General features: G+C 35.8%; 3 protein-coding genes across 5 annotated transcripts; 2 read left to right on the forward strand and 1 right to left on the reverse strand.

The window, feature by feature from the left end:
* The first annotated feature begins 20,818 nt into the window (after positions 1-20,818).
* Positions 20,819-24,083, forward strand: LOC113289224 (putative F-box protein At1g46984). Of its 3 annotated transcripts, none has more exons than XM_026538426.1 (2): positions 20,819-22,220; positions 24,065-24,083. In XM_026538426.1, exon 1 carries the CDS (start codon positions 20,953-20,955, stop codon positions 22,168-22,170), a length of 1,218 nt encoding a protein of 405 aa, XP_026394211.1. In that variant the 5' UTR covers positions 20,819-20,952; the 3' UTR covers positions 22,171-22,220; positions 24,065-24,083. The 3 variants fall into 3 exon arrangements, with proteins under 3 accessions (XP_026394211.1, XP_026394210.1, XP_026394209.1); XM_026538425.1 differs by lacking the exon at positions 24,065-24,083 and adding an exon at positions 23,553-24,007; XM_026538424.1 differs by lacking the exon at positions 24,065-24,083 and adding an exon at positions 23,347-23,544 and having other exon boundaries at positions 20,820-22,220.
* A 1,925-nt stretch (positions 24,084-26,008) lies between these two features.
* LOC113289225 (probable receptor-like serine/threonine-protein kinase At4g34500) lies at positions 26,009-30,070 on the forward strand. The gene is made up of 7 exons (XM_026538427.1): positions 26,009-27,103; positions 28,225-28,329; positions 28,433-28,555; positions 28,762-28,932; positions 29,033-29,162; positions 29,249-29,458; positions 29,632-30,070. The coding sequence occupies exons 1-7, from the start codon at positions 26,499-26,501 to the stop codon at positions 29,737-29,739; spliced, it is 1,452 nt and encodes a 483-aa protein (XP_026394212.1). The 5' UTR covers positions 26,009-26,498; the 3' UTR covers positions 29,740-30,070.
* A 758-nt stretch (positions 30,071-30,828) lies between these two features.
* LOC113289227 lies at positions 30,829-31,777 on the reverse strand. Its single transcript, XM_026538428.1, has 2 exons — positions 31,378-31,777; positions 30,829-31,278 (listed from the first exon to the last, which is right to left on the reverse strand). Exons 1-2 carry the CDS (start codon positions 31,760-31,762, stop codon positions 31,208-31,210), a joined length of 456 nt encoding a protein of 151 aa, XP_026394213.1. The 5' UTR covers positions 31,763-31,777; the 3' UTR covers positions 30,829-31,207.
* Between the last annotated feature and the right edge of the window lie 40,312 nt (positions 31,778-72,089).

Raw genomic sequence — 72,089 nt, forward strand, 5'->3', positions numbered from 1 at the left:
TCTATATCTCTCTCTCACAATTTTAGCAAAAAAAGAAAGAAACATGGTTACTCGCTACCCCACTAAAGAAGATGTTGCAATCGTCAGAGCGTGGCTGACAGTATCAAAGCATTTCGAAGATGCACTCATTTTCATAGATGAAACCTCAGAGGCTTTTTGGAACCGTGTGCAAATTTTTTTTGTGGCATTAAACGGAAATCGTAATGGAAGATCGATGAAACTCATTAAGAAAAGATTCGAGAAGATCTTTCCACAATTGGAAGCCTTCAAATACGAAATGGAAGCCATAAATGAAAGCAATCTCAATATGCCACGTGCACAAAGAGTAAGTTTGTCAATAATTGGCCCATCAAAATTTTTTTTATGTAAAATCGATTTAAAAGAAATTGTTTTGTTTTTTCAGTAGGAGATGACCGATATGAGGATGTCCATGGAAAGAAGTTTGAATTTCAGGCTTGCTATCATGTCTTGGAAGAAAGTATCTACGGTGACTTCTTCCACTATTATTAAGACCCATGTTTGCAATGTAATGAGAACTTATTTTATGAAATATGTATTCCTTTTCGTTTCACTGAAAAATGTATGGTTTTTCCCTTCATTGGTTCCCAAAAATGACACAATTATACAAGACCAAAGAAACATTCTTTCAAACAATTACGGTTGGGAAAACTTTCCAACCCAACCGACATAAGCCATAACGGCTGGGAAAACTTTCCAACCAACCGATATATACCATAACGGCTGGGAAAACTATCCAACCCGACCGACACAGAACATCACGGCTGGGAAAATTTTACAACCCAACCGATACAAAACTTCACGGGTGGGAAACTAATAGAACGGCTGGGAACCTTGGCTTACGGTTGGGAATTCCCCGCCGATTTTGAATAATTTCCTTGTTTTCTACAGATACATAGCAATTAACGGCTAGAAAAGTCCCAACCGTGATAGCTAACGGCTAGGTCGAAAAGAACTCCTAGCCGTAATTCACCCAGAACCAGTTTTCTTAAACTCAAAAGTCTTCAATCTTACCTATTAAACCAATTTAAAGGCAAAATAGATGGTGGGTTTTTGAATTCTTAGCATTCTCTAGAGGATTTAATGGTGTTTGGACAGATTCATTCACCGAATCTTCAATCTTCAATTTGTGGTTCAACACCTTCATAAAAAATAGAATCATAACAAGTCTACGATAATCCAAATCGTTCTGATCTTGTCATATTGAGAATTAATCTTAAACATTTTTGAAAATCAATGGAGATTTGAAAAAAAAAAAAAAATCCAGGTTTTGTTTGATTTTGTAGAGAAGAAAAAAGGTTAGGTGAATTAATTTTGGTTTTGAAATTTGGTTTAGTTTTGATTTTAGGTATAATAATGGTTAAGGGTATATTTGACTTTTCACAAAAATTAGGTACCCCTTATCCCCTAAGTATGTTAGATAGCATATCAAGCCCCACAAATTCCAGAAACTTCCAGCCCCAATAATAGGATTCAAATTGTTGAGTTTAAATTCGATCTGGTTCCAAGCGGAAATGAAGATTGTTTGTGGGATAAGAAGAAGAAAAGAAAGACAATTTTTTATTTATATGGAGGGCCATATCACTCTCTTCATAAATTGGTTTAAGTGAGGGTATGGGTATGTCAATTGACAAGAATCTACAACGTCCCCACATTTCTAAACATGTATCTCATTGTTTTTAATGTGTGTTTTGTTCAATTGAGACGCATATTTACTTACGGGTTCTTGATTTATAGAATGTTCGTAGCGGCTAAGAAAGACTGGGTGAATGAGCTTGACAAATTTACTCCTCCTAGTGCTGGTGTTTGATTGTGAATGCAATACCGACTGTTAACATTGATATTAGTTTGAAACGAGACTTTAGTTTGAAACCAATGCCGGCATTAGGCACTTGTGAACACGGAAATAATAAGGTATGTTCGTATCCACAAACAAAATTCGCAATCATAGTAAAACTGACAAAATGATAGTAATATGATTAATGGTTGCATAAAACGAGAAAAGGGGAAATTCTAAGCCTTCAGGCTCATCCTTGTTTTTCATCATAGGGATTCCTATGATGATCTAAAAGATGCATAATGCTAAAGTACGAGATCATGAGTGCAGAATGTAAATGAGACACAGATTTACGTGGTTCAGCACTAAGGCCTACGCCACGGGGTTACAAAGATAGTCAAATGACTTTGAGTGGGGAACGAAGCTAGGAAGGAAATAGAACTCATACTTACTCTTACAATTTCTCTCTCCTGAGCTATCTCTACACTTCCTAAAATTGGTCGACTCCTTCTCTCTTAGTTTAATTAGGTATTTATAGGCCTCTCATGTAAGACTCTCTTCTCTGAGACGGCTGTTCTTTATCATCTTGGTTAATGCGCTGGTCTGATGCCATCTTCGTTCTACCCCGATGCCTCCCAACGGTATTGTGTAACGATGATGGTGCACCTTCTCCTCCTCCATAGGATTTTCGACACGTACCCTAGGTCTATAACATTTAAGGCGGGTAGTTGGGACAGTCTGCACGTCTCAGACAGCTGTTGAAGCAGGTGTCATCTAGACTTCTTATCGTTCGTCCGATTTGGATCTTCCTTGGGATGATAAAAAGTAACTCTATAGGTCTTTCTTGTACTTCGCGGTGAACTTATCATCAGGTACTCCTTTTCTTGCCAACCGTTGCATCCGAAAGATGGTAACCACGTGGCAGATGATGATGGTGCATGCCCCTTGGGTGCTGTAACGTGGCATTGTCTCCTTGATGCTCTTCCATCTCATGGCATACACGTGTCTCCTTCTTTGTACGTGGACGATTTCTGATTATGTGTATACAGCACTGATACTAGTTTGAAAACAATACCGACAGTTAACATTGATATAAGTTTGAATGCAATTTTCGGTCTCTTGACTCTCTTCACCTCGAAACATCTTCTTTCATTCTTTACTTTTAGAACCAAATTTTGATTTCTCTAAAGTTTAATCTTAATACATTTAGGAATACTTAAGGATAATTTAGTTAATGCAAAAATTATTTGGATAAGGGTTTTTTTTTAATTACTTCATAATGTTTTTGTGAGAGTGTCCCCCAATTATGCCTTCTTATTTTACCTTTAACGTTAGCTCCAAGTGGACCAAGTCTTTAAGAAATCACCAAAATATTTGGATCCGCTTCTTCACGATCCAAAACATGTAACAAAAATATAATTACCCAAAAAATATAAAATAAAACGGGCACCTAGCTCAGCTGGTCATCCCCGTTCCTCAAAGTTTCATGCGTTCCAGGAGGTCCCAGGTTCGAGCCCCCAATAGCATAATATTGTAGAAATGAACATGGACCCTTGTGACACAATCTCATTCCCCCATCCGCTTCGACTCCCTTGGCTAGGTTACCCACGAGGCTCGCAGGTAGTCTAGCACAGCAACCTGTTCGAGCCCCCAATGGCGTAATATTGCAGAAATTAACATGGAAGGTAGAGTTAGTTTGTGCCCCCTCCCCCTTGTAACACAATCTCAGCCCCCCCCCCCCCCCCCCATTCGCTTCGGATCCCTTGGCTAGGTTACCCATGAGGCTCGCTGGTAGGCTAGCACAGCAACCTGTTCAATTAATGTAGTAGTATGTTGTTGTAGGTTAGCACAGCAACCTGGATTTTGCCCTTAACAGTTTCTCCTGGCCAATCTTCCAATCCGAGACGGAGGCCTAGGCATCTACACTATGTCAGATACGTCTCATTATTGTTACTTGTCCCCCCCAGTTCCAAACGCATCCAGTCCAACGAGTTATTTTGAACACTATCATCCCAGATGGACCAAGCCCACTTGCCAGTACGTTGTTCAACAGTTCAACCAGGTTTGTGGTGTCTCCTCTTCTTCACTTAGTTTCGACAGTACTGCCCCTCTTCACATGCATTCTATGCATTCACTGGCAGTAATATACTTTGACGCCGTGAAGAAGCAGTTGCCTAATGAGTATAGTCTGACTGCACGGGATAATGTGTTGTGGCAAAGTAATAGACTGAAGCACGCCCAAGATTACTTACTTGCGATTCCAATCAGTGGGTTAAACCAAACTCTAGGCCCAAGACAATTCCGTTGTGTTTTTAGCTACCGCTTGGGCATTCCACTCTTCCTGTTGGTAGTCGCTGCACTAGCGGCAATAGAGACATGGGCATATATGGAGACCATGCATTACATTGCGCAAGCGAAGTTGGCCTCAAATTCAGGCATGATTTGGTGCGAGATATCTATGTGGATATTTGCTTTCGTGCTGGGGTATCAGCCAGAAAGGAAGTATCACTTGGCCTTAGTTCTGCTGAGAACAATACCTTACTTCCTGCTGACTTATTGGTTTATAATTGGGAAAACGGGAAGGATACATGCCTTGATGTCACCGGAGTCTCTCCCTTCACAGGTGACATACGCTCTTTCGTTCCAGGTCAGGTTATTGCCAAAGCGGTTCTTCGCAAACGCAATAATTACCTAGCTACTTGTGAGTCCCATGGGTATGGCTTCGGCGTCCTCGCTATCACCATCTTAGGTGAATTAGATGATGACATAGTGAGTTTCTTGAAGCGACTCAAGAACTGTCTTGCAAACAGGGACGCAAATTGTCGCAGCAATAGATTTTTATTTCATAGAATAGGCATAGCAATCCAGAAAGGTGTTGGTGCCCAGCTTGTGACTCGGCTACCAACCAACTCATTGTAATAGAACTTATGTTTATTTTCAATAAATGCCTCATAAGGATATTTTCATAAAAAAAATAAAAAAATATAATATAACTGAGAATAAACAAAAATAATAAAAATCTAAAAATGAAATTACTACTAAAACAAAAAGTAAAACTAAAAATGAATCTGAAACCTAAAAAAAGTCCACGTCGGCGGCGCCAAATATTCGTGTGTTGTAGAAAGTGATAAAATATTCGGGATCCAAATTTGTGAAGGTTGATTTATGTACTTAAATCCTAATACTAAAACTAGGAAACTCGAAACAAAGTAACAAAATTGATATCAAGATTATAAAAAAAAACTGAGACTATGGATTCCACTGTTAACCAATTTTAGCGATCCAATTAATAATGATAATTATGAATCCAGACATTCAATTTGATTTTAAATTGTTGCCTACATTAGTAGATTTGAAAAAGAATAGTTGTTAATCAAAAGTAGTGGTGGGACTTGAGTTGGGTTAACCCACCTAACCCGTGCCCAACCCGAACGTTGGGAGGACATGGACAATGTATTTCAAAACTTTGGGCAAGTTTGGGCAATAAATTTTAAAAACCCGAGTTGAATTTGGGCAAGCATGGGCACAAATATTTTTAACCCAAACAACCCGCCCAACCCGAAGAACTACGATATAGTTATATAAAACTATTTTTATAATTGGTATTATTATCTATTTAGAGTAATTTTAGATATTATCTTCAAATCTAATAATAAAAATATAAATTATATCTATTTCATTAATCATTCAATATGAAGAAGAAGAAAAATTATTGTAAATAATCTTCAGTTGTTTGGAAATTTAAGATAAATGGAGCAATTGAATCTTATTATTACTAAAATTTGTTATTCTCATATTAACAAAATCTTATGTCTAGTAAAACTTGGGCCAACCCGAGGAACATAACTTGGGCGGACTTGGGCAGTACCTCCATGGATTCCACGGGTTCGATGGGCAATCTGGGCATAGGATTCCTAGCTCGGGTCTGCCTCGACCAAGCCTTCTAACCCGCCCAACCAACCCAAGTCCCACCCCTAATCACAAGTATGGAACCTCAAAAACCCTAGGCTAAGCATGCACCATTAAGAGGAAACACAACTAATTAATCAAAGTCAATTTCAGTTCAATGCAAATAATCATAAAAGAAATTATAATAATTAATTAATTATAAATATTCCACATTTTATTGGAAAAATGGCTTCCCCGTCGTCTCAACAATGGGATTTATCTCCTCATAGCAATCACTTGATCAAAATTATGGTCCATAACTCAAAACTGCTTACAAAACACAGAGGATTTGCAGCGCTGTATTGACATTACAAAACGACTGTTGCAAAGAACTTCTACAAACTAAGACATTTATCTTGAAAAATAAACAACATAAGAAAACCACATTCTTTTTCAATGTTTGTTCTTCAGTTTTTTCTTCTTCTGGTGTATCTCACTCTGCAACTCGTTCATCTCTCTATATAACTACCCCAAAGTCTCCGCCCAGACCCTCTGACCCTATATATACACAACAACACCAAAAATATCTCAAGAAAGTCTTTGTTTATCTTATTTTTTTCTTTCACTCAAAGTTTCGATTTTTCCAATCTTCTCTTTATCTTCTCACGCATTCTTAGAGCTTCTTCAATGGACATATGGCATGTTTCGTATGTGGCATAGTGGGAAGACATCCTTTACCCTATTTTACAACCAATTTTCCTAAATAGTAGGAATAAAAAAAAAATTCTCCAACCCTCTAGCCTTTTCACCGCTTCTTTACCTAGCTGTAATTTAATTTATGTATTGATTAAAAAATTGATTTGATAAAAATATAAAAAGATTATCAGCTACGAAAGAAACTGAGTGAGAAAATGGCCCGAACACTCTCGATAATCAGCTTCTGTGAAAAAATTCGAAATTTCTATAAGCCATAGGCAGAAAGGCATAAGAAAAAGTGTACTGCAAGTGATGCAACAAAGGAAAAGACTACTGAAATTTTGTAAAGCCAAGGATTCAACGCAGAGCCAAGAGAAAAATCTGCTGCATACTCGTCTCTTGTTCATCAGTAGCACCCAAATTAATGAACAAAATTCAAACCAATTAATTCATATTCCAATGGAAAGTGATGAAAAGACGATTAATTCATATTCCAATTGAAAGTGATGAAATATATATTCTGCAAACTACAAACCCATGAGTCCAAATAAGAACAAATTAATCAATCCTTACACCTCTAAATGATACTTTGGGACATAATTACATGTCCTCATATTAACACCCAGAAATGCCTCTAGCTTGATATGTCCATCTATCACATTAGTAAGTCCATTCTTTCTTGCTTAATAAATCCATTCATTCTTTCTCTATTGAATAAAGTTGTCACTTCTCTGTCTTGCAAACAAAATTGGTGATTATTTGGACTTGACAGTTACAAAATTGAATAAACCTTAATATAATCACATGAATTGTACAGTGTAAAACTTCAACGTCGTGTATCTGTTGTTACCTATTATGAAATTTAACCTGACTATACCAATGGAATCTGATAAGAAACGGGAAAAAAAAGTAGCATGATAGAAAGATGATGAATTGATGAAAGATGATGAATCTGTTGAGACAGTATGATTTAATGGGTCTCGAAGAAAAAACAAAGGACGAACAGTTTTCGTTCAATAAATGCACAGGGGGATAAAAGAGACGTGAGAACTTTGATTCCGCAAAATTTTAATATATAAATTATTTTTAAAAAACGCTGATTAGGATGGTTACAAATCCTCTTGGTGAATCTATGAAACAAGAGGTTGGCCAAGAAGATGTTTATCTAAATCTATGCCACGTCAGTTGTATATTAATCAAAGAGGTTAGGGTTGGAGAAAGAATTTAAGAAAAATGAATATGGATCTTAGGTGGATGAAGACTTTTTCTTTGACAAACATTTCATTAGAGAAGCTCTTATGGATTTATCTAACTCTCCAAAGATATAATCGAATCCACAGAAAAATAAACCCATAAGATCGGGTTTTTGGGTTTATCTCCAATATATGAAGATCGAATTTAACATGTATTTTGTGTCATATTGTGAGTACAGAAATAAAGATGCAAGATAAATTTCAAAGGGACTAAACCTAATCTTATAACTACTATGAGAAAATTCCAGAATGTATTAAATGTTGTGAAATCCGGTAATGATGATTCCAGTGTTACCAAAAACCCTAATTCTATGAATATGACTAGAAGTTCGGTACACCTGAAACACCTTTTCTTACTATAAACTGTGATGCTTCATGTAAATTATTGCTTAAAGAATGTGGCATATGACTAATCATCAGAAATTGTGCGACTGCTCACAAATACTCAAAATGCATTCACAAAAGGATATCTATGTAAAGGAGGCAGAGTGTATAGTTGTATTGAAAGCAATATGATTGTTAGTTAATCTCAATCTGGAGTACATAGTTATGAAAACAGGGTCATCAAATGTTGTTGCTGCTATCAGTGGAACCGATACTCGCGTAAGCTGGGAAAACTTACCGATTATCAGAGATAGAAATTTTATCTTAGGAGAACTAGAATTTGAAATGTACAACAAGTGATAAGAGAATGCAACAGACCAACGTTGGATAAATATTCTTGGAACTTTAAATTATCTGAAGAATGGCAGGAGTATAATCCTGATTTCACATATAAAGATAGACGGGATATCCATTAGCTAGTGGATTTACACTTATTTTTAAAGAAGCACAAACCATTGTGCTGATGTTTTGGAAAAATATGCTAGAGTCGAATTAGTTATATAATTCCTTAAAATATCATTGCAATAAATCTCCTTTCTTACGGGAAAAAAAAGAAAAGAAAAGTTGAAAGCTTATTACCTGGGTAGCTGAACGGTTGACTGTCAAATGTTGTGTATTGATGACTTGAACTGTCAACACTTTAAGCCTTTTTTAAAATAAATAAATAAACTGGTATCAAATTTGAATGTTACATGATAAAAAAATTACATAGAACTGACTGTAAATCACTCTCACACCGGACCAAGCAACGAATCTCTAATAATAGAACCTCAGTTATCAAAATCACAAGTAACCAGTAGTCGAACAGTAATGCCCGCTTGCATACGGGAGGATTGGATCGGTGAGACAATATCCATAACCCGAGAACAATTTTTTTTTAAAATACTGAAGACTACAACAAGAAGATGGCTGATCTTAATTTTTCTTTGACCGCAAAACAATGAACTCGCCGAATAAATCGTCGGAACTCCTGTACCTGACAGATAAATTCATCACCAAACTTGGAGCTGATGCCTAACAGATTGTGACCTAGAATTAAGAAACCCATTACAAAGCAAACTACAAGATCTAAAAGAGAAAGTAGCAAAACAGTCTAAACAATCTTAAAACTAACCCTAATATCCGAATAGAAACATGACCTAATTTCTGGAGAACCATTAACCAAAAATAGGGTATTCACGAGATCATTAGAGAACCAAGGATGCACATATCTGCTCCAAAAGGAGCTAATCCCAACAAGAAACAGAGAGAAAACGGAAATGCTAGCTATCCCCACCCATGTCCCCCATAATTTTCCATCATGAGGTGTCATGAAGATGGTGTTCTAAGGCTGAATTTAGTGGAAGAGGGAAGGAGTGAGTTGTACACTGATGTCACGTAAGCACGGTGAAAGGCCTGACTCTTGGGGGGGATTTAAAATAAGCGAGGATTAAATCCTCGCTTTCATGATTTAAGATCTTTTAATATATCAAGTAGTCTCGCATACAGTGATATCAATTGAAATAAATATTTGGTCGAGGATCAAATCCTCATTTTTAGGATGTTCTGATTTTATAAATACTTAAAGTGGTCACACATTAGGTTTAACTATTGATTTTAAATTGGAAAAAAAAAATGGAAGCGAGGATCTGATTCTCGCTTTTCACTTTTTTTTGGAGGGAATTTTCTGACTAAATCCCCTCCAATGTTCCTTATTTTGGAGTAGAGGAAAACGGTATTTTTGAATACACCACGATTTTCTGTCACTTTTGTTACACTCTTCAACTCCACTAGACTCCGCCTAATTCCACGCAAAATAGCCCATGTTAATCTCAATTAAATGGATCAATGGGCTAAAATTTTACAGCTAATGATGTAGGGGATGTGCTGGGAGAATCTAAGGTAATGGAAAGCGTGACACGAAAGAAACCTGGTGGTGGTCCACAGAGGTGCATCAAGCCATCAAGGAAAAGAAAGACTTCTTCAAAAAGGAGCAGGCCCTTGAGAGCAAGGAAAGCCTCCAGAATTATAAGGCTTCCAAAAAGCATGCAAAGCAAATGGTGGCACATGCGAAAGGAAGGGCATGTGAGGACTTCTACCGAAATCTAGGCACGGAATAGGGGGAGAAGAAAATCTACAAGATTACTCGGATGCGGGAAAAGAAAACACGAGACATAATCCAAGTCAAATGCGTTAAGGCATCTAACGGTCGAGTTTTGGTGGAAGATGCGGAGATAAAGGTACGATGGAAGGAATATTTCGACGAACTCTTCAATGCTGGGGGTGACAACCCATATGTAAACCTGGCGGACTCTGGTGAACCCGTAGACCCGTCCGAGGATCCAATCCGTCCCATCCATGAAAGTGAAATCAAATAGGCCCTAAAAGGAACAAATATGTGGAAGGCGTCGGGACCTGATTCCATACCTATCGAGGTGTGTAAGTGCCTGGGAGAGGAAGGGATATCTTGGTTGACCAAGATATTCAATAGTATCCTTAGGTCAAACCGGATGGCGGAGGATTGGCGAAGAAGCGTCATTGTTCCGATCTTTAAGAATAAAGGGCATATCCATAACTGTACAAACTACAGGGACATCAAACTAATGAGCCACATAATGAAGCTTTGGGAACGCGTCATTGATCGCCGTCTTCGAGGGAAAACTGGCGTAACGAAAAACCAATTTGGATTTATACCTGGAAGATTGACGACATAAGCGATTTTCCTGGTTAGGGAACTGATGGAATGATACCGAGAACAAAAAAGTGACCTACACATGGTATTTATTGACTTCGAGAAAGCTTATGACAAAGTTCCTCGAGAGGTAATGTGGTGGGCACTACAACAGAAAAGGGTATCCCAAAAATACATAACCTTAATCAATGATATGTATGAGGGAGTAGTCACAGGTTTCCGTACGTGCGACAGAGTATCGAACGACTTTCCTATCAAGATAAGACTATACCAAGGATCATCCTTGAGTCCTTACTTATTTGTGCTAGTAATAGACCAAGTTACGAAGGATATAGAGGGTGAGATCCCGTGGTGTATGTTCTTCGCAGATGATGTAGCGCTATTTGGGGAATCGAAGAAAGAGGTAGAGGAGAAACTAGAGTGGTGGCGGCAAACTCTGGAATCGAAGAGCTTCAGACTGAGTAGGAAAAAGACTGAATATCTGAGGTGTGATTTCAACGGTGCCAGACCGGATGATGGAGACGTCTTGCTTGACAGACAGATTGTACCAAGGAAATAATCCTTTCGTTTTCTGGGATCTATGAATCAGAGTGATGGTGAGATCGGCGAGGACATCCGGCACAGAACCCAGGTGGGGTGGACTAAATGGAGATTGGCGACAGGAGTCTTGTGTGACCATAAGGTCTCAGCTTAACTAAAAGGAAAGTTCTATAAAATAGAGATCCGTCATGCGATGATGTATGGAGTAGAATGTTGGGCGACCACAAACCCGCATGTCAAATAAATTCATGCGACGGAGATGCAGATGCTGAGGTGGGCCTATGGACACAAAAGGCATGACAAAATCAGAAATGAATTTGTTCGCAACAAGCTCGGGGTAGCACCAATCGAGGATATGCTCACCCAACATCGGCTGTGTTGGTTTGGGAATCTCCAGCGAAGACCGCCAGATGCCCCGGTTCGCTTAGGACGCATCCAACGTCTAGAAGGAAGGATGAAGCGCGGAGGCTGTCCGAAACTGACTGGGACGAAGCGGTTATATGGGATCTGACTGGAAGGAGCTTGGAGAAAGAGTTGGTGCTTGACAGAAATGCGTGAAGAGCGGAAATCCACGTGACAAAGGTATGTACAAGAGGTATGTGAACTAACCCTCTTATCTTTTGACCGTCCCTTAACAGGATGATGGAGAATCCTGCAGCTGTCCCTTTACGGCATCAACAGACAAAACCTAAAGAAATAGCTGACAACATACGGAACTACTTGAGGTATGTACACGAGGTACGTAAAATGATGACTACTGCACCTCCGTAGCCATGCATCTGGGACATGGAGTAAGTAGATGCATTGCTTTAATGATCACGAATGTGTAATCCCATTGAAATGATGAGTACTGCACCCTTTGTACCGAAAACGAACGAGACGCGGAATGTGTCAAGGATTTTTCTTGTCTTTGGATAAGTTGTATCTAGACCGCAAGCCGACGTAAAACTTTTCACCACACTTTTTTGAGACAATTCTTTACAAGATAGTCTCTGGCCAACCCTGAACTTGTTTTAGGAAAAATAGCTTTGGTTCTGGTTCTGGTTCTGGTTCTGGATGTAGAAGAAATTAGTGGGGGAAGTGTTGCACTGCCGAGAGACAAAATACTTTTCGATGAGAGAGAAAGGATTGGGGACCCTACTTTCTATAATCTACGGTCATATTTCTATCAGAAAGTCATCTCGTAAAACATCTAATCGTTTTTTTAATGGACACCGCAATATTTGTTCTTACTATTTGGGTGTTGCTCGACGTGCGGAATTTTCTCTCTCTGTAAACAAAACAAATCTGTCCCCGAAATTCCTTTTCTACCAAACACATTCCTCCCACCAAAACCCTAAAACATCAAATTCTCAGGGAAACTAAGTCCTTCCTTCGTCCAAGACGGTGTTTTTCATTATGAAGAATGTCATCAATTTTGTTTCAGGAGAGATCATACTCGACATCTTAACTCGTTTGCCTACCGAATCAGTATTAGAATGCAAATTGGTTTGCAAATCATGGAGGCGTCTCATTCATCATCCATCATTCGCTCAAATGCATTTAACTCATCTCAATCATCCTCCTAATTCAAGTAAGTTGAGTTATATATACTTCAATTTGCGGAATCATGAGAATTGCCACATTTACTATTTCGACTATAGTGAGGATTGGATTCGTCGCAAGGAGAAACCCATTGATAGAATGACAACGTTTATTTTAACCCCTACATTTGATTCATATGTTTTTCTTGGTTTGTTTAATGGTTTGATTTGTATTTTTGGACGCGAAAATGATGACCTTTATGGTCCTGCTTGTATCTGTAACCCCATCACAAAAGAATATGTTATTCTTCCTGAATATCCAGGTTCTGGGTGTGTTGAGGCTTGCGGATTTGGTTATCTACCTTCTACAAATGAATACAAAGTAGTTAATATTTACGGCTTTAACTCCTTTGAGGTGGAGGTGTACACTGTTGGCAGTGGCAATGGATGGAGAAGTGCTGGAATGTTTGATTTCACATTTCACCCATATTTTGACAATGTTGGTGTGTTTGCTAATGGAGATCTTCATTGGAGGAATCGTGGTGATTCAGAAAAGGTTGTGGTATTTGATTTGGATGATGAAAAGTTTCTTGAACATATTTCACCACCTCCAATGCTACCAGACGTTGATGATGATATTGATGAATTTACGATAGGGGTTTGTAATGGGATTTTATTTTATGATGTTAATCAAACCACAGAAGAAGGTGAAAGATTATCGGATGTATGGCTATTAAATAAGAAAGAGCAGGTGGGGCAACTGTCATTTGGTTGGACTAAAGAGTTTAGTCTTTCCCATAGAGAACCATTTACCTTTACCAACCGTGGCCACTCTTTATTTTACGATCAGGGCCGTCTCAAGTACTACCGTTCAGATTTAACCTCAAACATATTTATGAGTTATGGTGACATATGTCGTCAAGTATTTCCTCACAAACACACCTTAATTTCATTGAAAAAATTAGGAGAAGAAGATACAGAAATTATGAAGGCACGAGAGGTTGAGGAGTCAGACAACAGTGATTAATGAACAAAGCAACTGTCGGCAAATTAGATCTTTAAATACGTACTTATAAATAGGTAATCTGAAAGTTTCTTTTTGTATTTTGAAGTAGTGTATGTATTGTTGGAATTTCAGCTTTATAATCAACAATTTCTTTATGATAAACATGATTATTGTTGGAATTTCTGTATTGTTGGAAGTAGTGTACTTAAATAAACTATACCCTAGTATTAACATGTTCTGTAGCTCATAATACAACACATTTCTAGGAATCTTCAGTTCATAACAACTCACATGAAACCATATGAATAAACAGAAGCTTCAATACAATATAAAAGAACAAGATTAAAAGGAAACAGAAACATCATGAGACATGCAGTTTTATGTCTTAGCTTCTACTTCTATTTCCTCTCATTTGTCAATGATGGATTAACAGAAAAATGCATAGTATAAGAGGCTAGAAGAGAGCTTAGTCATAGCTTATGTGTCAACCAACCTGTCCACCATTAGTTGGTTGACACCTCACTAGGTGAGTCATAGGACAACAAGCAGCTGAAGTGTAATCCTAGTTAGTACTAATCAAGATTAAATAAAATAGGATTAGCTTAAGAAAAAGTAGGATTACCTCAAACAAACCAACATTAAGTCTAACATTATCCCACTTTGGTTAGCAACAAAAGTTTACGGGAAAACAACTAGCTCGAGTCTAAAATGTACGCTAGGATTCTACTGTAGATACATATACACCATTTAGAAGATGCATACGTCATTTCCATAATCAGAAAACTAGACGGGTTGTTTTATGCTCAAGTAAAAACACTTTAAATGGCTTAACCTCATGCCATACAAACTGCACTTTAAACTTTATTTTATCAAACCAGAAAACTTAAACTTGAATCATTTCTTCATAAGCTCTCAATACAACTTTATATGCTCTTACCGCAATAAATATGATTTCTAGATACATCTCCATCGAGACAAGTATACATCTGGCTCAATTAAGAGGCATGTTTCCATCGAAACATATAACAAGTATACATCTGGCTCAATCGAGATATGTCATACAAGACATTAAACATCTCCAAAGAGATTCTACTGGCTCAATTGAGGTGTGTTTATCGAGACAATAATTCATCTGACTCATTTGAGTATGTCTGTAAAGACATTTAACATCTCCGAAGAGATACATCTCTGAAGAGAATAACTGGCTCAATTAAGGCATGTCCGACAAAGCATTTTTGTGTCTCACTCGAGATCCTTAATCTCTGTAGAGATCTTATATGTTCTCAATATGAGATATTTCTTCGTCGAGACATTATCCATCTCCGAAGAGACCTGGCCCAATAAGATATATATCTCCGAAGAGAAAACCTTTGTCTTAAAATAAAAACATGTCTCCGTCGAGACCTTTATTCATCTCTTTATTGGATTAATCTCCGAAAAAGATCATCTGTGTCTCACTCGAGACGTGTTCAATAGGGACTTTCTGTACTGACCTCCCACTGGTTTTCCATTCCTTAACAACGTAAACAGAAGGAATATAAACAACAATACAAGTTCAAACAATTAAGATGATAACCCAAAACAAATGTTACCATGCTCCCACTGTTTTTCAGAACTCTGTCACATACAACGTTGTATATACTTTAATCTACACATATATAAAACATTAGTACAGATTCGATACCATCACAAGTTCACCTTTGGGTAAACCAGGATGTACAAGAATCTCGAAACTTCTAAGTAACAAGCAAAAGTAAACATCTTAAACTCAAAACATGACTCGGTATCATCACAAATTAACCTTTGGGTAAAATTGCGATATACATGATTCTAACCTTACAATTTTAAGATCCACATTTCATGCATAACAAAGCAACAATTCCATTAAACCTTTGGGTTCAATAAAAAAAGAAAAATAAACCAAGCATAGAACATGATTCATTTCAAATATTACTGGTATGAATCACCTTTGGGAAGGTTCACACTTGCCACATCCAAAATAAATCATAAGCAAACCTTGTTTTAACCGAAACTGATGAAGAATCTGTCACTTTCTAGTCTTAGTGGTCTACACCACAAGCATCTTCATCTCTTTCTTAACCTAGCCGCACATATCCAAAGCCTTATATCGCAGCACTTTAAGCATTGATTCTCTGTGAAAATTCTCCAAAATTACTGAACCACAAAACTTCCTTTTCATTAGAACACTTTCATTACTCTCAATGTATCACTTTGGCAATACTTAGTCGAGTAATGAAAAGTACAAAAAATAACTATAATCACGATTTTTCAAGACAGAAAATCAGTTATACCTGTAAGTTCGAATCTGCACATCAAAGGTAAAACAATACCTTGAACTTTACTGATTTTATCATACAGCCATTAGAGCCAACACCCTTTTCTTTATGACAGATAGTTCTGTTGGACTATAAAAACCATCTTTTCTTTTTACCAGACAGTCTTCCACTACTTGACTCAACATTTGGTGCATAACCACCAAAACCCTTCAATCTTGTTTGCAGTCCATACATGGAACATTATATTCATCTATTTCTCTACACTTAGCCACATGCAATCAGAACCTTGTATCGCAACACTTTTGGCATCGACTTTCTGTAATGACTTCCAAACAGCTAAACCTCCGAAAAAGCTTCATTCTCATTAAAAACTTTCATACTCTTAAAGTATCGCTTTGGCGACACTTAATCGAGCAATAAAAGGTACATAACATCCATAATCTCAACTTTCAAAACTCAAATGAAAGGATATATCTTAGTTCAAATTTGTACAGTAAAGAAACGACATGCCTTTAACTTGACTATTAAACCTTTGGATTTAATAGAAAAGTTAAAAATATATTACCTCAAACACAAGTCAAATTGTCCTCGTGAACATTCAACCTCCAGCAAAACAGCTATGGAGTTGTAAACCACCAAGTCCAACTCCATCGTAACACTAGGTTTTTAATCAATCCTCATCTCTTTGAGCATGCATTGATACTGCAACAGGTGCTCAACTGTAAAAAGAATGGTGTTATCTCTTTCATAGGTACAAATTAAATGTACACAACCTAGAATTCAAGCAGTTTACTGTGGGTAGGTAACAAAGACCATCGCAGAGATTTCGACACTTTCCCGTCAAATAAAATCACCATTGAAAGAACTTTACTATAACCCAGACTTTAATGACTTCCAAAAAACCCATGCAAGTTCCGAGCATCTGAAGAAATCTTCTCCCACTGAACCAGGTCAGTACTCACATTATGTACTTTCTCTTCAACAATCATCCACAGGTATGACTAGAAATAGCAGATCCTCGGTAAGCCAGGAACATTCCGAGGCAGATCTGTTGGAAGAATTAAGAAATGTCTCCGCGGAGGTAGAGAGTTGGCAAATTCAGACCAATAAGAGCCATCACGTGCCCATATGAGACCATGTTACTGATGGTCTTGAAGCCACTGGAGTAGGTGAGACAATTATATCGATATCATTACCATAAGATAAACTTTGTCCCCAGGTTGTCCCGCATTTAGAGCTCTGCTTACAGTTTTCTCAAAACTTGCACAATCAAATACCACATCCACTTCATATTATTGACCACAGCTGATGTATGAAAAGCAGTTTGTCAATGTCGTCGATCTTGAGCAGTTGGATATGTTTCAACAACAAGTAATACTCTAACCAACTCTCTCCCACTGATGTGCAGCTTCCCACTGGTCAAGTATGCAGTACGAAAGTGTGCATGATCACGAGAAGGAACAACTTCCCTCGATTCTGAGTACAAATTCACAACTGAATCTTCAATTTCAAACCAAGCAGGAGGTACCAGAGCTTAATTTGTAATCTGTAGATAAATCATTTGCTGATTCTATCCAAATCTACATTTGGCAAAGATAGAGAAAATCTAACTTCTATTGGTTACACTTGTCAGGTCCCAAAACCCTGCTAATGAATAAGCTTTATAGGCATCCTTTTCTCAGAAACCTTATATAGTAGGACAACAATCACAACAACAAAGATGCAGAAAACAACAAACTGGTCTAACATCCCGGTAAGTCCATGAACTTTAAAGAACACTTTTCAGAGTTGTATCTTTATTATCAGCTCTCAAACACCAAGTCACCAAGTCCTCCAGTCTTGGTTACAATTTTCTGTGTACCAACATCCTTCTAACGGAACTTGTGTGCTTCAACAACCTTTAACTCAGGAAACCGGTTCAAACCCACTACATAGATTTGATGTCTGAGAAACAATATGAGATGATACTTCATCAACAAATATGTCTGTAACTTCTTTCAAAACAGTCGCTTGTAAAACTTTTCATCCCATAGTTTCAGACTTTCCACCATCAAATCATTCATGCTGCTCAAAATTAAGTTCACAACCATTCCCATTAGAACTCATCCTCTTCAACTGCTCTTTTGTCCATGAATATCCAGATTTTCCGACCAGACAAAACTTAAGCTTGAACAACATGACCATGATGGACAAATGAACAATCAACACAAGTAAAAATTCCTTGTGTAACTAAACTAAACAAAAATTGTATATGTTGTAGTTGAAGAACATGAAGTAACTAGGGGAAATAGAAGTAGAATGTTGGAATTTCAGCTTTATAATCAACAATTTCTTTATGCTAAACATGATTATAAGTACCCTTATACTGAAATAAATTATACCCTAGTATTAACATGTTCTGTAGCTTATAATACAACACATATCTAGGCATCTTCAGTTCATAACAGCTCACATGAAACCATATGAATAAACAGAAGCTTCAATACAATATAAAAGAACAAGATTAAAAGGAAACAGAAACATCATGAGACATGCAGTTTTATGACTTAGCTTCTACTTTTATTTCCTCTCATTTCTTAATGATGGATTACCAGAAAAATGCATAGTATAAGAGGCTAGAAGAGAGCTTAGTCATAGCTTATGTGTCAACCAACCTGTCCATCATTAGTTGGTTGAAACCTCACAAGGTGAGTCATAGGACAGCAAGCAGCTGAAGTGTAATCCTAGTTAGTACTAATCAAGATTAAACAAAACAGTATTAGCTTAAGCAAAAGTAGGATTACCTTAAACAAACCAACATTAAGTCTAACATGTATCACTAAATATCTATGTTGGTTTCACTTTGAGATTGTATTTTCATTATAAGCCTAGAGCTACGGACAGTTGTATACAGATTATGTGAGTATTTTTATTTGTGGATAAGCTGTATTGCGATGCTAACTGGATTTGTTAGTCACTTGATCTAATTGCAGTGGGAGAATATTTTGCATGCTTTAGTAACTTATTTGGTATTATATAAGTTGGAGTTGAATAACTTCTATGCAGGAAAAATCATAGAAAGTGAGACATTTATCATTAGTATAAGGTAGTCTTTTTTTCTGACAAGAAATGTTACTAAGACACAACTCATTGAAGTAGTTGAATGTGAAGTATTTGGATTTTCAAAAATTGGTGCAGTAATTTGTGTCTACTTTGATTGGAATTTCCAGAATGAAGAAGATATGACCCTTCAGAAATACTGAGTGACTCTTTAATTTTGCAACATCGCTTGACCAAAAAAATGACACATATTAGCTCAGTAATAATAATACTTCGCATCGTTAATTTTTGATGAATAAATGTAACACAACTTAGTGGTGATAGAGTGCTCACATAGTCACTTGGTAGTCTTAAGGAAATTTAGAGAAACTGTCATTTTGCAATGTTCTTCACTGTGGTTGAACCTTATCTTTCACATCAATCTCATCCTGCCTGCTTAACTATTCTCAGGAATCTGTCACTGCACCTCTTTCGGCACTGATTCTGGTTCCGGTTTGATTGCACATCACATTAATTCAAACTCGATTTTTTAGATCAACGCAGGTGGGCAAACTGCATTCTGGTTTGGTAACTGATTAGGTTCAAGGGCCTTGCGTGATCTTTATCCTCTCTTTTCAACCTGGTGCGTAACAAATGTACAAGCATCAGAGATGGTACTTTAACTGAAGGTGAAGTTTCCAACTGGTCTTTGGACGTCTCGTTAATTTTAATGAGGTTAGAATGGTGGAATCGGTGCAGTTGTTGTGGTTAATTCTGTCAGTTCCTCTTGAACTGAATGATCATGCCGCTAATATTAGAACCTGGAAACTAACAACTACTGGTCACTTAAATTTGAAGCCCCATTACAATCATACAATTTCAGGTATGTCTGCCCCGCCTTTTCCCGATTTCTTTGCGTGGAATAATTCTATTCCACCAAAGAGAATCTTCTTTATTTGGACGGCTGTACATGGTAAGATCAACACTATTCATATGCTTAATCGTAAAGGCATTCAGCTCCACAGCTCTTGCATACTTTGTGGCGACGAAGAAAAGAGTATCAATCATCTCTTGATTCACTGTAAAGTGTTTAGAAGAGTTTGGAATGATTTAAACCCCAAAAAGAGACGATCCTAGGTGTTTCCTAAGTCCATTTGTGATATCGCTTTTTGCTGACAAGGTAATGGAAGATGGTCTGGCCTCTTATTCATGCTGCTTTTGCTTGAGTTCTTTGGAGAGACTGGAACAAGCATACTTTTGAAGAGAAGCATGCTTTTAAAACTGATACAGAAGCGAAAACGTGATTCTTCTATGAGCAAAGGCAGCTGGAAACTCTCCTCGCATTAACTTTTCTCATTCTGTTTTCAATTGGGAAATAACCTTTATCTAGCTGTTTCACTTTTTTTTCCTTTTTCTTGAACTTATAGCCTGTAAATCATGTTAGTCTTCCATAAATCTGTAAGTTTTCGGCATGGAAGCAGGCACTATTGCCGCGGGGTTTCATTTACCAGTTTACTACTGCCGTGGGGTTTCATTTACCAGTTTACTATTGCCGTGGTGTTTCATTTACCAGTTTATATAAGGAATACACATCTTGTCCGAATATACAGAAGTGAATTTTTAATTATCCAGCATTAAGCATTTCTTGCAATATTTAATTAAGCATTTGCGCACTAGATTATATTCTAATTAGTAGGTAAAGATCCGTCTTTCTAAAAAGAAAATTCTATCTCTATAAACAAACACATCTCTATCTTAGTCATCTTGCACACATTTCTCCTCAACTAAAACCCATTGACATCACCATTTCACCCAAACCTTGAAAGTTCAGTTTCTCTCGTTGAATCTGAAACCTTCCTTTGTCAAAAAACGGTGTTTTGAATGATGAAGAAGTTCGTCAATTTTCTTCCAGAGGAGATCATTTTCGACATCTTAACCCGTTTACCTACTGAATCAGTACTAGAATGCAAATTGGTCTGCCAAACATGGAGGAGTCTCATTGATCGTCCATCATTCCCCCAAAAGCACTTGACTCATCTCAATCATCCTTGTAAAAGTAAGTTGAGCTATATTTACTTAAATATGTGGAATCACGGGAACAAGCACCTTTACTCTTTCAATTATACTGATGATTGGATTCGTCCTAAGGAGAAACCCATTGATAACAACCTTTATTATTTCGAATATGATGAAAATTGGATTCAAAATGAGGAGAAACCTATTGATAGAATGACAATGTTTTGCTTAAACCCTATGTTTGATTCGTTTATCGTCCTTGGTTCATTTAATGGGGTGGTCTGTATTCATGAATGCCGAAATGATCAACCTGATGGTATTGCTTGTATTTTTAACCCCATCACTCAAGAATATTGTTTTCTTCCTGATAAGAATCATTGGTGTCTCTATTTGTCTGTCGGCTTTGGTTACCTACCTTCTACAGATGAATACAAAATTGTCAGTATTTACGGATGTGATCTTAATTTTGTTCTGGTGGAGGTATACACTGTTGGCAGTGGTAATGGATGGAGGTTCATTGGAAAGTTTAATTTCTCATTATACTCACGTTTTGGTGAAGTTGGTGTGTTTGCGAATGGAGCTCTTTACTGGAGGGATAGGGGAAAGATTGTGGTTTTTGATTTGGCCAATGAAAAATTTCTTGAAAATCTTTCGCCACCTCCAATGCTACTAGAAAATGACTGTGATGATAAAACTGTGATAGGGGTTTCTAGGGGGATTTTATTTTATGCTGTTAATCAAACCACTGAAGAAGGTGAAGAATTATTCGACGTATGGCTATTAAATAAGAAACAGCAGGGGGAACGACTCTCATTGGGTTGGAGTAAAGAATTCAGTCTTTCCCAGAGAGAACCATTCACCTTTACAAAGTACGGCTATGCTTTATATTATGATCAAGGCCGTCTCAGATATGATCCAATAGATTTAGCCTCACACAGGTTTATGGGTTTTACTGTCATATATCCTCAAGTATTTCCCCACAAACACACCTTAGTTTCATTGGAACAATTAGGAGAAGAAGATACACATATTAGGAGGTCACGAGAAAGTGAGGCGGAGTCAGATCATAGCAGTGATTGGTGAGCGAAGCAACTATTGGAAGATGAGATCCTTGGATTCAAGCTTATAAACAGGTAATCTTAATGTTTCTTTTAGAATTTGTAAGTAGTATTGGTATCATTAAATATTTGTGTTGGTTTCACTTTGAGATTGGATGACAAGGGCCTCATTTTAAACCTAAAGCTATTGTCAGTTAGTTGCATACAACTTTCAGTTACTATGTGTTTGTATGAACAATCACAATTTTATGTCAGTGTTTTTATTTGTGGATATGCTATATTGCTCAGTTAGTCACTTGATATAATTGCAGTGGGAGAATGTGATGCATGCTTTAGTAATTTCTTTCGTGTGGAAATTGGAGTTGAATAACTATATGCAGACAAACTCGTAGAAACTGAGATCTTTATCATTAGTACTGAGGCAGTCTTTTTTTCTGACAAGTCATCTTAGTAAGACACGATCACTAATTGAAGTAGAGGAATGAGAACTATTTGAACTTTCAAAATTTGGCGCAGTGATTCGTGTCTACTTTAATCTGAATAACCAGAATGGAGAATATATGACACTTCAGAAATAGTGAATGACTTAATTTTGTGACATAGCTTGACAAAGTGGCACACATTAGCTCAGTAGTAAATGTAGTAAACATGACTTGCATTGTTAGCTTATAAATAAATGTATCACAACTCTGAGAAATAAGTTGTCAGTCACTTATAGTGTTAGGCAATTTAGAGAAACTGCCATTATTGCAATGTTCTTCATAGTGGTTAAATTTTATCTTTCACATCATTCTCATCCTGCCTGCTTAACTATTATTCTCAGGAATCTCTATAACCGCACCTCTTTCGGCACTGTGTTTCCTACTGAGTGCTATAGGGGAAGATAAGTTTTGTAGTTTATGAAAGCTTAATGATCACTTTGCAGAATTTTCACGAAGTTTAGACCCTAAGCTTAGGCTGCCAAAATTTCCATATGATTACATCCATCATTTTTCCATCTTGGCCAACAAACTTCATAAATTACTAGTACAGGAGTAAGTTGCCCCTATTTGGAATTCAGAGGAAACTTGACATGGGTACCCAGCACTTATCTACTCCAAAAGCCCGTAAAGCTTATGCTTCGGGGTAACGTAACAGACAATACTCCACTTGCAGTCTTGCACTGTTGCAGTCATTTCTCATTCTCATTTTTCCTTTACAGACACTGATAGCAAAGCTAGTGTGGACATGGAACTGTTATTAGAGAATTTCTACTGGTAACCTGAACTTCTTCTGCTATGGACGATCATTCGTTTTCACCGAAAACAAATCTGATCCAGAATGTCATTTCGTCAGGTCTTAGCCTGATCAATAAAAAAGTAACAAAACACAAACCTGGTTGACGCTCAAGTGCTTTTGCCTTTTCAGATCGGATTGGTTCAGTTCATGAAACATATTTTGAGGCATACTCAAGGTTCGGCTGATAACCTATGTTTTTGCCTAGGTTCGGCTGATAACTTTTCAGCCGAACTTAGACAGATGTATGCCTCAAAACATTTGAGTATGCCTCAAAACAGGTTTCGGTTCATAACGGTGGAATGTAGTGAGCAGTGTCCATTAGACCAGCTATATTAGTGAGGCCCAAAGCAGCAGAAACTCTTTATTACCCTTATCAATAGCAGCTAGAGCTAGGCTCCACCTCCACAGCAACAGCAGAGAGAGGCTTGGCTCCACCTAGACATAAGTGTGTCTCCTTCGCATGGACTGTGTGTCTATGTTTATTAATGTATGGTACTCAAAATGGTGCCATAATCATAAATATTTTTTGTTTCTCATTTCCGGTTTGATAATGATCTAGAGAATAAATTGACGATGTTTAGTCACATTCAAATTTCTGTTCATAATTCCCCTTCTTCTGACACAATTGTTTCCTTCCTAAGCGCTCCACCTTAAATTCACATGAGAGCAAGAGTTAGCAGCAGGCAGCAGCGACAATATTTTTCATCCCAAGAAAATGAAAGAATCACCCAGTTTTTAAAAACATCATTGAATATGGTGTTTTATTGCTCTCGTCTGTTGCTTTGTTACTGTCGCTTTTAAGGTTAGATTTTCCTAAAGCTAGCCTCTACATTTGCATTATTTACTGCCAGATGATACAAATACAATAGTTCCAAGTTAAAATTCGGAAATAAGCAATTTGAGTCTTGAGACATTGCTTCCTCGTCTGGATGAGAAGCTCCCTACGATCTTATCTTCCATTGCTAAGCTACTGCTGCTCCTTAGGCCTATTCCTATGCACATACAAAATAAAAGCAGTTTGGCATGTCATGTGGCATGGCAAATAAGTTTTCCCATTATGATAGATTTGTCAAATTTGATTAAAAACATATATTATTTAATTGTGTTGAGTGGGATCCTTATGAATAAAATATATATTCGTATATGTGTGATAGCCTGATAGGATATTTATAAAAAGTTTAGTATTATAATATATTAAGTGAGACCTTTTAGATATAAAAATATATTAAAAAAGTGAAAAAGTAGGAGATAAGGAGAAATTATATATATATAAAAACTATTTGGAGATAATTTGACTATCGCTGATGGTCAAACTATCGATGAAGCCTCTATCGTCCGATAAAAAATTCATCGTGTATGCCTATATGTTATTTATGGGTAATTTGACATACTACTCATAATGGATGCATATACGGCAACATCTGACGTTTACCATATGCATAGGAATAGGCCTTAGGCTGCCTTCCTTTATGCTATTTAGGTTGCATTTGAAACTTGCGTCTCTCTCTCGGTATAGCTTTATAGGTACAAACATAACCTGTATATCATTTGGACACCGAGAGACATTCTGAAAGAGAGTTATCATGTGAATTTCTTTTCCCGCGATCTTTATGTTTTTTACTGTGATGCAAGCGAAGTTTGCAAACTGAACGGTCATCACCACCACATACGCGGGGGACAGAAAACTGCATCAAGGAAAGTGGTGGATAAAAAGTGCTTACGAATGCCTGAGAAATGTCACCGTGTATAACCATCCAAAAGATGTGTGGATCAATTTTTGGTATCAACATCACCATCAATCTTATAAAATTGTTGCTTAGTTATCTTCTTTGGTTAGTCTATTGCTCTCACGGTGGGAGAAGACTCTCAATTAGATCCACATTTGATATTTTATTTCGTTTTTCTTGGACGTGGATACTTTCAATCTGCTCTTAATTATACCGTTAGACCTACCATATGCATGGTGTTCCGTAATTTGCACAGGAGCGTTTCGCGTAATACCAAAATTAGCTCTACCTACGTGGGGTTGATGATAAGTTGTTGGACTTTCGCATACCTCTTATCACACGTTCCAGTCCCTCTTTCCATGACAAAAGAAAAGAAAGAACCCCTCTTCGTTCAAAGAGATTAAAGCACCACTGGCAGCGTAAAAGAGCAGCTTTCACATGACTGAGTTCTTGTTATGAGGACAGGTCAGTGATGCAGTTTTCTCTTGGGATATATATCTGGTTCCACTATTCCCCAGCCTAGCTCCCCCTCTTTTTCTCTCTTTTAATTCTTCTTTCATTTTCAATTTTCCCTTTTCTTTTTATTCTACACTCAGTAGTGATTTTTATATTCTCCTTGGTGTTTTTTATGTTCTCTGCTTTTGTACTTCACCATTGCTATACAAACTCCTTGATTTTTCCCCACTCCCACCTACCATTCAACTGTTCATTCTCTGTTTCTAAAGAAAACCAAACCAGAAAAAAAAAAAAAAAAAAAAAACTGTTCGAAAATCATGATATAAAGTATAAACTGTTCAGAAATCATGATTCTGTACATCTCTGTTATTGACAACTAGCTAATTTACACTGTACCCCTAATTAAATTAGCCATAATGATAATATCTTAACGGATGTTTCTCTTTTTTGGTCAAATATAACTCCTTAATCCTGCACTTACTTTTACAGTAAGGAAGATAAAGTAAGACATATCCGTTTTCAACAAACCAGTGGTGTTATCGTAATATACACCCAAATCTTGGTCCAAAGAGCGAAAAACATCAGCACTCTCTCAGCTTTTGTCTTTACTCTTTTTCCTTCTTTTTATAATTTTGTGGTATCCGTTGAGAACAGAGAAAACCCACAAACACACACTCTCTCTCTCTTTTAAGTCTGATAAACAGTCAGTCGTCACAGTGGTAAGTAAGTGGTAATAATAATTATAACACCAAAAAATTAAAACTTTCAAACCAAAATGCATCACAGTGTGCAGCAGAAATCATTTCATTTCTAGCACTAGCATTCTCATTTTCATCTTTCAGCTAATGTTGACATATTCCTTCTGGTTCTGAGGAGGAAAAAGGCAAAGAAAATGAAGAATTCCACTGAAGCTAAACATTATATAGGTAATGGAATAAGGAGATCAGAGGATACATTGGCTCATAAACTCTCAGCTAGAACGTCAGTTTTTAGTATAAGACTTTATGTGTTAATTGGAGTTTGTGTTGGTCTTCTGGTTTTAGCTGTACTGCTGTTAATATTTCTATGTTGTTTTCGGAGAAAATCGATTAAACGGAGAATGAGGATAAAACATTGTTCAGGTTCAACTCCGATGATTTCTAAAGAGATTCTTGAGATTCTTGATGAAGGCATTAGGTTAAAAGAATCAAACGAGTTTATTGATTGTGAGAAGAATGAAGTAATGGTTCAGCAGCATCATAATAAAGTTATGAAAAATGGAAGTTTGGGGAGTTTGTTATCTGGAGGTAGCAGTCATGAGAGTTCTTCATCTGGAAGTTCTTCAGTTGAAGTACCAGATCTTGGATGGGGTAGATGGTATACTTTAAGAGAACTTGAAACCGCTACCGACGGATTTTCTGATGAAAATGTGATTGGTGAAGGTGGATATGGGATTGTTTATCGAGGAGTTTTGCCTGATTCTTCTGTAATTGCAGTCAAAAATCTTCTAAACAAGAAGTAAGTAATTTTTCTTTCTTCTTTTTTTTAAGTGATTCAGTGAATTTCAGATTCAGAAGTAGTATATTTTTTCTGAAATTTCATTTACTGTCAGGCTCTGGGTTTAAGAATTTTAAAAATGTTAAGATCTAGGGTTTTAAATTGGGGATTTTGTTTTCCTCTAAAATTTTAATCCAAATATTTTGTCTTTACATGTTTTGATTTACTCATTTGGTAATTACTTCTTACTCAATTGTTTCTGTCTTTTACGGTTAAGACAACATTAGCATTAGCATTTAGCAACAATGTAGATAGTGAAATTAGCAATGCCCAAAAATAAAAAGTGAAAGGATTATATTCTTTTTTCTTTGATCCATTAATGGAAAACTATAGTGGGGTGCAACACAAGACATATGAGATACCACTCTAGCCGAGAATGTGCAACTGTGACAGAATCTGATGGACTAGTGCTGGTATGATTGAACCCAGCTAATACTGGTGAGTTTAGTCTTTCAAACATAATTAGGGATGGGGAGGTAAACCCGTGTCTGAGTGGAGATAATAATTAACTTTGGCTTTTAGCTTACTAGATGTACTTATTTACTTGATTTTCTTATAGTTTTATGCATTTGGAATCTGTAATGAGTCATTTTGACAAATTGCTCTCCCCATTAATAACTCGACCCGGGATGTGTACTTGAATTAAAGTCAATGTAAAAATTTAGCTTGCTGTAGAGGGTTAAACATTGAGAACATGAATTTGGAGTAAATAATACTGTAAGGGGGAAGTTCCAAGGTGGCGAGGTATAAACATTGATGAAATAGGTCTAATAGTTTATTCGATTAAGGGGAACAGTGATTTCATTCTGTTGAAAACCTTGGTATCGGTAACTGGGTGTCATAACATCCTTGACTTGTGCTATGCTTCTTTGGAATTGTTTCCAAGGTACATTTATTGAAGTTTTTAAGAAATCATGTAACCGGGGTTCTTCAATTTTTTACTTTCACCTTTAGGAAACAAAATAACAGTTCTTGTAAAGAGGTTTGAATCATGAACTCTATTGATAACTTATGTTTTCTATTTTCGTTTTAAGTCAGAGATTTTGATATGAAATTTTTATACTCTGTTGCCATGTTCATAGGGGCCAGGCAGAAAAGGAGTTCAAAATTGAAGTTGAAGCCATTGGAAAAGTAAAGCATAAAAACTTGGTGGGTCTTATTGGGTATTGTGCAGAAGGGGCTCAAAGGTGCGTCTGTTTGGCCTTCTGTTATATCTGTTCCATGCACTTTGGAAATTAGTGGGGATCATATGGTTTCTGACATATTTTGGCGCCGCCATTGATTGTGCAGGATGCTCATATTCGAATACATGGACAATGGGAATCTGGAACAGTGGTTGCATAGCGATGAGGGGCCTGTTAGCCCTCTTACGTGGGACATTAGAATGCAGATTGCAGTAGGAACTGCAAAGGGGTGTGTACATCTATCTCTAGTCTCTCTTTATATTATCTTATCTGTTTCATTATGGTACCTGAAGTATTCGCGGATGCAATTTGTTATCAAGTCCCGTACTTCTCAAAAACTGCTTAGAATTTGTCTGCTCAAGAAAAGAACTGCTATTGTTTACTTGTGATGGATCCCCCTATTCTCCTCCTCATTGGTGCATGCCATGTTTTCAGATTAGCTTATTTACACGAAGGGTTAGAACCAAAAGTTGTACACCGTGATGTCAAATCTAGTAATATTCTTCTTGATAAAAAGTGGAATCCCAAAGTCTCAGATTTTGGATTGGCTAAGCTCCTTGGATCAGATGCAAGCTATGTGACTACGCGCGTAATGGGGACATTTGGGTTTGTTTTTTCTCTAGCCAATACCCTAAGTAACTCAATGTTCATTATCGGGCTAGTTAATGGTTCCCAATTGTAATGTTCAAGTATCCGTCTGATGCAGATGTGTGGCACCAGATTATGCAAGCACAGGTATGCTAAATGAGGCCAGTGATGTGTATAGTTTTGGAGTTCTACTCATGGAACTAATATCAGGAAGAACCCCTGTTGATTATGCTAGACCAGCTGGAGAGGTAATTAGATTTATTAGTTTTCCAATTCATTCATTTTACGACTTGAACTATAACCTAATATGATTTTCTTGAGTATGCTTTTCTAGGTAAACTTGGTCGAGTGGTTCAGAGGTCTAGTTGCCAGTAGGCGAGGAGAAGAGGTCGTGGACCCGCGCATCGAGATCCAACCTGCACCAAGAGCATTGAAGCGGCTCCAACTGATTTGCCTCCGCTGTATAGATTTAGATGCAAGTAAGCGACCGAAGATGGGACAGGTTGTACACATGCTCGAAGCAGAAGAGTTTCCCTATCGTTCTGTAAGTCTAATTATCCACTTATATTACAGTTGTTTGAATTAAATTTTTAGATCTCCCTTAGATCTTTTGAGACTTACAAGGCTGATGCAGTGTGTACTCCAAACAACCCAGACCTTCAAGTGTATCTCCTTGATGGACCATATTTTGACACATCTTTGTCCTGTGCACTGCAGGAAAGCCGATTAGCCGCCCAACGTGATGCCATCTCCCCCTCCAACAGTGCTAGCCCTACTGCTATCGCCAGAATTGCATTGGCTCCAGTCGAAACAGCAGAGAGGTGATATGCAGTCTAAAAGGCTTATAAAGCTTTACCGCCAAAGTTGTATGAATAGCCTTGTTCAAAAAAAGGTATAATAAGTATTCCAAGTTTATCATGTAAATCAAGTCGCTCTACTAGTTGAAGCAAAATAGGCGAATAATAGTTTCACATATAGTACTAGTTGAAGCAAAATAGGCGAATAATAGTTTCACATATAGTAGTCGTAGAACAACACTTCTATTAGTTTTGTTATTAATGTTTTGTTACACCTCCTCCGATGGTACTAATGTGATAATTCAAAGGAAGATTACCATTTGGGAAGTGCATTATAATAGTGGAGTAGTGCATTTTTACAATTCGCTCTCCATCACTATAATTTTTTTCTCAGCACAACTACAAGCTGTAGAAGTGATGAGAGTGCTGCATTTTGTTTTCTTTTAATGTGCGTGTTTGCTGAACCCTGAGCCTCCAATAATTAGTCTTACTCAAGGAGTTCATGGTCCGACAGTCATCCTGGAGTCATGTCATTCGCTGAGTTAAGATGTCATTCGTAAACCATGAGATACAGATGTCGTAAGCTTTTGTGCAGCAATTTGTGTTTGTAAATCAATGAGATGCCTTAAAATTCTTGTGTCGAGTAGTAAGACATTGCATCAGTTCTGAAGAGCTCTCTTTGTCAAGGCTCTCTTTTAAATAAGAAACTATTTCCCTTAAAAATCTCCTCTCTGTAAGCAACTAGGGATTCAGTGAGATTATCTAATCAAATGGTAGAGCGGTATAAGATTATTAAGTTTATGAACGGCTGCAGCTAAATAAAGCTTTCTGTTCTCGCCGAATACCGCCACCAGCTATGGTATAAGTTGCACACCTTGTAAATTCCGCAACTCCAAAGAAATTTGCCTCGTGTAGCAATTTAATGGCTTGTCTTGGCCCATCCGAGAAGTTCTTGTGTTTCCTACTTCCTAGCCCCTAGGTTGCGGCACTTGGAAAATTTCTTACTTCAAACGATTCCATTCACTTGGATCCTAGTAATTTTCCACGTCTAATCTGCTCCATCACATCCAAATAATTTTTCACCTGAATCCCAAACATTTGTTTTTCAGGTCCCAAGTTTCTGAAGTGAATTTGCCTTTAAATTGAACAAAATTGAAGTACAACAAGCTACAAACAGAAGTTAATACAGGTAGAGAGTACCTAAAAAACTCTCCAAGAGGACCTTATTTTACAATTACTAAAATTCGACAACCTTCATTTAATACAACTGCTCTTCTCAGGATTCTGCTCATGGAATCAGAGATGGAAAATACAAATTTAAAGTTCCATAAAGACCACAATGCAACCCCCTCTGGTTGGAAACAGAAGAAAATAGTACTACTACGACTATTAATACAACAACAATTAAAAACTAGTAGTTACTACGTACGTACTAGCAAAATGCAAACACCTCTCCGGACGACTCGCCGTGGGCAGTACCTAAGACTAATAATAAACTACTGAACGTTTGCCTGGTTCCGAGCTTTCTCTTTCTCACTCACTTCGCTTCCTTGGGTCTTATCATACGCTGCAACAAAATTTAATCAACGCAATAAATTAAAACCACATGAATCAAACGGGAAATGAAATGATGTAATTAATTAATACTAGTAGTAAGGATAGATACCAGCATGAGATGGGTGATGCTCATGAACGACGTCCTTATCAGGGAAGGCTTGATTAGCACCATAAATACCACCAAAACCTTCTTCATCAGACCTTGTCGAGTACCCTTCTCCAAATGAATGCGACATAACATCTCCAGTTATTTTCTCATTTGGGTTATCAACTTGAGGTACTTTACGAGGCTGTTGTTGCTGCTCCATGTTGCTTCCGCTGCTGCTATTATCAGGATCAATAGACTCTGTGTTTGCTTGTTGAAATCTTGCACTGCTATAACTTATCGTTCTCCTGCAACTACTATTTATAGCTGAAGAATAAGAAGAAGGAAATGAAGATGACAATGGAAGAAATGAAGTCTGAAATCTAACAACTTTGAATGCGTTAATCATTGTGGGTTAAGGAAAATATCTATATATGATTGTGGTTATGCAATATATTCGGATCAGTAAAATATTGTACGCCTTGAATTTATCTTGCCTCTGCCACTTCCGAACAAAAAATTGGGTTTAGTTAAAAATGAAAGACAATGTAAAACGTGGCCTGGTCTCGGTTGATCCCTGATCAGTGTGGTGGTGGCACAGTTCTTGAAATTGATAACACGGCGACGTGTGGATGTTTTTGGTAGTATAAGTTTGTACGTGTCGTGCTCGATGTGTAACGTGGTGGACTCTAAGGCCTCATGACATCTTGATATGTTGCAGAGAAGCTGCTTCGTGTAATCGTGTTAGTGGTGAGGTGGATAGTTTATAATATCAAAGCATATCTTCAAGGTTGATCCCCAAATGGAATACTGTTTTTCAGGGGATCCGGAACGTTTATTTTAGGATGTACAAACAACACTCTATGTCATCACAAACGTGGCACTCGTCCAGTGTGCTTCTTCCACGTGGATTTTGATACTAGGCTTGATTGGTAAAAAAAAACTTTTTTTTTTGTGAAGGAAAAGGAGAATTTCTACTAATTTTATATATTAAATATGATTGTTTACATCGATCAAGTACATACAAATTGAGATACATGAATAAACACAAAAATACAAAAGTATTAAATACATGTATTCCACAGAGGAGATCGATTTAGGGATGGTGTGAAAATTCAGATTCCACCATTCGAAATTTTCGTCAAATTTCTTCAATGAGAAATTTTTTTCCTGCTTCATTAAGACTGAATGCTCCTATAGAGGAGTGATTTGCACAATACATCGAAACTGCGGTCATATCTCGTAGCCATGGATCTTCATAAACATGAAAACCTATGTCAAATCGATGTGAATCGTCCTCAGATATTTGCTTGAAACGATTATAACGATCGATAGACACGCTATGGAGATAACTAATAAGAAATCTAATTGTCTAACACAGACCATTAGATAATATTCTGATAATCACCTAAATAGGGATTATAGTTTATTATAGATATATTTACATATTAAGAGCATCTGCAACAGTGGGTGCTACTATCTTATGTGTAGTTTTTATTTAGGTCATTATTTGTGGGGTTATATACATGTAGCAAAAAGAGTAACGTTTTTCTCATAAACCATCTCCAGTAGTGTGGGGTATTAGTTTTAGGATTTGTTTTTTTGGATAAAAATAATAATGATTCATTTTTTTCTATTGGTTTAGAAAAATTTATTTAATAATAATAATTGAAAAAAATAGTCAAAAAGATGACATGGAGGTCATTCCTAAGGTCTAAATAAGACTTTCTATAAGACCTTCATATTTATTTTGACACCCATCCTACTTTATAGGACCTACTGTTGGAGATGGATTTAATCTAAATGGGGATCTAAAATCCTATGTGTCAATAAAAAATAAAGCTCTCACCCTCTGTTGGACATGCTGTAATAGAAGCAACTTATATGCAAAATACCTAGATCTACCCGGTAAATCCGAGCAAATCTAGGTTGAAGATGAAGGAGAAGTAGGTAGTATCTGAAAGTTTTATTTTCTTTGGAAAAACGGTTAACATGAGAGGGGGATTGAATTCTCTTATGGATTTGGTAAATTGACATTGATGTTGAGTTGAAAGTTGAAAAGAGACACAAGTCTAGAGCTGTCAACCGGGCAAGCTAGGGTCAACCTGGCCCTAGCTTGACAAGCCATGGACGGGTTAGGGTCATCCCTAGCCCTAATACTGTTCATGTACAAGCCCAAAACCCCAACCCTAGCTCTAAACGGGTTGGATCTGACGGGTTGCGGGTTGGCTGGTAAATTTGACTTTATTATTTTTGTGCTAAAAATATGAATATGATAAACAACCACAAGTCTAAATACTAAAAAGTGCATACTGAAAACATATTACAGATTCCACAATACAACTAAAACATGATTGAAATGAACCAAACCAAAGTTGTGGAGTGGAATACATAGACATAGTTACATTACATACATATATAAAACCAAAAAAAAAAAATACAAACTTCCACTTTTAGTGCCTACCAGTTTACCACAGTATCACCTACTAAAAGTCTAAAACACTTCATCACTAGTGAAGAGGAGACCATAATAACAACCAATTCCTGCACAAAAAGTATCATATAATTCATATTCATTAATAAGGAATTAAGGATATAGGTCCAGGATTGTGATTCATATAAGATCCTCAAAGTGACAGTAACTATTATCTATGTTTGTCCTTTTATATACAAAAGTGGACAAACTGAAGTACTGAACTGAAGCTACCGTCTACTAAACTGACTTTGAAATCTTGAATCACAACCTAAACCCTCATATGCAGTCACATATACAATATATATCGTTATTGTCTCCCTACATATTTATACAAAAAATAGGAGACAGTGAGATCATATGGAAGTCCAAAATATTTCGTAAATCAGTGCCCCAAAAATGTTCTTTTTCCATGTATCTTTGTAATTGTGTGTCTAGAAGTGTATCACTTCAAGATGCTCCAGTATGAATCTGTAATTTCCAGCAAAAAGTATATCAAACAAAAGGATGTGTTAATGTAAATAAATAGAATTTTCATAATTACCCGTTTTATATCGCTGAAGTACGGATACTAATTAGACGCATAAGAACTTACTGCCTCATTGTTGTTTGCTGGCTCAAATGCCAATACATCCTCACTAATATCATTATTTTTCACTTCCTCAACATCAGTTGATGCAGCTCCTACATATAATTGAAAATAAGTAATTATCAATCTCATATATATTGTTAAATAGACTTACAACTAATTTTAAATATTACTCAAGACACTTAGCCTCTTATCGATTCCATATATCCAATCACGAGTTGTTATCAATGCCTCGGCACTTTCAGGTGATAAGGAGCTGCGATATCTGTCAAGTACCCTTCCCCCAAGGCTAAATGCAGATTCCGAAGCAACAGTTGAAATAGGAATTGATAAAATATCGGTTGCCATTCTTGTAAGATTAGGGTATCGTAGTTCTTGGCTTCTCCGATACTTCAAGATGTCAAAATCAGTTGACATTGATCCTGATGACTCACTTAGATATTGTTCTACTTCTGACTTGTCAGATTGTTGACCACCATTTTTTTTTGCCGCGGCAAATTCCTGCATCAAAAAACTTCAACAATTAACTACCAGTTCTATATGGACAGTTATAGAAATGTTCAAGCAGTTAAAACTTAAAGAAATATCACCTGCATAAAAGCACTTCCATTGCGTCCAGAATTCCCACCATTTACAGTACCCGAATTCTGAGTTTCATTGGTTGTCGAACCTCTTAAAGTTGACGTCGTATGATACTCTTTATAGAGTGCCGCCATCCTTTTTCTAATAATATCAACTTCCTTCTTCATTTCACGCTCAACAGGATACACCTTTTCTAAAGTAAACTCTACAAATTCAAACTTCAATCGAGGGTCTAAAACGACTGCCATTGCCAATACTGGACTCAATTTTTTCCAATACTTGGAAAAAATTTCTTGCATTTTCTTCGCCATGTTTCTGATGAACTCAATGTCATTAGTTGCCTCTTGATCTAATAATACTTTAATCCTACATAACATTCCTTGCAATGAATCGACTCTTCATTATCTTAACACATGAAGTATTTAATGCAGCGTTATCCAAAGTGATGCTGGTTACTTTTCCTTCAATTCCCCAATCATTTAACATCAGAAATAACTTATCTGAAAGTGCTTGACCAGTATGGGGTGGTGGCAGTGGAGAAAAATTTAAAAGAAACTTCTGCAATACCCAATCTTGATCAACAAAGTGTACTGTTAAACTTATGTATCCAGTGGTGTTGACGGAGGTCCACATGTCTGATGTTAGACATATTTTACCTGGAGCACATTGTAATTTCTTGCGAATAACTTCTTTTTGGAACTTATGCATTTTAAGAATATCAGACCTTGTAGTATTCCTTGATATGGTTTCAACATCGACATTCAGATAACTACATAACTCCCTAAATTCAGTCCATTCTACACAATTAAAGGGGAGATTTTTACCAATAATTAGTCGTGCAACTAAATCCCGAAATTTTGATTGATCTATTTTGCGTGCACGAGTAGCCAGTTCTCCATTATTTGTAGATAACAAAAGTTGCCCCACATCTTGCATCTTCAGTCTAGGGCACTTCTTTAAATGCCTTGACATAGTTGATGTTCCTCCTTTCTGACTGTCATAAGCATATTCCTGCCCACAATGCTTGCAAGTAGCCTTTTCTTTACCATCTTTGTCTCGTGACTAATCAAAATCATTCCATACTTTTGATGTAAATTTCCTTTTCTTTGAAGCATGCTCTTGAATTGTCATCGACTCTACTACTGTGATATCCTCTTCACTCATGACATCGTCATGGTCTTCTTCAACTGACATTTTAGGAAGCTACATAAAGAATTCAAAAATCAAAATTAGTAAGCCTTGAGCTACATCACAGGGGACTAGAGCTATCAATAATTAAAATCCCAACAAGTACACATCACAAACTGGCAAAGGCAAAGCCAACAAAAGTATGCTTTTTTACACTTTCATGTAAGCCAAAATAAAACATGTGCTTTCTGATTCTGACATGCTGCATATGGAGTTCATTTCCATTCTCAGAATCAGTAAACCTTTGTAATTCAAATAAATATTCACAAGCATAACGTAAGCAAGCTATGCATTATTAATTTATTATAGATTGACATTAAGAGATAGATTGACATTAAGAGACATGAGTTAACAATAAATGACACAAATTCGTGAAAAGGGGATTGGGGTTCTAAGAATCATTTCCACAAACACCTAACAGTACTTAAAGACAATTTATGCATTAAAAACTTAGAACTACTCACCTAGATTAGGAAAGTAGAAGTAAAATCATCGGGCAATTTTTCCTATTCTTCTTCAACGGTAGTCTAAAGGTAAAGCCCTAACCCCTAAAAATCAAACAGATAGTTAGAAAACTAAAAAAAAAAGATCATTAAAGTTAAACTTAAAGATCAAAATCTAATCTATAACTTAGAAGTGAAAAACAACCTAAAGGATAAAACTTGGTTATTTGATTACGAGTAAAGCCCTAACCCCTGAAAATCAAACAGATAGTTAGAAAATTTAAAAAAAAAAAAATCATTATAGTTAAGCTTAAAGATCAAAATCTAATCTAGAACTCAGAATAGAAAAAAAAAACCTATTTAGTTTTAAGTTAGACACTTTACCTGATTACGAATACCTCCAGAGTCCAGTCCAGACTCCAGCTAAAATACATGCAGGGAGAGAAAAAGAGACGAATACCTCCAGTCCAGACTCCAGATCTAAAACTTGAAGAGAAGTTTTCTGATTTCTCTTTCTTTAGAAAACTTAAATAAGAATAAGAAGAATAGGGCTGTTCATGGTCGGTTTTGGTTCGGTTTCTAGCCAAACCAAAACCGAAACCAATATTATTGGTTTCTAAAAATCTAAACCAAACCAATCCATTAACCATTGGTTCGGTTTCCAAATGATTCCAGTTGGTTTCGGTTTGTCCCAGTGGTTTTTGGTTAACCAATAATTATGTCAAACCAAAAAAAATACACAAATTTACAGATAAAAAAATCGTAGTTGCCGATAGTATTGGTTTACACAAATATACAGACAAAAAAAAATCAAGAATAGTTCAAGCTTACTCTAATTCTAGAGATCAAATGAAGATATATAATATATCTTAATTTAGATATTGACAAATAAAAAAGAAGGAAGACGGGAAGAAAAAAGTCGAGTAGCAGCAGCTGTAGTTGGGGGTGGAGAAGGGAGGAGGCTGAGAGAAGGAGAAAGAGGGAGAGTATCATAATGAAATATTAGATTTAGGATTTCTATTTATCCTCTAAATTAATGGGTAGAATCTAATACTTTTAAATCGACGGTAGAAATTAAGTTTAAAAATTAATCGGTTCCCCAATGGTTTTTGGTTCGGTTTTCAGGTCAAACCAAAACCAAACCAGTAATGTCGGTTTTTCAACATTTTTTACCAAACCAATCTAAATGGTTTGGTTCGGTTTCTTGCTTATTGGTCTGGTTCGGTCGGTTTCCAACGGTTAACCGACACCATGTTCAGCCCTAAAGAAGAAGTACCCGGATACCTGGGTAGCAGGTGAAATACTACCGATACCTCCGATAACAGGTTATTATCATAATTTAACGGGTTGGCAGGTAACCTGCGGGTTAGACCTAGCCCGGCTTGTTTTCTATTAGGGTCAGATATAACAGACCTAGCCCGGCCCGTTTAGGAAACAAGCCCAGCCAAGCCGGGTTGAAACAAGTCGGGCTAGGGTCAACCCGCGGACCGGGTTACTAATTGACAGCTCTACACAAGTCTACTACAAAATGATAGATGAACTATGTAGGAAATACCATTTAATCCTAATAATAATATATTAGAGTTAGTTTGGTCCAGTTGACCAGGTCAACTGTCTGTGTGGTCCTTTTTTAAAATATATATTGTTGTTTGGTCCTAAATATTATTGTTTGGTCTTAGGGTGGACAATACCCACGTGGAATGACATCATCAATGATGTCATAATCTTTTAATAGTGGGAGAAATGTTCTTTTTTCTCTTTTCCTCTCTCTTAATAAAAATAAATAAATAAAAACTTAAAACTGAAATATCTTTTGAACCACATGTCCATAAATGATAAATTTCATATATTCGGAAATCCCTCGACGATAGCTTTCCAACCAGTACCATTGTTGATATGTTTCGGAGCTTTTAATTTTTATGTTATCCTTAGGCTAAAAAATAACTACAGAACGAGTTCATTCTACAAAATGAACTGATATATTGAACTACTATTAGGAGTTCATTCTACTATATGAAATACTATTAGGAATTCATTCTACAATATGAACACCTATCACGAGTTCATTATATAGAATATCATTTACGAGTTCATTTTATAATATGAACTACCATAATAAACACCTATTACGAGTTCATTGTACAATATGAACCACGTACCATACTTGATTATCATTACGAGTTCATTTTACAATATGAATTATCAATCCTACAATATGAACAGCCATTATGAGTTCATTCCACAGTAAGAACATCTATCACGGGTTCATTTTACAAAGTCAATTATAATAATGAACTACTATTGTGACTTCATTCTTAATAATGAAGTACTTTTATGAGTTCATTCTACAAAAACAAATTGCTAGTATATATGAGTTCATTCTACGAAATGAACTGCTAGAAGTAGAATGAACTACAATGTTCTAAAATAGTGTTCATTCTTGGATATGAACTACTATTGTACCGAAAAAAATAAAATTTTGAAACATAGTATATTGGGTACTCATTGTGTACATCCCGACGAGACCTTTTCGAATATATAAAATTTATTAATTTTCGACTTAAATTTTGAGAGATATTTCATATTTTAGTTTTTTTATTTATTAATGTTAAGAAGAGAGTGAAAATAAAAAGAGAGGGAAAAAAACAAGAGAGACAAATGGTATTTTAGATACTTTAAAAATTTTGAATAAATAAGGACAAAATAGAACTCCCTTTTTGTTGGTGGACCAAATTAACTTGTGACCACATAAAATAGGACCAAACGATTATTTTTCCATGAATTATTCAGATGCACACATGGCATATCCCACTAATATGAACCGAGGCAGTGAAGTATTGTTTGGTTGTTGCAGCTCGAATTTGTTGTTAAAATTTATTGGGTTGCCAGGTTGGTACTTGGCAATCCGAGATATTAAGTCGAGAATGCAGAAAAAGAACATACCGAGGTTTTAACATGCTATGTGAGTGGTAGGGGTGAGGATTTAGCTTGGAATCCGCGGATTTAGCGGGGATCACCCGTATTTTTGTGGGTCAGTATTCGGACTATTCGCTGATGGTTTTGAATGCGGATGGGTTTTTTGAGATCCAACAAATTATGGATTGGGCCTGGATGCAACCTTGAGAATCATTCGACATCCATACCTTTTAGTGCATTTTTTAATCAAAGTTCTTCTGTACAAATATGAAGTTAATACATTTGTTGTTGTTTTTTTTGTCAAATTATGTATTCCTTTAATGCCATTCTTTGATGAGTATAAGGATGCAAGACCAATATATGCACTAAAAACATTTTATTTTAAAGGTGTTGGGTTTTTCTTTCTCCTCAAATTCTAAATAACTTCAAAACATTACACTAAAACCCAATTTTAAACCATTAAATAATATAGTCTTATTTCTAAAACCACACATGAACTTGTTGCCTTTGTTTCTCGATTATAAACTTTAATTAGAAAACAAATCCATAGAATTATCCGCATCCAATCCGTCCATACGTGCATCCATTGGATGCAAATCCGTTGGATGTTGGATTGGATGCGGATGCCAAATTTGAAATCCACAATGAATTGGATTGGATGCGGATGAGATGAAAACCGGCCCATGCTCACCCCTAAATTGAGCGGTCTATACAAGCTCTTGTACGAAAAAATTAAAGATTTATCATCATACGAAAACGATGATAAAATTGTACCAGAAGAAATATACCAAATAAAGTTGCGGACCCAAAGATATTAAACTAAACAAAAATGGCAACGGAAAGATGATTTCTAGATGGTTTTTATGAATAATCGAATTACTCAGTTTGCAAAGATTCTCCTTTATGTTTTTTGGATTATACTCTCTTAAATTCTTTCGCTATCTTTTCCTTTTTAAATTCTTTTGTTTTTGTTTATTTTAATGAGTAGCTCTAATCTGATTTAACCTCTTTCTTGCTTGTTTTGCTAATGTAGAACTAAATTTTTGCAGGTGTTTTCCTTTCAGTCCTCAAGTGGTATATCCAGTATGGTTATTTGGAACTAGCTTCTAAATCAGTCATTCAGTTTTGTCTATTAGAAAGTATTGCTAATCATTTCCACATGATGATTAATATCAGTATGTTTAGTGATTTGTATAGACCTTGGAAGATCTCTATGGGATTGGATCTAGTTTTACTCCTCATTATTACCAAATTTCTTTATCCTCAAAACCTCCATTTCCATGGAGTTTCAAAAATTCAAACTCTGGTTTTGGCTCCATCCTCAGTCAATTACGGTTTCCTTAATTCTAGCTCTGCCAATAGCTGGCTCTTTCCTTATTCAGATCAATCAAAAAAGAATTATTCTCCCCCAAAAATAGATCTCATTGTAACGACTTTCCTCAATCAAAGATATTTTATTCCCTTTATAGAAAATCCTCATCATTATCCTATATCTTGTTACCCCTTTAATAGTAAAAACTTTAGGGTCTTCGTCGATTCTCAAGTTACTCCTTTCAAAGTCATACATCTTTTTTTCCTTGATATTATGGCTACCAGCTCTCAAAATCAAGTAACTGATGTTTCTAAGCAACTGAAAAAGACATCCATCTCTCAAAACTCTACTTTTCAACGTAGAGTGGTTGGTTCTACAAAACTCATAGATGATGATGCTGAAGAATGGTCTACTAGTATCCTGGGTAAAATACTTCATAAGGATAAGATGGAATTGAAGTTGGTCGGATCTGAAATTAACAAACTCTGGAGGAGATATAAAAACAATTTTATGAAGGTTATGGGCATAAATCTTTTTGTTATCAAACTTAATTCTGAGGCAGAACAAGAAGAAGTCATTAAGAGAGGTCCCTGAATTGTAGATGACGCTTTATTTGCTATTCAAAAGTATGATACTTCTAAAAAACCAGAACAACATAAGTTTCTTGTCCATGAATTCACAGTAATGTTGAAAAAACTAAGGTTGGAACATCATAACAAAGCAGTTACGGAAGAAGCTATTAGTTTTTTTGGTACCAAGATTTCTTTAGATCCTCTTAACCGTCGTCCAAGATATGGATCTGATATTATAGCAAGGGTCTTGATTGATATAAATTTCCCAATGATTAGGGGTACTTGGTGGAACACTAGAGCATAGGGTCTTGTTTGGATTAAATATCACTGTCATCTTCAACCTCATAATTTATGCCCCAAATGTTACGTGTTAGATCATAATGAAGATAAATGTGCTCTTCTAGCACATAATCTCTTTTTGGATAGACTTACAGTTTAAGAATATGAAAAACATAAGCTTGAGCATCCTTCTGATGCTGAAGATGAGGAGGAAGACTTTATGAATGAGGAGGAAAATGTTGTTGCTGAAGATACTCACAATATTTCTGAAGTAGAAGAAAGTGGTGAAGATACTAGGCATAATAAAAGGATGAGAAATTCTAAACTGAATGAGGAACCTTCAAATAACCCTCATAATATTCATGTCACTCCTTCTAGCTTATCCCTCAATACTCCTGAAACAACTACTGATATTCATTAATGAGATGGAGATGGGAAAAAATGGTGAGGAAGTTGTATCCACTATTTCTGGACAACAAGGAAATCCTGCTACTCAGGTATTAAATTTCTAATCTCTCTTCCAAAACTTTCTGATTTAAATATTTACATTATTCTCTGTGATATAGGTTTCTTGCCTTTAGATAAGATGAAAATTTTAGCCTGGAATTGCCAAGGCTTCTGTCAAAAACCAACTAGAGATCATCTTTTACATCTAAATAAACTTCATAATCCTGACTTTATCTTTATCTCTGAAACTAAATAAATGATGATAGAGTCTTAAAACTCTCTAAATCTCTTTTATTTCCAAACTCTTTTTATGTTCCTTCTGTGGGTCTAGCAGGTGGTTTACTTTTATTGTGGAAATATGGTTTTCAAATTGATATTGTGCACTCTAGCCCTAATATGATTAATGCTTTAGTCTTAAATGATCCCTCTAAGGGAAAGTGGTTCTTGTCTTTCTTGTATGGTACTCCTTACAAAGAAAAACAGGATGAACAATGGGAATATATTAGGGATCACAATAAGGCTGTTAAGATCCCATGCGTTGTGATTGGAGATTTAAACATTACCCTAAATGCTAGTGAAAGAGTAAACCATGCTTTTTTTTCAAGTAATAGTATTATTACTCAATTATTAAGAGAAGCAGATCTCATGGATTTAGGGTTTAATGGTTATCTTTTCACATGGACTAGTAACAAACATGGTACCGGTAGGATCAAAACTAGACTAGATAGAGCCTTAGTTAATAGTGATTGGTTTTTAAAATTCATAGACTCTAGTTTGACACATATTACTCAGAATGGATCAGATCATACTCCCATTTTACTTCAGTTATACAATAACTTAAATGTTAAAGGTAAAAACTGGAAGTTTTTTTAAAACTGGTTACATAATTCTACTTGTGAATCTGAAATTGAGAATTCTTGGACTACTAATGTGTCTGGCTCTGCAGCTTTTGTTTTTATGAATAAATTTGTCAATACTAGGAAACAACTATCCTTATGAAACAAGAATACTTTTGGGCACATTCAAAGAACTACCACTCAATTAAAAGATCAGTTATCTTCTTTCCAGCAAACTGATCTAAATGGTAATAATACTCATAAGGTTCTTCAGTTGGAAGCAGAAATAGCCATATGGGATAACATTGAGTCTAGTTTTTGGAGGCAGCAAGGAAAGGATCATTTTCATGGAGAAATGGATAAGAACACTAAATATTTTCACACTAGGGCTAATATGAGGAAGTCAAGAAATAGAATTGATAGCCTTTTAGCTCCAGATGGAACTTGGTGTTGTGATAGAGCTGATCTAGATTCCCTTCTTACATCTCATTTCAAGAAGATTAGTACATCAGTTGATACTGCAGATAGCTATTACTTCCTTCAGCACATTCCTAAGTGTATCTCAGATGAAGACAATGTAGAACTTCTTCTCATTCCTTCTGAAGAAGAAATATATGATACTTTTATGTCTATGGAATCTTGGACCTCCCCAGGACCAAACGGTTTTCTTCCTGGATTTTATTAAACTCAATGGAAGACAGTCAAGAATGATCTAGTTCAAATGATTCAAAGTTTCTTTCACTCTGGTTTTATTCTTAAAAAACTGAACAAGACAAGGTTTTCTCTCATTCCTAAGACAACTACAACTTACAAGCCTGAAGATTTTAGACTAATAGCTCTTTATAATACTTCTTATAAACTGATTTCCAAAATCATTGCAAGAAGGATGAAAAAACGTATGGAAAAGATAATATCTCCAATGCAGGCTGCTTATGTACCAGGAAGATTAATTTCTGAAAATATTTCTCTTGTCCGAGAAATGCTTCACTCCATGAAGAGACAAACATGAAGTGTGGGTTCTTTTGCTCTAAAGATGGACATGTCAAAAGCATTTGACAGATTAGAATGGGACTTTCTTATACAAGTCTTGAAATTTTTGGTTTTAGTGACAAATGGTGTCATTTGATTCATCAGTGCATCTCAACAACACAGGTAGAGGTTCTTCTAAATGGCTCTCCATGCCAATCTTTTCATCCTACAGGAGGACTAAGACAAGGAGATCCCTTATCTCCTTATCTATACATTATTGCAATGGAGTCTTTCTCAAGGAAATTAGCCTTCTGTGAACAATACAAGACTATCTCTGGAGTAAAAATAGGTAGAAGAGCTTCAAGAATTAATCATCTATTATTTTCTGATGATTGCTTGCTTTTTGCTAAAGCAAATCTGGATCAGACTAAGAAGCTACTGGATATCATAGAAGAGTTTAGTAACTTCTCAGGGCAAGTTATTAATTTCAACAAATTTTCAGTGTACTTCAGTAATAATGCCAGTCCCTCAACTGGTGAAACTCTAGCAGGTATTCTTCAAGTTCCTATCATGGACCCAAAAGAGAAGTATTTAGGTATTCCTTACTTCATTGGCAAGGATAAGAAAGTCCCTTTTTCTGTGTTAGCTGAGAAAATGGATAAAACACTATCCAAATAGAACTCTACTAATCTTTCAGAGCCAGGTAGGACAGTTATGGTTAAACATGTCCTAAATGTCATTCATGTCCATCATATGACTTCTTTTAAACTTCCTGATCAAACCATTAAAGATCTCAACTCTATACAGGGCAAATTTTGGAGAAGAAAAGATTCAAATAAAGGTGCAATTATTTCTTGGTCCAACTTAAGTAGAGATAAAGAAGAAGGGGGTCTGGAATGTTTTAACAAAGCTCTACTTGCTAAATCTGCTTGGAGGCTTTGTACAAGAGGTTCTGATATGTGGTCTAAAGCTATGGGTGCTAAATATTATCCTAATGGCGAATATACAGTTAAAGATGACTCTTCTTATGCCTGGAGAAATATTAGTTCTCAAATTCAATTCATCAAAGAAAATAGCAGCTGGAATCTTCGCAATGGAGAATTAATTAGGATCTGGAAAGATGTTTGGATCCATGGTCATCAAGTCCCTCCTGAACCAAAGATTAATGTTGTCGATCCTTCTTCTTATGTCTTGGTCAAAGAGTTATTCATTCATGAAACCAACAATTGGAATATTGGTCTCTTAAATGACATTTTCACTCCGGAAATGGCATCTACTATTGGTGGTCTCTCAATTCACTTGCACCAGGAAGATAAGCTAATATGGAAGTCAGAGAAAAATCGTTTCTTCACAGTTAAATCTGCCTACAAGAAACTGTATTTGGATGCTCATGGCCAGTCTGACATTTCTGAAGAGATGAAGAGGATCCTTAAACTCATGTGGAAACTACCTATCCTTCCTAGATTAAAGCATTTTGTCTGGAAATGTTTGCGTGAAATTCTCCCTACAAAAGTCAGAACTCGTCGTTATGTTGCTAACGCAGATTTAGTGTGTCCTATTTGTGAACTAGCTGAGGAGACTGCCTCTCATATCACTCTGTACTGCAACTATTCTAGACCAGTATGGTTTAGAGGTGCACAAATTGATGCTCAATGCTTAATTAGCACAGAATGTGCTAAATGGATTCTATAGCATAATCAGGGAGTTATCACAACAGAAAACATTATTAGGCGACTGGTGACTGCCTGTGCAATATGGAAAGAGAGGTGTTCTTTGGTCTTTGATAACAAGTGCATGAATATGCAAGATCTTATCTCCAGGATTCAACATTTAACTATGGATAGCATAGGAACTAGTTTGAAATCATCTCCCAAATTAGTATCTCGAGAAATCAGAGCTAACTTAAAATGGGATCCTCCTGTGCATGGCTGCTACACTGTTAACTTAGATGGTTCTTTTGATTATTCTATAAAACATGCAGGAACTGGACTAATAATTCGCAATTCTGCAGGTACCGCAAAAGGAGCAAAATGCTACTTTGTTGAACAAGCACTGAGTCCAGAGCACGCTGAGGTATGGGAAGCTGTGAAGTGGATTGGACAACTAAAATTGGAGGCAGTCAATTTCGAAACAGATTCTACTATCCTAGTTGAAGCTATCACCAAAGGCCAATACAATATCAATTGGAAATTTCATAATTTTATTAGAGATATCATTTTATGTTTTAAGAATTTAAAAACTGGAAATGGTATTATGTTCCAAAGGAACGAAATAAAGTGGAAGACATTCTTGCCAAAACAGCTCGCACTGAGAAGCTTTCAAGAGAATGGCCTGATCACCCTCCTAGATGTGTTACTGATCAACTCCTTCTTGATATGAGGGGTTGAATTTTTCTTAATGAAATTTTTCTTCGTCTCAAAAAAATAAAAATACAAGCTCTTGTATTAGTGCCCGCTCATTATATTATTGGTTGGGCATACATAGCATGATATTTCCCCACGCTACGAGTGACTTTCCTAACACCTTTTTTTCCGCATCATTTGATACTTGCTTGATTCAAAATAAGAAGAACATCACGGTTAAACCTGATAGTTTCAAAAGGAATATTCATTTGGTTTCCTACTTTAAGTTTCTACGTGTTAAAGGCATCATCCTTAGCATTAAGTTGCAGGAGCGGAGTCAGGATCGATAAAAAAAGGGAAAGAAATAAAATTCTCACTGGGTAGGTGCACAAAATTAATAAAAATCTTCAATTGAGGAGTTTTTTGTGAATACATATTTTTCGGTATCAACTCCAAGCTAGTATTTGTTGTATGTTTTGTATTATTCTTGTTTCTTGTATTTTTCTTAGTTAAGTTGAATCATCCATGAATAAAATAAAATAAAATAAATGAATAAATAAATAAACAAGGAAATAAAGTACTGCAAGTGTAGAAGGATCAAAGACTAAGTGGAACTCTTTCAGATACGGAAATATTCAACTAAATCTTGTAGAGAATGAATAGACGAGTAAAAACGTCATAACTTTCAATATATTTATAACAATAAAAACTAAATTGTGGTGTTAAATAAAAAAACTCAACAAACGAAAACCTAGACTAATAAAGCATTATTGAAATACAATTATAAGATATAAATAGTGTTTTACATATTGAAAAGCAAACAATATCACACGAATCACATATGTTTATATTTTTAAATATATGAAAGTACCACATGAATCACATATGAGAAACAAGAAATCATATATTGTGTAAGATGTTTCTTATGTTTGCCATATGAGATGTTTATTGATAGTGAAAGATCTAACAAGATCTGATATAAGTTGTATAGAGAAACAAATAAGTTGTTTTACAATCAGATAAAAACTAAAACAGAAGAAAAAGAAATATACTTTTAATATCATTACAAGAGAGAAAAGAGATTTCTTGTATACTTATAGTATCATATCAGATTTCACTCAAGACTTGCAAAAATCACATAAACATCATCTACTTAGTGAAAAACCTGAGATTTTTTTTTTCCTTACAGATTCATAAACCTAACAAAATCTAAACCCTAATACTACATAAAAATAGAAAGGAAAAAAGAAACGCAAAATTTCTAAAAGATAAATGAGATTAACTTACTGGTTTGGTTGAGTACAAGAAGAGGAAAGAGAACAAAGATGCAGAGCTTGAACTTTTCTCTCCACGTCATGGATACAGAGCATGAAAGGATTTGTCAAACTTTTGCAACTGTATAATGAAGTACTTTTTTTTCAAAGGGTTGGAAGTTGTGATTACAGTTTTGAGAGACTGAGATGCCCAGAACTACAATCATTATTACTTGTGTTTTGGGAACTGAATCGCTCTTTTCAAAATTCAAATTCCATTTTTCTATACTCGCGGGGTCATATCAGTGGGACATTGGGCATATTGTACATACCATTGGTTTCACTGTCGTTTTACCTATTTCATATCCCCACTTTTCCTAATTCCCATCCCAACAACACAATTCAGATTTCGTACATTCGGATGAACTTCAAAGAAAAATAAAAATCGTTTACTTTTCGTGGAACTTTCTATTCTATTGTCTCTACTACTATTATACTTCACCTTCTATCTCTTTTTTATTCACCTATTCTATTCTACTACTCTTTCCAATTCCCTTCCCCCCACTCATCTATCTCCCAAACCTCACCATGTACAACCCTTTCATCAGATATTGTTCATTTTTTCTTATTCTTTTGAACTTTTTTCTTCTTCTTTTAATCTCTTTTCTCCCTACTCCTCTCTCTCAAATACCTAATCACACCACCCATCTAATATTATTGCATTAATTCTCAATGTTCTTAATAGTAACACATTTTCTTCTTTTATTCTACTTTCAAAATCCACTATATTTTTAAGTATATTCTCTGTAGTCTCAAGTTGAGTTTCCAAAGAGAAAAACCCCATGAAAACTCAATTTCAAGAAACTCATTATCAAAATCCACTCCATTTTTATTCTTAATTCTTGTAATTAAGAATAAAAGGAAATTAATTTACCTAGAATTGGACTGAACTGATGATTCTCCATCTTCCTTTTCAGCAGTAATGATGTCCCTTTCCTTCAGATCTGCTTCTTCATGTTCCTTCTCCTCAGTGTTGTCTATTTTCTTCAACAAAAAATCTTCATTTTCCTGCTCCATAGTGTTATACATCTTCTTCATATCATACTCTCCATATTCCTTGTCTGAATGTAATTATAATATACTTATTGTATCATTACAAGACTGGACAGCTAATAGTGACAAAGACAGTTAGAAATGGATTCAGAATATTAGCTGTCACATGACAAATGTCATAAGAACATTGGATGCAAGAAAATGATATTGATTGCGATATGACTAGCTCTTACAATCCCCCTCAAACTAAGCATTGTGATAGTGCATAATTTTTCTATGTAAACGGAAAAACAGAGTCTTTGACAGACCTTTAGTAATTAAGTCTGCAACCCGTTGAAGAGTAGGGACATACTCTACTCGCAGAAAACCATAGGAGACAAGACCCCTTACAGTGTGGTCCACCTATACATGCATTATACGAGCATGATATATTGGATTTGCATACAAATACCTAGCTCCCAGTTTGTCACAAAACAGAGTGCAAGGTGTCTGCAAAGGAATTTGTAACTCATCAAGAAAGACCCAAAGGATTTCTAAAGAATCCACTGCTTATATTCTGCTTCGGTTGAAGAGCGTGAAATTGTTGGTTGTATTAGAGCATAGTTCGGTTGAACCCACCAAGCGTTGGTATGTCAAGTTTGGTTTTCATATTTTAGTATCAAAACTCATCTAGAGTCGTTTGATTAAATATTCGAGTCAACTTCGTTTAGGTTAGACTAGAAAGTATAGGAATGTTGAGACGTACAAGTACTACTCCGAAGACCTGAAGAATGTAAAGAAGTGACGACTACATCGAAGATATCATCCTTCCACTTGAGGCTAGTAGTATTGAGTTGATCTTGTTTCCATTCCTAACGTATCTTTCAAGTCGGATTATATTGAAAACATAACATGCAAAGATGTATATATATATATATATAATACTCTAGTGGTTACACTTGGGCATATCACTATGATCAAAGCGTCAAGGAATTTATTGAATTACGAAGTATAAATGCTTATCTTTTGGAACTTCGTACATACAACATCGACATAATCTTTGTATTTAGTTACTTTATTATGTGTAAGTTATAGGTGTTGATTTCATCTTAGAAAACAATGTTTTATAACATTTGTTTAAAGGAAGTACATATATGAACTTTTTTCGTAATCGAAAGGAAATCATGATTGGTCAGGTTCTTTATTGAATATCTTTTGAATGACCAATACAAGATGACAAGGTATAACCTATCTTAACTTTTGTTGAGAATTGAGGTATAACCGGATCATAACCTATACTGTGTAGCATGTTGTAATCGGTTACAAGTTATTTTTTGAAGCATGGTGTAATCAGTCACAAGATACATTGGAAAGTTAGTTGTAATCGGTCACAAACTACCTTTTGGAAGCAAGGTGTAACCGATCACTAGCTAATTTGGGAAGTTAGTTGTAATCGGTCACAAGCTACTTTGGGAACCAAGGTGTAACCGGTCACAAGCTAACTCGGGAAGTAAGGTGTAGCCGATCACTAGCTACCTATGGGAAGCAAGGTGTAACCGATCCAAAGGATTACATTGAATACTCACCTTTTGAGGTGCTCATTGAATTCGGCCTCTCTTTAACTACATTGTCGACAAAACTTGACCGCTTATCTGCCTAAAAATTTAAATTTACATATTATTCTTCTCTGACATCTTTTTTTTCTACCATTAACTATTTATTTTATTTTTTATTTGTTTAATTCAACTATATTTATTTGAATTCCATATTTGTATTACATCCACAAGTCGAGTGCACGCAGACACGTATAAGTGGTTCAGGCAGTTATTATGTCACACCGCAATCTAGTATCCGTAGATACCGGAAATGAAACTTTTTTTTCTTTTTGAACAAAGAAACGAAAACAAAGAAAAACTAAGAAACTAACTCAGGTGCCAAGACATCTGCGATACAAGAGGAAGAAGAGGTTAACTAACTATTAGAAGTATGGTTAGTCGGGGAGAAATGAGCAAGGGCATGAGAAGCATCACCCTCTCGCATGGTAAAATGGAAATTGATACTTGAAAACTTTTTAATCAGGCTTCGTACATCAGATGGTCTCATCCCCTAGTGGGGGCGTCGATACCGGCAATGGAACTAGACTAATGTTATTCTCAAATCTATAATTTTCCTCTTAAAATACAATTCCTTGCATAAGACCACCATCAACTGGTTAGCATTTAAGAAGAATCATCGTAACATAAAGAAAACTCATTGAAAAGTTATTACTGTAAAGATAATTTGCCACATACAGTACATTACTACATACATGCTCCACTTGTATTCATATACATTGTTGTGATATGTATCTTCTATAATACAAAACAAGATGGGGTTTTGAGATTTAAACGGACGGATAATATTTTGAGAGAAAATTGTTGCATCTGAGTATCCCGGTCTCATACCAGACAAATACATCCGACGGATGTACAAGTTGTAACCTATTTTCATTATCAACATACTTTGAGAATTTGACCAATTTTATTAACTTATGTCGAGTGAAAATCAAAGACGTTATGAAAATTCAGTAATTTTAGGGAAGCGAAATAAAGGCTCGTGTAAATTTCGCAATGAAATATCATCGGAATGTTTATTTATTCTAATAGCTTCTACGTAGGACAAATGCCGATCTTTTTCATTCTAGTTTTTCATATTTTAATATTGGAATGGTAGGGAAAGAGAATGTATGCTTAGTGGCATACACATGTACAAGCCATCCGAATTAATCCTAATAATTTTATTAACAACTAATAAAAAATATGTGGTATTCGGCCTAACCATAAGTAACATTAGAGGCCAACTATATTGCCTTAGAGGCAATAATTAAATGCCATATTACCCATTTTCCTCTTTATATCAAACATTATTACGACAAGATGTTACAGGTGATTTTGGTTGCATTCATGCTACACCATTTTATTAGATAAATATTACAACGAGTGTCGTTACAAACACGGGTTGTCGCTATTTTAACACAAAACGAAAACATATGTGTACATATTTTTTTGATGCAAACAAGGGATTTTATAAAGTGATGGCATAAATAACATTGTCTGTATCCTCCAATTTTGCACTCGCAATAAAATTTGGAGGATATTCATACCAAACTTGAGAAATACCATAAGTCCTGGCATGTTTAGCCAATTTATCTACTGACTTATTATCTTTCCTATTTATAAAAGTGCGATACCAAGCAGAATGTTTCCCTAACATAGCTTTAATATTTTGAATTATAGGCTGATTTTACCATGATGCATTATGGATATCTCCATGAACAACATTGACCACCAGATGCGCGTCCAATGCTGGTGTAACCTCATCGTTGTGAAAAACACTAATACCACCAATGGTGGAAAACCCAAGTGTGAGCATACTAGAAGTGCTAACCATGAGCTTAACACCCTCAAGTACGCCAATACAATATGGAAACACATCAATGTCTACACCAGCAACATCGGTTGTACCACCAACAATCACTACTTCAAGATTGATGGAAAGCGGTCAACCTCAAAATATTCTCGTAGGTCCAGCTGGAACACCTGAGCAACACAGGAGGCCACCAAAAACACTAGATTTTACACTAACTCATGTAGTGCAAATATCAACTGACATGCTCCAAGACCCGTTTAAGTCAATCAGTACCCTAGCTGAGAAACTAAATCAACTGACACCTTCTCCAGCTCAGCAAGCTATGACACCAATTGTACAACAACATGGTAGGCAGATGGAACAGTTTGATTTACATATAAATATACCACCTCTTCCAGCTCAGTTATCAATTATTAACCAATTTCCAAGTCAACAACAGAGGGATCTGAGATAAGAACTTAGATATTACAGCTCGTTGACACGAAATTTATGAACCATCGCCATCTATCACGGTTGACTTGGTCCATGAGTCCATAGATTCAAAGTATTAGATCACTGCTCGGTCGAACTCGCAAGCGTTTGTATCTCAAGCTTGTTCGTCAAATTTAGTTTATCAAAACTATATACTTGATTTCTAGTCTATTTATAGCTTTGTCTCGGTTAGGAAAGAATGTGTAATTGAGCTTTAGACTTCACGACGTTCACCAATTAAAGACGAATATCTACTGAGGAGCTTGGAGGAACTTCATCAACAAAAGGTATGTGGAGACTAAAACTTATCGATCACTTAGAAGTCTATTCTATTCTATCTTCTAATGAGACTAAGTCGCATAGCTATATATACTTTTACATTATACACATTTGATATTTCGAGCCGAGTTTATCTTGCTTATCTATTTCTCAAAATATGTGTTGGAAGCTTTTTGCTTTAATTTGAAACAATTTATTTGTTAGAAACTAATATGTCAAAAGATGATCATGTGAAAATTACCTTGAACATATTATATGATTTGTGTGAGACAGTCATTTCATGTTAGCTTGGGAAGTTTCGTATTGATCATTCGATAACTTGAAAATTACTTGAAGCTAATGGCTTGTGTGAGACAACCATTTTCGTCTTCCAAGGATGTTTCAATGATTGAAATGAGAGTTTAGAACGATTACCCATGTCTGGATACAACACCGTATGCATACCTAGTATGTGAACTGTATTGTGATAATTCAGGTCCGGAACTCTTGTGTGCGTACCTACTGTGCAGACGGATTTACCTGAGAAGGTCCGAAACTCTTGTTTGCGTACCTAGTATGCGAACGGGTTTACCTGAGTTGGGTCTGGAACGCTTGTTCGCGAACCGTGTTTGGGAACGAATTGACTAGGCCAAGGTCCGGAGATACTGTTCACGTACCTGGTACGAACACAGTGGTGAAGTTCTAGAATCGGTTATGTATGATTCACATACTCATGAACTAAAACATTTATGATCTAAGGAACGCAATCTTTGCAAACCTTTCCTTAATGTTCATGAATTGATTCTTGTATAAGTACTTTGTACGATTACAAATCAAACCGATTTTGATTCAATTTGTTCATATATATATATTTCTATGAGATAGTGAACAATTGAACAACTCTATTTGAAACACAATTAGATTCATTTGATTATCTTTCATGATTGATTGATCTTCATATTTGATATGGAAGTGTTGGATGAATACGGCTAAGACAAAAGTGTTCATATGGCTAACTTCGGTTAACTGTTATTGATCCAACTCAATATACACGTTTAGGTACCGTAACCCATATCTAAATAAAAATATATTTCATGTGTGTGTAAAAATCTAAGACCATCTAACGGTGGAGATTGATTGCTTTATTTCTAAGCAGACTTAGCTTGAATCTTAAATCAGGATTTCATCTAACGGTGAATATTGAATGCTTTGTTACTAAGATATCTTAGATTTTATTGAAAGTAACCCTAATTTGAAAGACTATATAAAGGAGAACTCTAACAAATGGAAAACATAATCCCGACACTTTCCTGTGTCCTAATTGCGTACTAGGGTCGATTCTCCTTTAACCTAGGTTTTTCCAAAACCATTATAGGTTAACGACTTGAAGACTTCTTTTGGGATTCGTGAAGCCAGATCCAACTGTTTTCTCTGTAGTTGCTATTCTGATCTTACTTGTTCTATCGTATTGAGTTTTATCTTCTCTAAGATTTACTCTAGAATTATCTCCGATAGGTAAGATATAAAAAGTAATCACAACAGTTCTTCGTCTCAGACTCTTGTGATTTCGCATAACTTTTCCTGTTAATCAATTGGGTTATTGTGAGGTGACTATTATTTCTAGGCTGCTCTTCGGGAGTATAAGACCGGATTATTAGTTGGTTCATGTTCACCTTGATTTTATCAAAAGACGGAACAAAAACCAAATAAACAATAGACATATCTGTGGGAGACAGATTTTTTTATTATTCTTTGACTTTGGTTCGTAGCAACTCTTAGTTGTGCGTGAGATCAACTAAGGGAATCAAGTGCGCAGAATCCGGCGTGGTTCTAGAGGCATAAGGAACGCGACTGTACCTTAATCCGTGTGAGACTTGGTTAGGGCCCAACTACATTCCAGTCCGAAGTTAACTTGTATTAGGCTAGAGTCTGTAGCGGCTTAATACATTGTGGTGTTCAAATCTGGACTAGGTCCCGAAGTTTTTCTGCATTTGTGGTTTCCTCGTTAACAAAACTTATGATGTCTGTGTTATTTCTTTTCCGCATTATATTTTTATATAATTGAAATATCACAGGTTATGCGTAGTTCAATCAGTTTATAAATCCGACCTTGTTTGTTGGATAGAACTTGATTGACACTTGGGAATTGGTCTTTGGTACCGTCCAAGTTATTTCTCATATCAATCAGGCTCGCAGATTTCTATGTTTTTGATTTGCTGATTGTTTTGATAAAGAGATAAAAACTCTTTGATATAATTCTTGATTGAGTCTCGCTTTTAAGTTGGTGCTCTCGGAATTACATTGGAGTTTAGTCCATATAGATTGCCGAATGAATTATTGGGTGTGGTTGTTATACCCCCTCTTTTTCAATTGGTATCAGAGCAGGATAAGACCTCATAAGTCTGTGTTTGTAGCAATATGACTCTATGGACAGAAGTGCTATCTCAAACGTCACATCACCAGTTCAGAAACATTCTGACTTGGTTTAAATCTTGGATTTACTTGAGAATTCTCTCACATCTTTATCATTGCTTGAAACTGTGCTGGGAAACCCGCCTGAAGTAACAGTTGGATCAACTTTCAGATGAAATTTATTCGGATGTTTAAAAAGATATTGATGAGGAAGTCTCACAATATATCAAGCTTTTTGACCATCTCATTAAGAAAAAGAAGTCAACATCTTGCTTGTCTGAGTTTCTGACTCCTCTCTGTCAAGAAAACAAGAAAATGAGAAAACTCTTTAAGGGTTATGATTGTGGATATAATCGGTTACAATCTTTTCTTAAAGATCTTGAAGAAGATGTGCGTTCAAAAAATTCTGAATGTGAAAATCTTCGTCGAAATCTCTTTGTGTTGAAAGAAAAACTTGCAGAATCTGAAGTATGGTATGACTCTCAACAAAGTTGTTTCAATGACAGAGAAAATGTTTTTCACTCTCGAGAAAAACAATAATAGGCTGGCCTAATTGCTTCTCACGATAAGGACAAAATGTTGGAAGGAAACTTGAAAAAGTTTAGCTCTAGATCAACCAAATTATCCACTATGATGGGAGCATGTAAAAAACATCGTGATACACGAGGTTTGAGCTATAAAGAAATAGAAGCTGCAAGTATTAGTGAGATTGGTGTTGTTAATGCTAATAGTGTTTACCAACAGAAGATTCTCACTGATAACAAAAGTGATGAACTACCTCCAGCAGCTGAAGTACCAAAAAAGGTTCGTCAACCTCTAAAAACATCTAACATGAGATCAGGTAGTAGCATTCGATTCAGTTGCCATTACTGCGGAAACAAAGGCCACCTTGAAAAGAGATATCGGTTTCGTCTACGGAATGAGAAACTTCATAACATTCTTGTTTGGATGTATAAATAAGTGATCAAACATGTATCTCATATTAATGACTTTTGAAAAAGCGGGGGCATAACAACCACACCCAATAATTGGTTCAGCAATCTGTATGGACTAACTCCAATATAATTCCAAAAACCAATACCCAAGTGCCAATCAATTACTATCCAACAATCAAGGTCGGATTTACCAATTAATTAAACTACGCACAACCTGTGATATTTCAATTATATAAAAAATATAATGCGGAAAAGAAATAACACAGATACTAGAAGTTTTGTTAACGAGGAAACCGCAAATGCAGAAAAACCTGGGACCTAGTACAGATTTGAACACCGCACTGTATTAAGCCGCTACAGACACTAGCCTACTACAAGTTAACTTCGGACTGGAATGTAGTTGATCCCTAATATAGTCTCACACCGATTAAGGTACAATCGCGTTCCTTACGCCTCTTGAACCACGTCGGATTCTGCGCACTTGATTCCCTTAGCTGATCTAACCCACAACTAAGAGTTGCTACAACCCAAAGTCGAAGACTTATAAACAAATCTGTCTCCCACAGATAAGTCTATTCTGATAAATAAATTTGTCTCCCACAGAAGTACCTATGAAGTTTTTGTTCCGTCATTTGATAAACCAAGGTGAACAGGAAAAAACTGATAATCCGGTCTTATACCCTCGAAGAGCAGCCTAGAGATATCAATCACCTCACAATAACTTAACTATATGGTAGTAGAAGAAGTTATTATGGAATCACAAAGAAAGAGATGAAGAGATTTGTGATTAATTTTTATATCTTACCTATCAGAGATAAATCTAGAGCAAATCTTAGAGAAGATAGAACTAAATACGATAGAACAAGTAACATCAGAACACGCAACTACATGAAAAATAGTTGGGTCTGGCTTCATGAATCTGAAATGAAGTCTTCAAGTCGTTAACCTATAATGATTTTGGAAAAACCTAGGTTAAAGAAGAATCGACTCTAGTCGCAACTAAAACACAGGAAAGTGTCGGGATTAGGTTTTCCAGTTGCTAGAGTTCTCCCTTATGTAGTCTTTCAATTCAGGGTCTGCTTTCAATCAAAGCTAAGATAGCTTAGAAACAAAGCATTTAATATTCACCGTTAGATGAAAACTTGATTAAAGATTCAAGCTAAGTCTGCTTAAAACCAAATCAATATCTCTCCACCGTTAGATGGTCTTGGCTTGTTACACACAAATGAAATATACCTTCATTTAGATATGGGTAACAATACCTAAACGTGTATATTGAGTTGCCTCAATGACAATTAACCGAAGTTAGCCATATAAACACTTTTGTCTTAACCACGTTCATCTAGCACTTCTAGATCAACTATGATGATTAGTCAATCATGAAAGATAATCAAATGAATCTAATTGTATTTCAAATAGATTTGTTCAATTCTTCACTATTTCACAGAAATATATATGAACCAATTGAATCAAAATCGGATTGATTCGTAAGAATCAATCATGAACATTAAGCCATGGTTTGCAAAGATGGCATTCCTTAATTCATAAATGTATTTTTTCATGAGTTTGAAAAACATACTTAACCTATTTTAGAACTAAAACCACTAAGTTTGCAAACAGGTACGCAAACTATAGCTTCCGGACTTTGGTCTTGTCCAACAGTTTGCAAACGGGTATGCATACTGCTGTCCCAAACCTTAACTCAGGTAGAACCGTTTGCATACTGCTATGCAAACTTGGTTCCCGAACTTTAACGGTTATAACCGTTTGCATACTAGGTATGCAAACAAGGTTTCCGAACCTGAATCATACAAAAACAGTTTGCATACTAGGTACGCATACTGTGATGTATCCAGACAAAAGGTTTTTGTTCTAAATTCCCATTTCAATCATTGAAACATCCTTAGAATACGAAAATAGCTGTCTCACACAAACTGTTATCTTATAAGTAATTTTCAAGTGATCGAATGATCAATACGAAACTTTCCGAGTCGACATCAAATGATTGTCTCACACAAATCATATAAGAGTTTCAAGGCAATTTTCACATGATCATCTTTTGACTTATTATTTAGTTTACAACAAATAAATTTTTTCCAATTAAACTCGTCAAGAATATGATGAACGTAGCTAAAGCAAAAAGCTTCCAACACATATTTTGAAAAATAGATGACCGAGTTAAACTCATCTCGAAATATCAAATGTGTATAATATAAAAGTGTATATAGCTATACGACTTAGTCTCATTAGGAGATAGAATATAATAGACTTCTGAGTGATAGATAAATTTTAGTCTCCACACACCTTTTGTTGATGACGTTCTTCCAATCTCTCCTCAGTAGATCTTCGTCTTCAATCGATGAACGCCGTGAAGTCTAAATCTCAACTACACATTCTATCCTAATTCGATACATAGCTATAAGTAGACTAGAAATCCAGATTTATAGTTTTGATCAACTAAACTTGATAAACAAGCTTGAGATAACAACGCTTGCGAGTTCTACCGAGCAATGCTCTAACAATCTCCCCATTTGTCAATTTTAGTGACAAAACTATCAATACATATTGATTAAAAAATAAATAAACTTTGTAGTTCCTAATCCATCATGCTTGATTTCCTTGGTTCTTCAACACTCCTTGAAATATTCGTCACTCCAAGTACTTCAGTCATTCTGAACGTGTTCAACTCAGCATCATTGTTGTTGAAGATCCGTAGCCATAACAATAAGAAAACATAATTCTAAATCATTGTTATTGTTAGAGCAATGATCGGTCGAACTCGCAAGCATTTCTATCTCAAGATTGTTTGTCAAGTTTAGTTGTCAAAACTATAAGTCTTGATTTCTAGTCTACCTATAACTATGTCTAGGATTAGGATAAAATGTGTAGTTGAGCTTTAGACTTCACAATGTTCATCGATTGAAGAAGAAGAACTACTAAGGGGAGCTTGTGGAACTTCATCAATAAAAAGTTTGTGGAGACTTGAACTCATATATCACTCAGAAACCTATTTCGATTCTATCTTCTATTGAGACAAAAGTCGTATAGCTATATAGACTTTACATTATACACATTTGATATTTCGAGCTGAGTTTATCTCGCTTACATATTTATCGAAATATCTGTTGGTAAGCCGTCGCTTTAACCAAGTTCATCTTTTATTCTTGACGAAAGTCAAAAGATGATTATGTGAAAATCACCTGGTAACATCTTACATGATTTGTGTGAGACAGTCATTTGATGTAGACTCGCGATGTTTCGTATTGATCATTCGATCACTTGAAAATTGCTTTGAAGCTAATAGTTTGTGTGATACAGTTATTCTTGTCTTCCAAGAATGTTTCAATGATTGAAATGGTAGTTTAGAACAATTAACCATTGATTGGATATAACACAGTATGCGTACTTGTATGCTAACTGGTGCAAGTGTATTCCAAGTCCGGGAATTTAGTATGCATACCTGTATGCGTACTGATTCAACAGTTGAAGCCCGAGAACTATAGTATGCATACCCGTATGCGTACCGATTCAACTGAGTTCGGTCATGAACGACAATATGCGTACCCGTTTTCATACTGGCGAACAAGACCAAGTCCGGTAACTTAGGTATGCATACCCGTTTGCATACCTGAGTGGGTTAAGTTATAAAATCGGTTATGTATGTTTACATATATACTCATGAACAAATACTTTTATATAATAAGGAATGCAATCTTTGCAAACCATGACTATAGTGTTCATGAATCGATTCGAGGGAACCAAAACCGATTTTGCTTCAATTGTATCTTGTATACTTCTATGAGAATATAAACAATTTAACAACTCTATAACTAGTTTCATTTGAGCCATTTGAACTAGTTGTGATAAAGATGAACAAGGTTGATATGAAAGTGTTCATATGGATAACTTCGGTTAACTATTATTGAGCCAACCAAGTGTACACGTTTAGGTACGGTTACCCATATCTAAATGAAGGCACATTTCATTTATGTGTAACAAGCTAAGTCAATCTAACGGTTGAAATATATTAGATTTACTCTAATCATATTTTCATCTAACGGTGAATATTGAATGCTTTGTTACCAAGGTAGCATTGATTGTAAACCCTGATTTGAAGACTATATAAGGGAGAACTCTAGCAACTGGGAAACCTAATCCCCACACCTCATGTGTGATACTAGTTGCGACTAGAGTCGATTCTCCTTTCACCTAGGTTTTTCCTAAAACCATTATAGGTTAACGATTTAAAAACTTCATAGGGATTCTGAAGCCAGAACCAACTATTTTCTCTGTAGTTGTGTGTTCTGATCTTACTTTGTTCTATCATATTGAGTACTATCTTCTTTAAGATTTTCTCGAGATTTAATCTCCGATAGGTAAGATAAAAAGTAGTTACAAAGCTCTTCGTCTCATTCTTTGTGATTTCACAATATCTTGTTTCGCTACCATACAATTAAGATTATTGTGAGGTGATTGATACTACTAGGATGTTCTTCAGGAATATAAGTCTTGTGTATCAATTGGTTTTTGTTCAGCTTGATTTATCAAAAGACGGAAAAAAAAACTCGTATGTTGGAGACATATTTATCTATTCAATTGACTTTTCTGTGTGAGACAAATTTGTTTATCAAGTCTCCGTCTTTGGGTCGTAGCAACTCTTGGGTGTGGGTGAAAACAGCTAAGGGAATCAAGTGCGTAGAGTCCTGCTAGGATTAAGAGGCAAGTAACGTGACTGTACCTTAATCAGTGGGAGATTGGTTAGGGCTCAACTACATTCCAGTCTGAAGTTAACTTGCAGTAGGCTAGAGTCTGTAACGGCTTAATACAGTGTGGTATTCAAATATGGACTAGGTCCCAGGGTTTTTCTGCATTTGCGGTTTCCTTGTTAACAAAAAATCTGATGTCTGTGTTATTTCTTTTCGCATTATATTTTTATATAATTGAAACATCACAGGTTATGCATAGTTCAATCAATTGGTGAATCCAACCTTTGGTTGTTGATTGAAATTGATTGACGCTTGGATATTGGTTTTTGGTACCATCCAAGTTATTTCTCATATTAATCCGGCTCACAGATTTCTATAATCCGTTCGATTTCAGATTGATTTGAGAAATTGAGATATAACTCCTGGCTATATTTTCCTTGATTGAGTCTGACTGTCTAGTTGATTCTCTTGGGATTATATTGGATTTATTCCATATAGATTGCCTAAACGAAATATTGGGTGTGGCTGTTAGACCCCCGCTTATTCAGTTATACAGCTTCATAGTATTATTACACAACATCAAAGTCCAATTGTATCACAACTTTGACAATAATACTACGGTGATATGTATCACTCTCTCTTAGTCGATACTTCCATCTCACAATGAAAAGCGCTCCCCCTTACATAATGATCCGTAAACCATATGTATGTAGTGTGAACTACCAAATAATTCTCCCCCTTTTTGTCAATATAAATTGGAAAACGTACGAAAATTACGGGATCATAATGAAATTATCAAAGAGATAATTCATGACTAAAAGAGAATATATCAACTTTGTTTCGATGATTTCACAAAGTCGAAACTTAGTGTATTCATCAAGGAGTTTATGAATATACAAGATAACTCCTACAATATTCCACAGCCGCACTCCTCACAAATATTTGGAAATTAAGCACAAGTTCAATTAAGAACTCTCCCCTATAAAATGGCATTCCCGAAAGAACAACAAGAGCGACCTTACTTTTAAAAGGAAAAGAAGGATTTCTTTGGACATTAATAAATTACATGAAACATGAATTTGTATCCAGAAAACTCGAATAAATTAATCACAAGAAAACCTTATAGATTAATTTATTCGGAAACGCTCAACATAAGAAAACTTATGGAGCCATACAGTGCTTTCACATAGAAGTGGATCGGGGAATGATCAATACTGTGGAATAATCAAAAGTTCATTCTATCTCTTTATCAATAGTTGCATAAAGACATAATAGACTTAACTTTTGACATATATGAGATAATCATAGTTCACGGACGTAAACACACATATCCCATAAAATATTTTTGCAATATATAAAACCAACAAATATTAATACTGCAAAATCATCTTCCAAATAACTTAGAATTTAAATAAATAAATCTAAAACATTGCAAGATGAAAAAAGTTGGCAATAGATATATGTAATCAAAATATTTGCTATTCCAAACCCTAGTTATCCTTCTTAAACACAAGAATAAATTCTCATAAGAAGTTTCCTAGACACTGTAGAGCTTTCTCAGTGCATCTACTGAGAATTCCTTCTCATTATTGAAAAACCCATTGATTATGGATCATTCAATTCCTCCAGATCTTTAGAGATATTAGTTAACTCACTAAGTTCTCTTTTCAGTTCACACAAGGTGTTCTTTGTCAGAGATAACATTTGTTCGTAGTGAGCTGTCTTTTCCAAAGATAAAATGATTTGAGATTTTAAATCATTTCTTTTGCTTATGAAATCCTTCACCGTAGCCCTAAAGTTATTATCATGATGACAAACATACAAAAAACAGTTTGAAGTAGAACCTTTTTCATTATTTGTAGACCTCTCCCTTTTCTTCCTTGAGGAATTGATTCCTTCACAAAGATACACATTAATTGCTTCAATTGCATCCCTTTTTGTGGTACCTATAGTTACATGAGCCATGATATTGCATCTTTCAAAGAAAAGAGAGTGAATGGAATTTTGATCACAAAAGAATATAAATCGAGTACGGAATACCAAACCCTAAAGAGTTTTTCAGGATGCATTTTGAAAAAGTCTTCACGGTTCACGGTCCGTTAACTACTTTTGCGAAGAAAATATTCACTTTGCAAAATATAACTGATATAACCTTAAAGTAAATTTTAGGATAAGAAATAAACAATTATACAAGACTTGAGCAACCTTGATGCAATCCTCACATTCTCAAGTTTATAATGAGGATTCACACATCACTACAATTAGGTAGTGATGGTGTGAGCAGAGTGCTCACCTCTTGTGTCACATGATGACATTTGAAGGTTTATTGTATAAACAGACTTCTTACCTCGTCTGACTCTGGTTATTTTTGACTTCTTCTTATCTTCAGGGGATTCCATGTTGGTTACCCAAAACCAGATTCATTCTTTGCATGTCACCTTGAAACTTGGCAATTCTTTTGTTATTCCTCTTGAATTTCCAACACTTACTTTGAACATGATTCGAATTTCCATAAAACAAACAATTTATACAAGAACTTTTGTTTTGCTGATTGGCCTCCTTTTTATCACAACCTTCTATATCCACTTTTCTAGAATCGGCAGGGACAAAGGAATTGTCAGTGCTCACAGTCTTGCTTCTAAACCCTATACCATTTGTGTTCCCAAAAGTCTTCTGACCAAATAACACTGCTGAGATCTTGTCAGAGCTTCCAGACAACCTTTGCAGGTTACACTTAAGAGTATCATTCTCTTTCTCTTTTAGAGATAGGGTTCTGGTGAATTCATCATTAAGACAACCAATCTCAAGATTTTTCACCTGAAGTGATGAATCAAGTTTCTCCAACAAACTCTACAGTTGGAGATTTTCTTGATGAATCTTCATTTTTATCCAAGAATTTCAAAATCTCAGTGTCAGACTCGTATTCTGGATCAGAATTTGAGTTAATTGAATTTCTGATGAGAGAGCAGAATTTTCTGTTATTCTTGACAAACTGACTTGATTTTTCTTATTTTATTGAATCATCTGAAGCATCAGAGAGATAAAGCCATTTCTCGGGTCTTTTGCTCTTCATCACAATATCCTTTATCTTTTGTGTAATCAATGACCTGTCAGGATCAACATGATTTGGACAACATTAATCAGATCTTTTGCTCTTCTCCTGTATTGGTCACGACATTAAACGCAGATGTTATGACTGTGTTCTGATCATGATCAAGCAATTTTAACTTTCCATCAATTGAGTTTCTGGAAAGTGTTTCAATATTATTTCCCTCAACGATGGCATGTTTCTTAGAATCGTATCTAGCTGGCAACGATCTGAGAATTTTCATCACAATGTCCTTTTCAGGAATAGTCTTACCTAATGAAAAAAATGCATTAACAATTTCAGACACTTTGTGATTAAACTCATCAAATGAATCTTTATCAGCCATACGAAGGTTTTCCCAATCAGAATTTAGGTTTTGAAGCCTAGCTTCTTTTTCAGAGGTATTCCCTTCAAAGACGGTTTCTAAGATATCCCAAGCATCTTTAAACTGAGTGCACCTAGTCACATGGTGCTGAAAATTTGTGGTAATTGCATGGATGATGGCATTCAATCTGTCAGAATTTTGTTTTGCAACAAGAATCTCGACAAGCTCATACTCACCAATATCCTTTGGAACAGTTACACCATTTACTGTAACCATTGGAGGATTATAACCATTAACAACACGAACCCATGATTGAAAATCACGCGCTTGAAGAAAGGCACGCATAGAAATTTTCCACCACAAGTAATTCGAGCCATCGAAGACTGGCGGTATGATTATAGAGATAACATTTCTGTCCATAGAGTCAGATTGCTACAAACACAGACTTATGAGGTCTTTAACGTGTTTGCCTGCTCTGATACCAATTTAAAAAGCAGGGGTATAAAAACCACCCCCAATAATTCGTTCGGAAATACGTATGGACTAACTCCAATATAATTCCGAGAGCACCTGCTTAAAAGCGAGCTCAATCAAGAAATATATCAAAGAGTTATATCTCAATTTCTCAATGCAATCTGCAATCGAACAGATAAAAATCTGTAACCCCGATTGATATGAGAAATAACTTGGATGGTACCAAAAACCAATACCCAAGTGCCAATCAATTACTATCCAACAATCAAGGTCGGATTTACCAATTGATTGAACTACGTATAACCTGTGATATTTCAATTATATAAAAAATATAATGTGGAAAATAAATAACACAGACACTAGAAGTTTTGTTAACGAAGAAACCACAAATGCATAAAAACCTCGGGACCTAGTCTAGATTTGAACACCATACTATATTAAGCCGCTACAGACACTGCCTACTACAAGTTAACTTCGGACTGGAATGTAGTTATTGAGCCCTAACCAAGTCTCACACCGATTAAGGTACAATCATGTTCCTTACACCTCTTAAAACCCGCCGGATTCTACACACTTGATTCCCTTAGATGATCTCAATTAAGAGTTGCTACGACCCAAAGTTGAAGACTTATAAACAAATCTGTCTCCCACAGATAAGTCTATTCTGATAGATAAATCTGTCTTCCGCAGAAGTACCTATGAAGTTTTTGTTCTGCCTTTTGATAAATCAAGGTGAACAGAAACCGATTGATAATCCGGTCTTATACTCCCGAAGAGCAACCTAGAAATATCAATCACCTCACAATAACTTAACTATATGGTAGTAGAAAAAGTTATTGTCGAATCACAAAGAATGGGACGAAGAGTTTTGTGATTACGTTTTATATCTTACCTATCGGAGATAAATTTCGAGCAAATCTTAGAGAAGATAAAACTAAATACGATAGAACAAGTAAGATCAGAACACGTAACTACATAGAAAATAGTTGGGCCTGGCTTCACGAATCCAAAATGAAGTCTTCAAGTCGTTAACCTATAATGGTTTTGGAAAAACCTAGATTAAAGGAGAATCGACTCTAGTCACAACTAGGACACAGGAAATTGCGGAGATTAGGTTTTTACGGTTTCTAGAGTTCTCCCTTATATAGTCTTTCAAATCATGGTTTTCTTTCAATCAAAGCTAAGATAGCTTAGTAACAAAGCATTCAATATTCACTGTTAGATAAAAACCTGAGTTGGCTCAATGGTGTTAACTTGTTATACACAAATGAAATATACCTTCATTTAGATATGGATAACCGTACCTAAACGTGTATATTGAGTTGGCTCAATAACAGTTAACCGAAGTTAGCCATATGAATACTTTTATCTTCACCACATTCATCTAACACTTATAGATTAACTATGATGATCAATCAATCATGAAAGATAATCAAATGAATCTAATTGTGTTTCAAATAGAGTTGTTCAATTGTTCACTATTTTACAAAAATATATATGAACCAATTATTGAATCAAAATCGGATTGATTCGTAAGAATCAATTCATGAACATTAAGACACGATTTGCAAAGATTGCATTCCTTAATTCATAAATGTATTTGTTCATGAGTATGAAAAACATAGTTAACTGATTTTAGAACTTCAACCACTAAGTTTGCAAATAGGTACGCAAACTATAACTTCCGGAATTTGGTCTTGTCCAGCAGTTTGCAAACGCGTATGCATATTGCTGTCCCGGACCTTAATTCAGGTACAACTGTGCGCATACTGGTATGCAAACTTGGTTCCCGAACTTTAACAGTTAAAACCGTTCGCATACTAGGTATGAAAACAAGGTTTCCGGACCTGAATCATACCAAAACGGTTTGCATATTAGGTACGCATACTGTGCTGCATCAAGACAAAGGTTTTTGTTATAAACTCTCATTTCAATCATTGAAACATCCTTAGAAGACGACAATAGCTGTCTCAGACAAATTATTAGCTTATAAGTAATTTTCAAGTGATCGAATGATCAATACGAAACTTTCCGAGTCGATATCAAATGATTGTCTCACACAAATCATATAAGATGTTTCAAGGCAATTTTCACATGATCATCTTTTGACTTATTATTTAGTTTCCAACAAATAAATTATTTCCAACTAAACTCGTCAAGAATATGATGAATGTAGATAAAGCAAAAATCTTCCAACACATATTTTGAGAAATAGATAACCGAGTTAAACTCAGCTCGAAATATCAAATGCGTATAATATAAAAGCCTATGTAGCTATACAACTTAGTCTCATTAGGAGATAGAATATAATAGACTTCTGAGTGATAGATAAGTTTTAGTCTCCACATACCTTTTGTTGATGAAGTTCCTCCAAGCTATCCTCAGTAGATCTTCGTCTTCAATCGATGAACGCCGTGAAGTCTAAATCTCAACTACACATTTTATCCTAATCCGAGACATAACTATAAGTATAATAGAAATCAAGACTTATAATTTTGATCAACTAAACTTGACAATCAAGCTTGAGATAGCAACGCTTGCGAGTTCGACTGAGCATTGCTCTAACAGTTTAATTGTCCAACCTTTAGACAAAGAAAACGTTGTGTTGAGCCAACCTTTATTTGTAAGGGTAGTACAAAACCTTTTCACAATTGTAACAGTTGTCAAAGGGATAATGTTATAAGGACAGATGACGGTCTTCGTTTTCCAATAAGAAGAAAGAGGGTACTGCAAAAGGAAAATCAGACTCTTCATCTATGGATGAAGAAAATTTTGGATCAGAAGGCTCAAACGTTCCTGGATACATTCATATCAATAATCGTGTATCGGAACTCAATACCAGTATGAATAGACTCAAGCGAGGCATTAGAAAGGTAAAGAAGGCAGCATCATCAGGTAATTCTTGTATTCTTTATGTTGATTCTCTTGAGACTAACTTATTTTTTTTTCAAGAAATAAAGGGAGAGAAAGTCAACACCTTTGATGAGTAGAATGCTCATCATGTTACAATTTGACTACTTTTGTTTGTGCCTTCTCCTTTCAAACCATGTAAGGTGATAGACGCATTTATGTGTCTATTTTGATCTCAATTACATGTATTGTTAGAGCTCAATTTCGTACTTATTTGGTTATTTATGTATTTGTAAGTGTTTTATGAGAAATAAGCTTTAATATAGAAATTGGATCGAAAAGTGATATTTACACCCGGAAGAAAATTGCTAAGGGGCACTCCAGTTGATAAGGGGCACTCAAATGCTATTTACACCCAGATCTACTATTTGTACCCTAGACTAATGGCACCCCTAGTCTGGTTAGGGGGTATCTTCATCTAGTTCAAATGAAAATTTGGCGGGAATTTATTTTCTTGCCTGCGTGCTTTGCTGTGAAGAATTTGGGTGAGTTTACGTGGACTTTTTGATGGACTTCAATCTGTATGGGCCTATTAATGTAGAACAGGGTTGGTAAATGTTTGGAATTCGATTAAAAAGTGAAGTTCACCGGACTTTCTTTAATTCAGGGAGGTGAGTTTCTCGGGTTTGTTTAGGTTGATTATGGGAAGTACGTGCGGCATAGAGAGGAGATAATATGATTAATTTCAAATAAGGAAGGCATGGAAGCTGTAGCACGTGGTTGAAAACCAAAAGAAAGAAACAAATCTCGTTATATTTGGTGATTTCGTAAAACAGGTAAGTTAGAGATTACGAGATTCTGGAAGGACTAGTTTTGGAAGTTGCGTACAATTTTGGAGAGTATATTGTACCAGGATTCTGTTATACTGAGTTGGAGGGTCTGGATAAGCATCAAAGACGAATAAACAAAGAAAGAAGAATAGAGTTTTACGTAACTTGGCCGTGGGGCGAAGAAACAAGATATCCGAGATATTCATGGGATTTATTCAACTTGTGGTGTATATAAGAGCTTTGGAGAATCTCAGAGAGGCAGTCGAGAGTTTGGGGTCGATATGGAGGGTTAGGAGACTGCAGAGACAGAGAAATAATGGTTACAGGAAAGTACCTTGCTGCTGCTGAAGAAGAAGGAGACGAAAAACATTGACACACACAGACAGTCGCAGTTCTGCTACACCAGAGAATAAATATTAACACTTGGATAGCATTATGTGTGTGTTCTCCCTGTCTCCGTCGCCTAAACAAGCATGGAAAGCAGGATCTACGGGAATTACCATGTAAGATGCTGACAAGAAGCATGCGCTTGGATCCACAAGATCTAATCATGTTGTTACAAAATATAAAAAAATGGAAAAATGGAAAAATTAAAAGTTTAATATTATTCAATGTAATTGACCGTTGGTTCCCTTGTATATGCCAAACGAGTTGATCTAGAATTAGGATTGTCGACCACTGGTTCCCTTGTATATGCCAGTTGCGTTGATATTAGTCAGACCAGTTTCTCAGTCCATTAGGATAGGTTCATTTTCGCAGTGGCCTTCAGACAAATATGAGAAACACCGTTCACCTAGTCAACATCAAAACCATTTATGTTTTTCTCTATATCCATCTCTTAATCTATCCATGTGATTTGTTGACTCCAGATATTTATGTCCATAGTGTGACTTGATTGGGATGTCGTAGGCTAAACAAATTAATAAATATATTTCCCACTAACTAACTGGTAATATAACGGTAGTAAGAGATCGTTCCCACAGAGAGCTGTGTAATTGATATGTTATTTGATCAGCAAGATAAAGTAAATAACAAAAGGGGGGTTTTGGTTGTGGGATAAATAAAAAGACAATAAGAATAAAAGGATGATTAAGGAATCCTTCGCCGTTACCAAGCGATAGCTGGATTAATATACTTATCTATCGTTCGTAAGAACCATGCATCACCAACTGTAGAATAACAACTAGCTCAGTGTTATCCCCAAAAATCCTTTTACCACGGATACGGAAGCTCTCCAATATCAGATTCTATTCAACCGAACCACCAAGTAGTATCTCACTCAAGGTGTAATCCAATCGAACGCTTTAATCTTTGTGAATTAGGTTAATCCCAGTAGTTAAACTCTTAGCTCAAGGTTTACTTGTTGGTATTGTTTTCACACACGATTTCTCCACAGAATCCCTCTGTAAGGTCTCGCGATTTATACTTGTGTAGAGATTTATTCGACGATTACTTATCTCCTAACTTCTACTAGTAATAGAACGATCAATAGATCGATCTAGCGTGCACTCCAAATCAATCTAAGAACCATTCATAAACCCTAGATATGGTAAATACAAACGATGATGATAAAAACTCTCAATAGATTTGTATTATTAATAAAGCTTCATGCTTAGAACATTGAATTCATCCTTAATCAACAAAGGATTTAGCTACTCATATTACAAAGAAGATGATAATAGTGGTTTACCCCTAAAGGGGTAAACCATAGGTATTGATGTAGAACTTATGATATCAGATTATCGATAGATGATTCTTTTACATAACCTAATACCTTTTTATAGGTTTACATTGCTTGGTCTTCATGTATCCTAGTCGGTTAAGGAACCCGACCCGAAATAACGATCCCAAACGTGACCTTAGGCCTTCCAAGGTATGAATACACGTTTCCCTACTTGCTAAGTACGCGTACCTAAAATTCCCGCAGATATTTTCGGAACTTGGGTCGTATGTGTACCCTCTTGTCTTCGGTATTCAATAAAAACTCGTTTTGGCCACAACTTATTCGTCCGAACTCGGAATGACCTTATTCTTTTTGAATTATTTTTATATTTCAATTATCTTCAAGATGGGGATGAGAAATCCTTAATTTGAATGAGTTAAGATTGGTCTTTGGCCCTTCTCTTGATTTTGAGCGTTTTGCTCCTTTTCGTCGCACTTCTTCAACTTCTCTTGGACTTGGGTACTTGGAATACTTCTCTTCTTAGATCTTTTTTCAGCACTTTGTAGCTACTTTTTATATGATTTACCTAGTAGAGACAACTAGATAAAACCAAAGTAATAATACGAAAATATGCAAGAATAATAACTTAAACAAGTATGGAATAGGCACTAAAATCATATGAATTATGCACTTATCAAATTCCCCACACTTAGCTTTTGATAGTACTCGAGCAAACTAAATAAAACTAATCCAAAATACAACAACTTCATCTCGTTGAGGATACGGTTACACTTAGCATGTATAACAAGCCTTTAAACCCCCTAGGTGTCCCTAGTGGACGAGTTACAGTCTCGTGAGGGCTTACGAGAGATATACCCACAAAACCTACTACAATTTCTCGCCTTGGAAGAACTCATAAGGATAGACACAAAGTATAAATCCAAATAATTATATTGCATATGTTCTTTAGTTGCAAACATCCCACATACATTCCAATCATCACACGAAAGCAATTACTTACGTGTGACATTCAACCTGATTGCAAAACTCTACTAAGATAGTCATTGTACTTGTTGCAATATTAGTTACAACAATCGCATACTGAAATCACATGGATAGATAAGAAAATGGAAATAGAAAAGTGAAGTGTGCAAATGTTGACTAAAGTGAAAGATGTTACCCACAATACTTATATGAATATCGTCAAAGGATATATAGTTATAGCGCAATAATTGAGATAAGCACCCATTTAACTCGACCACATGATTAGATACTCTAAGCGCATGTTTCCTTTCAGCAAGTACGTGATATTTCCTTGGATCCTGTGTTCCATGCTTGTTTAGGTGACGGAGACAGGGACAACGTTTCACACATACTGCTATCCAAGTGTCAAGAACGTCATCAATAGTCTTTTTGACTTGCTATATAATGATGATATGGTTTTTGTTTTCATCGACTACATGATTAGTCCACAATTCCGGACCTATCATTTATTAGTGTCAATAAATGAAGATGAGCCTTATTTTATATTTTTTTTCTTTTTTTTTCTTTTTCTTTTTTCCCCCCTGCTCACTCTTAATAAGTGTATGACAATTGTCTACGGGTCTTTTATATACTCAACCAATGATTACCTTGCTACAATATCCACGGCAGTATCAGGATCCCACCAAATCACTTTAGAGAAACATAAAACTGCAAAAATAAAAAGAAAGTGATTCAGTAATGATTAATTGCGAGGATGAATCTTTCAAACGACTACCATACCTGAGTTCCGCATTCAATTATGAACATATATAATTAAGGATTATAGAATGACAAAATGGAACTCAATCTATAGATGTAAGAACTGTTTCAACCTAAAAAGGTTTAGTGTGTCATCCTAAATAGCTCATAATTAACTCCAAAAGATGAAGTCTCAAGAATGCAAGAAATCAAAGAGTATTGTTTATTTATCTTATATGCAATCCAAACAGGCTTAACTACTCCCCCACACTTAAACTCAACATTGTCCTCAATGTTCAAAACCGAAAATTCTGATTTCTGACATAACAGCCCTGAAAAACTCGAAAACTGTACAAATGGG

Source organism: Papaver somniferum, chromosome 6 (genome assembly GCF_003573695.1).
Source record: "Papaver somniferum cultivar HN1 chromosome 6, ASM357369v1, whole genome shotgun sequence".
NCBI lineage: Eukaryota > Viridiplantae > Streptophyta > Magnoliopsida > Ranunculales > Papaveraceae > Papaver > Papaver somniferum.

What these genes read in the sequence shown, in the direction of transcription:
- LOC113289227 (XM_026538428.1), bottom strand. Translation starts at nt 31,762, where the DNA reads ATGATTAACGCATTCAAAGTTGTTAGATTTCAGACTTCATTTCTTCCA. An exon ending in GCATCACCCATCTCATGCTG is followed by an intron (nt 31,279 to 31,377) that starts GTATCTATCCTT and finishes ATTTTGTTGCAG; the next exon opens with CGTATGATAAGACCCAAGGA.
- LOC113289224 (XM_026538426.1), top strand. Translation starts at nt 20,953, where the DNA reads ATGATGAAGAAGTTCGTCAATTTTCTTCCAGAGGAGATCATTTTCGAC.
- LOC113289225 (XM_026538427.1), top strand. Translation starts at nt 26,499, where the DNA reads ATGAAGAATTCCACTGAAGCTAAACATTATATAGGTAATGGAATAAGG. An exon ending in AAAAATCTTCTAAACAAGAA is followed by an intron (nt 27,104 to 28,224) that starts GTAAGTAATTTT and finishes CCATGTTCATAG; the next exon opens with GGGCCAGGCAGAAAAGGAGT. An exon ending in CGCGTAATGGGGACATTTGG is followed by an intron (nt 28,933 to 29,032) that starts GTTTGTTTTTTC and finishes CGTCTGATGCAG; the next exon opens with ATGTGTGGCACCAGATTATG.